Source organism: Aplidium turbinatum, chromosome 5 (assembly GCF_918807975.1).
Source record: "Aplidium turbinatum chromosome 5, kaAplTurb1.1, whole genome shotgun sequence".
Taxonomy (NCBI): domain Eukaryota; kingdom Metazoa; phylum Chordata; class Ascidiacea; order Aplousobranchia; family Polyclinidae; genus Aplidium; species Aplidium turbinatum.
Window position 1 is genome coordinate 5,912,428 of NC_137476.1, and position 72,089 is coordinate 5,984,516.

General features: G+C 36.1%; 3 protein-coding genes across 3 annotated transcripts; 2 read left to right on the plus strand and 1 right to left on the minus strand.

Moving 5' to 3' along the window:
• The first annotated feature begins 23,231 nt into the window (after nucleotides 1-23,231).
• On the plus strand, nucleotides 23,232-37,591 carry LOC145770875 (protein crumbs homolog 1-like). Its single transcript, XM_082582619.1, has 7 exons — nucleotides 23,232-23,466; nucleotides 28,215-28,331; nucleotides 29,655-29,780; nucleotides 30,743-30,933; nucleotides 35,270-35,510; nucleotides 35,907-36,023; nucleotides 37,458-37,591. The coding sequence occupies exons 1-7, from the start codon at nucleotides 23,232-23,234 to the stop codon at nucleotides 37,589-37,591; spliced, it is 1,161 nt and encodes a 386-aa protein (XP_082438745.1).
• Nucleotides 37,592-42,182: 4,591 nt separating this feature from the next.
• On the minus strand, nucleotides 42,183-43,617 carry LOC145771322 (uncharacterized). Its single transcript, XM_082583069.1, has 3 exons — nucleotides 43,152-43,617; nucleotides 42,501-42,663; nucleotides 42,183-42,340 (listed from the first exon to the last, which is right to left on the minus strand). The coding sequence occupies exons 1-3, from the start codon at nucleotides 43,287-43,289 to the stop codon at nucleotides 42,183-42,185; spliced, it is 459 nt and encodes a 152-aa protein (XP_082439195.1). The 5' UTR covers nucleotides 43,290-43,617.
• A 7,291-nt stretch (nucleotides 43,618-50,908) lies between these two features.
• LOC145770876 (uncharacterized) lies at nucleotides 50,909-51,760 on the plus strand. Its single transcript, XM_082582620.1, has 2 exons — nucleotides 50,909-51,255; nucleotides 51,577-51,760. The coding sequence occupies exons 1-2, from the start codon at nucleotides 50,909-50,911 to the stop codon at nucleotides 51,758-51,760; spliced, it is 531 nt and encodes a 176-aa protein (XP_082438746.1).
• The last annotated feature ends 20,329 nt before the right edge of the window (nucleotides 51,761-72,089 follow it).

Below are 72,089 nucleotides of genomic sequence, written 5' to 3' on the forward strand. Positions count from 1 at the left end.
TCTGTTCTTTGGCTTTTCTACAAAAGTTGTATAAGACTTCAGTGTGTCGGGAAACTCAACAGCATCGTAGTTGTTCATGTCGAGAGAGGAATCTATGCTGTTCACCAGTCTTTTCGATGTTATAATCCGTCGTGATGGCGCAAACTCCGGTTGAACATCGCCCATGGAAGGTAACTGGTCGTCAATCTCGATCGGAATCGCTGTTGCGGAAGTTGACGGAGAAGAATCCGCTTCTTCATCTGAATCGGAGTGCCATAAATCTTCCAAATTATCCGCCTGGCTTTCGTCGTCAGAATCCAGTAAAACATGTTGCAATATTTCTTCAGCACTGAATTCTTGCCTTGCCATGTTTTATTTAAAAGTGAAAAGGACGTAATTTTTTTAATAATGGCGTTGAAATGCTAAAGAAAATGTATAATGAAACAAATTGTTAGTCACATAGAAACTAGTTAGAAAAAAACTGTTACACAGAATTATAAAAGTCAAGAATAAAACAAAACTTTGCAATATAATAAATTGTCAGACCGTTGTCAAAAATTGTGAAGTGCACTCTACATATTTACTGATGATGGAACTATATGAATGTTATGGTTATCAATGGTGATTCAGATTAGTTTCTTGAGCAATGCTTCACGTTTATGATAAACTACACGTAGAAGGGAAATCCAACAGGCGTTTGCACAATTTCGTCGTTTAGCGACGTAGATTCGACGAAAGCGGCGTAATAATTAGCAGGACTACCTGGTATCAATATTGGCTGTTTCTGCAATGTTGCGTTATGACCATGAACGCCACGTGGCTTGAAAAACAACATTATAACGCTGAATGAAACCATGTGCATGAAACTGATAATCTATCTAATAAATTTATCTCTGATGTAAATACAACGATTGGGCAATGGTATGTCTCAACAAAATTACTAATTATCCCATCATTTTGACGGCTAGAATGCATTGTTGAACCTAAACCGAAAAATGCAGATGCGCTGTTCATCCATAATTTTCGATATTTGTTTATATGTTTAGTGAAAACAAGCTGTCATTCTTGTTATTATATTGAAAATGAAAAGAGCAGTTTGCAAAAACGTCTATGTTACCATGAATGCAGTTTCATCTATTTTGATTGTCCCTTGCTGTAGGCCTACTCAGGCAAGTTGTAATTATCACAATCTAACTTTTCCCAACTATGAGCACTATATCTCAATGCGCATTTGTGTAGGCTATTGTGTGAAAATTATGGTGTCCAAAAATCAAATATTATTTACAAATTAACTCGGTCTCTTAGAATATCCTCATATGTCACATCAACATATACTTTCCTGACTTACCAATAGGCTTAACTAAGATAATAAAGAAACATTCTACTAACGGACAGTTCAGTGATAAAAAAAAATCCAAAAATTTGATATTTCTTGCAAATGCAAACAATATAAGTTTTTCATAACAAGATGAAGTTCAATAGCATTACAAGAATTCCATCACCATAATTCAAAAAGAACCTTTCCATTACTTGGGTTGGCCCTTGCGATTACTCCGCATATGGGTTATGTTATGTACCACTATAGTTCACCGTACTGCCGATTGCCTAAAGCATGAAAAAAGTTGCATCTGTCTGCGGTTATAAGTTATATTTTTTTCTAAATTCAACTGAAACAGCTATTCGCATTACGAAACAGTTGGATAAGTGCCATAAATCAAACTATGGAATAAGTTTGTTTCCCTATAAAACCGCCTGCCTGCAAAATGATACCATGTTCATAAAAATTACTAGATGTACATAACGCAATATACTTTATGATATTACATTTTCTGATTATACATTTCCAGTCCTTGTCACAGACTGCATAATGCTTACTCATTCACTTTCAATGTACTTGAAAGTAGTTGTAAGATAAAACCTATATATCACACGTGCTATCAAGTAAAAGCGTTCTATTTTACATTGATTCGATAGGCTCAATATGAGATGGCTACTTCTAAACTACACTTATGAAGGCAGAGTCTGCAATTACTTGAATTTTTGCAGGTGTTACCTACAATAAATAATGCGATTAATCGAATATATCGAAGCCTCGAATATATTGATTCAACTAAGCCGCATCACGTATAAACGTGGTGGAACGATCGTCCTTTTCACAAAAGCGTGATGTTCTGGTTTATCTTACACAAATGAGAAGCGTATTGCATTTCAAATCTTTACATGTCGACTTGGAAATAAATGTTTACAAGTATATGTGAGAAGCTTTGGGAACATCGACGCCTTTTCTGCTTTTGATAGTGTGTCGATTAAAAGAAAAGATTTGAAACCAAAATCATAATATGTTACAGCGCAGCTTCTATAGTAGGTAAATTTCAAATTATTCAAAAATGCGTTGTGGCCCAAACAGAACAATCTAAAAACAGTCCACAACGTTGAATATGTCACGAGAAATGAGAGTGAAACAAAACAAGTCGATCACTTTCAATACTTATCTCACAGTTTACATCAAATCTACTCCAAATGACGCTGAGTCATTGCAATAACGTTGTAGCTTATGCTTTGTTGATTGAAAGGACATCATTGTCTGCAAAAAACAATTCTCGCTCTAGATGCATTGGCACCAAGTCTTATGTTTATTTTACGCAATTTCAACCGCAAGCGACGGTAACTCATCGTATCAAAGTTGAAGCTTTTCTTGTATCGACGTCGCTTATAAGCCTTGGTGAGAACAAAAGGTCCACGCATACTGCCAATTTCCTTCATGCTGTAAAGCAGTTAGGATTAACGAGACATGGGCCAAATTAATTATTTTTAATCAGCTGGTGAGAAAATTTTGAACAATAGAAGATGAAGTATTTCAGAGGATGTGCTGAGAAATGCCTTATATCTCTCAATTTATAACCTTTATTCGCTCAAAATTTCAGCTCAATAGAGGTGAATGAAAGTTAGGAAAAGACAAGAAATCTCGTAGTCGCAGCCTCAGTGGTTTTAGAGATACAACTGTTGATGCAAAAAAGTTGAATTGACAGCCCCCCCCCCCCAACCTTCAAAGAGTTAATGCGAGATTTCATTTTATTTAGTCCATGCAGCTACATGTTTTCGCCCTGACGTTTGTTTGCATGGTGCGTCATGCATAATCTCTGGTGTTTCGGTCATTTGTACTTGTACATCCTCATATACAGGACAAACATGTAGTCAAGGTGAGTTTTTCTTTTACTTTTCTCAAGTATATTGCTTCATTAATCATTTTAAAGCCAGAAGTTGATTCACAAGAAAATGTGCTTTTCAATTAAAACTTTGTACTTAATGTTTACCGTTATATTTTATCATAAGTTGAATTTGTTCAGTGATTATTCATTGATTGATTGATTATTGATTGGCGTTTATTTTGTTGCGTTTAGTATGAAATTTCAACGCAGCATTGGCAGAGTACTAAAGTGTGAATCAAATAATTTAATGTTGAATGTGCTGAATAGCTTTGAACGATCATTTTGTGTACAACATGCAATAAGTAGTCTACTTTATGAATAAATTCTTTGGTACGCCAACTTTGCTTTGCAAAACATTTCTTATTCTATTATCTACACTCTACAGCAGGGGTTCTTAACGGGGATAAATTTACTGAATCATAAATTAAAGCAAAGTTCATTTTTTTAGTTATTAAAATACTGGTAGTGTTGCCCTCGATTTTGATTCAAATTTATACTTAATGTAAGTTTTCGTCTTTTTCCTTTATCACCACGCAAATAGACCATCAGTTTCATTACAGCAGCGTATGTATGCTACATTTTTACTGTACACAACCTAATGAGGACTTCGACTACAAAGTGGATTGCAACTCTGCTAAGATTACAACTTCTTTTATTGCGCATTTCTGTGTATGGTTGACTGGATACGATGACATTACAAGGGGCCACCAAAACGGTGGGGGTAAATTTTATTTTTTTCATTCGGCAAGGGGTAAACGAAACTAAAAAGGCTAAGAACCCCTGCTCTACAGCCTACTGATGCTATTTTGTGACGACAATTCAAATGGAATTATTTTATTTTTCAGTAAAAAACTCATTTTATTTAATTTTCAAACTAATTTATAAAACGAAGTAATATAATAAATAAAATAAACAATGAAAATTATTGATACTACAAAAAGTGCTCAATGCCAAGCAAAAAGCAAAGCAGAGCGAATTAATTCAAAAATAGTCAAGAAAATGAAGTATCTTCTGACAGGTGTCAAAGAATAAGCTTATTCTATTTGAATAAGCTTAACTGAAGATGATCTAGCTTCTAGCTGATTGAAATCGATATTTAGCTATATATGATTGAACTGACTCGTGTGAGAATAAATTTCTTTGCAAATCAAAAATAGTTATTACTATCAAAACCCTTGACAGCCAGTTTAACCTAAAAGGAGGATCATCAGAAGGTCCTGAAAAACATGCAAAATCGGTAATAACTGAAAAGATATTAAACATTATAACCTTAATTTAATCTGCAAAAAAACATCAGAATTACATAGGGCTACCTCCATCCATTATCACAATAGCCTCAATTAAAACGTTTAAACCAAAAATCAAGCAGATTGATTCCAACACATGTGACGTCACAAAAGGAGCAAAATGCAATTAAATTGAGATAACCTGTAGTTACCTGTAGAAATAAAATAAAATTTAGTTTTAAATTTATTTTGTTTTGAAGTATTTGAGTTTCAATTTGTTCCGATGACGACATTTACCCATCAGTTCAGAACGTTTGTTAAGAAGGTGGTTACAATCGGCCTTTAGAATGGCTAGTTTTTCAACAAGACTGAGGCCACAATTATTGCCACCACTTCCACTGTAAGGCCGAGCACAGTTATGGATGAACCATGTTATTTTAGTTATTCATGTTATTTTAAATACATAGGTGTTGATCCTAAAATAACATGGTCTGGGGGGCCGCCCACAGAAATTTTTGGAAAATTACTTTGAATTTGGTGCATTCTGAGAGCATGTTCAACAAAAATTTGTGAATATTATATGTTATTCTCTAACCACAAATATTTAGTGAAATAACCCGAAACACGAATTTCAAAATAAACAGGCTAATGTTTGTTTAAACTCAAAAACTGAAACGGCACAGGTAAGAAAATTGCTGTCACTATTTCTGCACTAATAATTAGGCCAAAATTGCTTTTCATATTTCAACAATCAGCAAATGTTTGACCTAGGCCCAGAAACCTTTCCTAAATCAAATTGAAAACTTTCCGACCGTCTTCACTAACTTAGCTATAAATTCTCTTCTGGTGAGCCTAGAATGACCAGTGAAACATCAATGGCATCATAAAGTAATACTCTAGCGCCATGTGACAAATAAAAGTTCAAAAAAGCAACCGTAAAGCCATAAAGCCAACCATAAAGCCAGGTAAAGCCCCGGGCCCTGACCACCTTTGCCCGGACCTGATACTCAAAAAACTTCCTTTCCTGCTGTTTGGGCCACCTGAGAATTCCCAGAATCTGGAGAAGAGCCCTTGTGGTTGCAGTTCCTAAGCCGAATAAGCCCCCAGGGGACCCGAAGAGCTACCGTCCAATCTCACCGCTCTGCATCCCCTTCAATATCCTCGAGAGACTCATCTACGCCCGTGTCGAACCACTAATAGATCCGCAGCTTCCTCGTGAGCAAGCTGGTTTCCGACACGGACGATCAACTGTAGATCAGGTCACACTTATGACCCAAGACATTGAGGACAGCTTCTCGGCTAAGAAGAAGGCTGGCGCCGTGTTTGTTGATCTCACGGCTGCCTATGATACCGTATGGCATAGCGGCCTTACATGCAAGTTACTCCGTCTGCTCCCTGACAGACACATGGTCCATATGATGATGGAACTTGTGCAAAACCGCAGTTTTACCCTCACAACCGACTTAAAAACGGCGTCCCACAGGGCTCAGTTTTGACTCCTCTCCTGTTCAACATATACACCTACGACTTGCCCCCCACCATCTCCAGGAAATATGCCTACGCAGACGACCTGGCACTCCTGCACTCAGCAGGAAACTGGCAGTCAGTGGAGAGGAACCTCAGCCAAGACATGCAAACACTATCAGCATACCTCCAGAAATGGAAGCTATCTGTTCAGCAAGTCAAAGACAGTGTTGGCGGCCTTCCACCTTAACAATAGGGAGGCACAGCGTGAGATAAACATCAACATTGATAGAGAACGCCTCCCCTACTGTGCCGAACCTACATACCTCGGCATAACCCTGGACAGGTCACTCACGTACCGCAGGCACTTGAAGTCACTGTGCAAAAAACTATCTACACGCGTCGCACTTTTGAGGCGATTGGCGGGTTCAGGCTGAGGAACTGGTGCTAAAACTCTTCGTACAGCTACCCTAGCCCTTGTTCATTCCACCACTGAGTACTGCGCGCCGGTCTGGTGTCGTAGTTCTCACACCCACCAGATTGATACCGCCATCAACGACGCACTGCGTACTGTGACTGGATGCCTGCGTCCCACTCCAACGGACTGCCTACCCATCCTAGCAGGCATCCAACCCGCTGAGCTACGCCGTAAAGGAGCCACAATTTCTCTCGCTCGCCGCGCTTTGGACCCCGACCATCTCCTCCATGCAACATTCAAGAGACCACCACCTATAAAGCAGCGGCTGAAATCTTAAGAACGCAGAAGAACTTGGTTTAAGTGCGGCACACTGGACGAACCATATGTGGAACACGGAGTGGCAAAATCACACCTCCACGCTCCGTGACTTCATACCCGACGCCGATCCCCGTCCACCAGGGATGTCCCTCGCAAGGCTTGCGTGGGTCAGGCTTAACCGCCTGCGAATTGGCGTCTGTCGCTTTTGTTTGGACATGCACAAGTGGGGCCTGGCTCCTTCATCAGAATGCAAGTGTGGTGCCACTGAACAGACCGCAGACCATGTCATCCACCACTGCCTAACCCACTGGCCTCCACACGGTGCGCATAGTCTGAGGGTCGTGAACGACGAGACTGCTGAGTGGCTGAACATTTCCTGCCCTCCAATCTAGCCTGGAAAGATCGCTCATACGCCATCATCATCATCATTGTATTTTATTGACATACAAACATGATGCTTGTTACATCTATCCCTCTTACTTTTGTGAATTCTGTTGGTGGTTTTTAATTTTTTTTATTATTGTGCCAAAAATTATTAACTTTTGCTCATTTTTTTTTCAAATTAAGGACAAATTTATAGACATTGCGGTTCAATGGACTCCCGTAGTAAACGATACTATTTTTAGAGCATTTAGTGTTAGATTAAAACAGTGGGCAGTCACTACATAAAACCTGTCATAAATACACGAAAAGAGTGCATCAGGTCCGACTGGTAACGATATAAATAATTAATCTATTGACAAAAAAAAAATGTTTTGGTCACTTGGACCTTACCCTAATCTTAAAATTAAAACGATTTTTTCCAGTTTTTCGAATACTGCTTGATAAGCGTTGGACAATTTGTTCCAGAAAATGTAAAACTAAGATGCTGCTACAATAATTTGTTCTGGATATGCTTTTGCACTAAGTACACACTTTCTACATAGTCTACTGCAGTGGTTCTCAACCGGGTGTCTGCAGACCCCAAGGGGTTCTAGAAGCGATTTTAAGGGGTCCGTAAACGTTTTCGAGTTGGCAGCATGACTGATAAATTACAAAATTGAGGAATTATTTTGTTCTTTATTTGTTTATTACAGTAATTTTCCAACTGTACGTTGCAACTCACTTGTTTGTCTTTCGAAGTTTCAAAAAACATCGCAACGGTTTAGTTTCCTAACAAACAAAAAAATCAATTATATGAGTTAAATCTTTTAGTAAGGCGATAATGGCTATGCAACTATGTTTAGTTTTCACGTTTAGTTTCCTAACAAAACAAAAAAAATCAATTATGTGAGTTAAATCTTTTTGTAAGGCGATAATGGCTATGTAACTATGTTTAACTTATTTCTTTTAAGCCAGCAGATTGTTGATCAATAATCAATGCTTAACATAGAAATACAAACGTTAATCAGCAGTCTATTAGCACTCACAGTTTTGCCATGACTTTGATAATAATAAATTAATCTTGATTACAAATGAAAAAAGTGAGAAATTCTTTGTAACGGTGAAAAAATTATATTAATTTTTGATAAAAGTTATAGGAAAACAATAGTTTGCTGATTTTTTATCCCATGTGCCTGTCTTAAACATTTTATGCCTAGACTGAGTTTAGTGCAGGCCTTACTTATCCGAAAAATTAGTGTAATTGTTGGTTGGTTTTGAATCTTTATCCTCGGAGATTGGCAGAGTGAAGTTTTTCTGATTGTTGAAGTGTTGTTTGTTGGGGAATTATTCTATTCACTAGGTGCCGCTGAATATAGAGCGGTCCTGAAATGCGTTGCTCAAGCGCACACCCCGAGAGTCGAAATTGTGACGCGTGATCTTGAGCCAGGCGCATAAGCACTGAGCTAAAGGCGGCGGCAAATTGTGCCAAAATATAACTTATGACATAAATTGGCCAATGTCATCAGTCCTTACAGGAGCGTCGCAAGTTCAGCAAATTCTTCTACAGTATGTGCCGCTGTGAAATGTATGATACATTTCATTCTATTAAAAGACGCGATATTTCATAACCTAATTTTCTGATAAAAAATTTTACGAGTTCGGCTAAAGCAAAAAGATTGAGAACCACTGACTGGTCTACTGTATGAAAAAAAAAATGTAATTGAAGACTTGAAATGAGAAATGAAATCAATAATTGTTTATTTTTGTTGTAGATCTTTCATATTTTTACGTTTTTATACATTTTATACGTTTTTGCGTTAACATATCTGTTGTTTAAAAATTAAAAAAATGTCAGTAATGACATTGTGCAGTAAAATTAGAATTCAGTTTTGCAGTCTTCATGTTGCAATTTTTCAGAAAAGAAAACTGTTATAAACCATTTCATACATCAGTTATTTTCCTAATGCTTCACATATTATGAAATATAGAAGTAACCATCGGTCTAGTACAGGGGTCACCAAACTACGGCCCGCGGGCCAAAACCGGCCCGCGAACTGGTTTCATCCGGCCCGCCATGTGCTGCAGAAATAACAGCTGCACTACAACTGTTGAGGAAAAAGTTACCAAACTTTAAGGACTGACGTTGCTGTTCATCATTAGGCCACCACAATTGGGGACAGCCGAGACCAAATTTGGAAAGATGCAATGTTTTTTCAAGAGCACGATGCCCTGTAGTGTATCACAGCAGGGGATAAATTTTCCAGCAACTTTTCGATTTTCATCACAATTTTTCTATTCCACCGCTGACTTTGTTATTTATGAGCTCAATTCAAGTCAATGGAGATTCTAAATAGCTGTATATCTTTTCGAAATTTGCATCCGGCACGCAGCTGTTAATCTCGCAGCAATCCGGCCCTCAGAGAAAAAAGTTTGGTGATCCCTGGTCTAGTAGATTCTATATATTCTTTGCTTGGCCACTGTCAAGATAGAGTTTCCAAATACCTGTAACATTATGCTTTATATTACTTCAAAGTTATTCTGTTGATGTTGTTGTTTGTCACAGCTCATTTTATCTCAGACACGTAGACATGTTTTACAAAGATTGATAACGTAGTTTAGTGGCATATCCAACGTTAAACACTCAATTAAATGTTGTATAGTTCTACTTTTAAGATTATAGATTGCTTCCAGAAATCCTTGAAGGACTAAACAAATGGTTCAACACTTCCAGCACGTAAAAAAATAAAATTCTGAACAGCAAGCTATTTCGTCGACTTCAAAATAGACATAAGCTATTACTTGCAACAGCAATTTTATAATCGGCAATAACTTCCACTTTTACAACCTATTCAATGTCAGCTAGAATTCTATAATTGTCTTTGACACACTTTCATTACAACTTCTCAACTTTAATCATCTTAATATACAACTCCAATAATCATACTTAAATCACGCGGGTATTTATAACAGGTTTGCTTTGATCACAATCTTGCAAAAACTATGGTAATATTACATCACAAAAACTCGTTCTTTTGGTCATCAAATCAAAGACGTTTCCAGACTCGCTCGAATGCAAAATCTTCTAGAAGCAAATTTTGCAATAAAAGAATGCGTAATTAAAGGATATTTTAGTACAAAAACACCTCACAAGAATTACATAAATAATGCATAATTACATAAATGGTACACTACTGCAAGTAGTCTGACATTACCGTACCTATTGATTCTACCATTATTACATCACCAGTACCAAAACTACCGTACTAATCGAGTGCTACATTGCTGAAAAACAATTTCGATTGACAGATTAGTTGATTGAATTTGATTTCATATCACTTACAGCAACGTAAAGATTTGTTTAAATTTTTGTTTAAAACAAGTTACAGAACTCTTGTGATAACCAATATTGCAGCACATTGTATAAAGCTAATTTGAAATAATGAATCAACTCTGTTTGCATCACACAGTTCAGCAGCTTCTTATTGTAATAATGTTTATGTATTTGTTAAGAATGCTCTGCAGAGTGTAAGAATGGAGCAACCTGTAGTTGGGATAAGATTACAACTTGCCATTGCCCGAGACTGTATGCTGGTACAACATGTACAGAAGGTTGGTTGAGTTTCAAAATTGTAATTTCAATGAAATAGAATAAGTTAGCGCTTTTCATCATTCATACGAAGACATAATGGAATGCTTAAGGTTTAAAGTTTTTTTTTTTAATATTAATGCGATAAATTGAAAAATTACATACATCATTGCTTGATAATATTGCATTAAAAGTACAGTTAGCTGAATTGCTTAATAATAATAGGCTAAGGAACTTTTTGATTTTTTAAAAGTTTTGCATACAACTAATCTTCTAATGTCAACAAATATGCATGCAAACCATATGGGCGTATGTATGTTAATTTCAGTTTAATGTTTAAAAATTTGTAGCAGTAAACGAATTTCCCTGCCGAGTTTTCCTAAAGCAGAAATATCCAATATTGTTTCAACTGATATTGGTAGAATGCTTAAGAGGCATTATAATGGAACTGCATATTGCTTGGTTCTTTTATGGTGACTTCTAACAATCTCATTTCTAACTTGATTATCTCTCGGAGTTCATCATCACATGATTAAAATCTTTAATATGAGCCCCAATTTTTATTTGGAAATACCGGAATTTTTTAACGTAAAATCTGAGGAACGAAAAATTTAAGCAGTCACTTCTCTTGGACAGTTTTCGAAACCAGAAAACTCTACCAATATAACACTTTATAATTTAAATCTTTGTGAAACACGTTCCTCAACTGGTCATTCTTATTTACAGTATTTTGAATTCCTAACATTATAGAATACATATTTTAATCTTTCATTTTATTTGCAAGGGGAGGATGCAGATGTTGTATGTCATCATATTTGTAAACTTGGTTCAGAATGTCTTAAAACACAATTTTGCAACAGAATTTCGACAACCTGCTTCAGAAAACAGCACTTGTGCATATCTTTTTCGTCCTTCTGTTGATTCCGATTATAACAAAGCAAAGAAAGATTGCGAGGATCTTCATGCTAGTTTGGCAATGATAAGAAACTCAATCCAACAGCAAGATATTGCTGATTTATTGAATAGTTTAAACAAACCTGTGATGGTAAGTATACTCAGTTTGATTAGATAACTTTAAAACAAGCATGACAAGTACGTGATTACTTAGCAATTTGTGTATAAGACAAATGCTACGTGATGTTGGCGTATGCAGCTGATGCTATGATGTTGTTGCAATAAACTTGTATTTAGAGTTACGCATTTAGACGCATTCTTTTAGCAACGTTTTTATAATTTTGAGTAGATCTTCGATTAATTTGCTTGTGAAATTTGAAGATCCTGGTATAACATAGATCAAAAGACCAAACTACTTTTTTTTCCAAATAAAGTTGGTGTGCACCACAAAAGGACAGTGAGAAGCTTTTCCACACACACCAACCTAACCAGTTTGAGAATATTTATAACTGCTAATAAGCAACTGAATTGTCCAAGAAAAACGGTTCAAAAGCCAAACTGAGATATTTCATGCATTGCCATCTGCTAGAGGATTTTGCATTGCCATCTTCTTTGAGCTCACTGAACAGTGAACATGTATTGTTTATTTCAATATTTGTTTTTCTCCGGGTGAAAACTCGTTTATTTTGATTCCAATTCTCCATGTGTTGAGTTTCAAATTGGCAGGACAAACTTCGCGTCACTTCCTAATTCTTTTATTTTTCAATCAATTTAAATTTTTGATCAGTTGAGAGGTATGGCTGTTTTAAATTAATATATATAGCCTAATTATTACAATTTTTTTTTTTTTGGTGTAAAGCAATCATTTAATATATATTTCATGCAAAAGTCGAAGGTTGAATACAATATCAGTCGAATAATGTTCCTTGAAAAAATATTTGCCGAAATTAGTTATTCTATTTGTTAATGAGCAAGCTAGCAATTGCATGTTTAAGGTCATCTCGGACTGTCATTTTTTAAATGTTCATATTCAATGTCGTAATTAACAAGTTTTATTTCAAATAACCAATCGGTTAGTTTTTAAACGACCTGCAATTAGGATTAAGGTTGATAGAAAGAATGGATACAATCAGTGACACTTCTCACATGCAGGTTCGACCACTTTCCCTAAGTTATAGTGCTTTATGTATGTGACTAAAAACGTATTTGATGATTAAACAAATGTCTATAGGCTATGCTCTTCGTAAAAACACAAACATTTGTTATTTAAGCCGTTTCATGTTTTAATATTTTCTTCAGGAAATTTTGCTTCAGGGGTATTTTGGAACATGAAGATTTTAATTTTAACAAAATGTTTTGCAAACAATCAAAATTCCTCTAAATAATTGTACAAATACAATAAAAAATGATTCCAATGTTTTGGCCAAAAAAAATTTTTCTAAGTTTTGTTTGTGTATTAATTTTGGAGCTCAAAAGTTTGCTTATGATTTAAATGCGTCATTTATTAGTAAGTAAATTTTCTTTTTGTTTGAACCTTCTTTGCCACTCCAGAGTTCAAGGGGCTCTGCTTTTTAGCACCCTTGGGCAGTGGCGGGCCTTGGTCTAGATGTTTGAGCAGGTGTTGAGCAGCCACTGACAGAGACAGTGCGTGAAGGTGACTGTCTTTTCTCCCTCATTTAAAACGTTCTTTTGACAATACATTTAAAACAACGATTCCTATTAATAGTAAATAGCCTACTTAACCCTTGCGAGGTTGGGCTCCCTGGAGTCTTGCTCAGTTTTTTTTGGGGGGGGGCTGTCAATGCTTCTTATGCTTTAAGAGTGATATCTCTGTTATTTTTTAAGGTACGGTTTCAAACTTTGGGATTCACTTTGTAAAATTATTTACGCTAAGCATATCCAAAAATTAAACCTATGTGAATTTTACAACTGCTCATATACGTTGAAATGTTGAGGTGGCTTATGACTTTTGGATTATTTGCGATTAAAGCAATTGTAGCGTGAGTTTACACATTATTTTTTGGTAGAGTAATGAAGAACTATCATTGCGGCACGCGTAAAAAATGACCTATATGCATCCCTCTCCCCTACACAAGCAGCCTACCAACCAGGAAGAGGAACAATCGAGCAAATCTTAGCGCTGGAACAAATCATAGAAAAGTCTATTGAATTCAACAATCCCGTTCATATCACCTTCATTGACTTTAAAAAAGCGTTTGACAGTGTTAAATTACCCTACCTTTGGCAACGTCTGGATAAAACTTCCATCAACAAAAAATACATCAACCTCTTGAAAGCAACGTACGACGACTCTAAAGCACTAATCAAAACAGACATCGGAACAACCAGACGAATTGATATTATAAAAGGTGTTAAGCAAGGAGATGTCTTGTCTGCTATCCTGTTTTGCATCGTAGCGGCTGCAATAATCTCAGAAACAGAATATAAGTGTACAACTGGATTCACCATCGGCGGTCATGTAATATCCAACTTAAGCTACGCAGACGATATGGCCATTTTGAATAATTCTAAACTGAAAATGCAGGAATACCTAGATGCTCTGTCAAAAAATGCTGCTAAATTCGGCCTCTAAATAAATGTGTCCAAAACCAAATGTATGACAACCGACAAAACTAACAACACACTCAATCTCACTCTCTATGGAAAACAAATAGAACAAGTACCAGAATTCATATATCTTGGCCACCGACTATCCGCAACCAACGATGGAAAGACTGCAGTGCAACACCGAATTGGCTTAGGCTGGGCAGCATTTGAAAAGAACAAAAAGATTCTAACATCCAATAGACTCCCAATCAAACTGAAAGCAAAAATTTTCAACACCTACGTTTTACCAGTCGTGCTGTACGGTCTAGAATGCGTAAATTGGACATCATCAACGATGAAAAAACTCACTACCTTCCAAAACCACATCATGAGAAGCATGACCAACAAAAGGCTACTTGATCACACAAAAATAGAAGATCTTCTAACTATGACAAAACTAAATCCAATTGCAGCAATAATAAAATCAAAAGTTTTAAAACTGTTCGGCCACACTAAAAGATCACAATTCGGAATCAGCAAAATTTGCACAGAAGGCAAAGTAGAAGGAAAAAGAAAACTTGGCAGACAACCAAAACGATGGCAAGACAACATTCAATCATGGACCGGACTCCACTTGACGACACTGAGCGAGTTGGCTCAAAATCGCCACTCTTGGAAACAAATAAGCCATGTTGATGCGCAATCTGCCGCAGGCGGAGATAACGACTGATGAATGAAGAACATGCATTGCAATGTTGTGATTAAATTTTTTTTACATAATCTCAATTTGAATTTACATTTTTCATGCAAAATAATAACTTTTCCCACGCTCAAAATAAAGCTCGCTCCTTGACTAAAAGAACAATGCTTCATCAATTACATGCAGTAATGAGATTTCTGAACGCGTGTCACACCAATTTGGATTATCATCTTGTGACCTCGGTTTCAAGAACAGCAACTCCTACGCTTTATTAACAAATGTAGACCAGCTGAAGAAGCAGGGTGGCGTTTATCAAATACTATTATGTAATCCACGAAACGAATGGAAGATCATGCAACAGTACAATGCAATGTATTGTAGTTGCAACAGCGTCTCTCAATGTAAGTTCAATGTGAACTCGGCTACATACAAGGCTAGCACTAGGAGTAAGATTACCCGATAAAGTCGATGATGCTCTACGTCAGGGGTGACAAACCTTTTTGCGGTCGCGGGCCACTTTGTCAATCACACATGAGTTATCGGGCCACACAACTTTTTAATCGTAACTGTAACTTACTATGAAATCTTTTAGAAGCGACTCAAGATATTATTCATGAAAAGTAACAAAGGGCAGATGAAAGTAATAAAACCCACACAGTTCAAATTATCTTACGCAGAATCGAAACATACAACAGTAAAAAATAAAAACAAATCAACTCGAGCAAAAAGAATAAAGCAACAGTAGGCTACTTGCACTGATAATGAAGACAGTTGAATTTTCGAAGCGTTTGCTTTCATATGAGTATGATTTCTTCTTTTTTTCGGCTCTATCCTTTTTGCTGAAGTTGACTAATTGTTTCGACCATTATGCTCCGAAACAACAAATCAGTTAATGAAATTTCTTTTTCAAACAACAAACAAAAGCCCATGCGAATCATACAGCTGAAGCTATCTAATGCAGCATTGAAGCATAAAATATTAAAAAATAACATTGAAGCATTGAATTGTTTTGCTTAGTGGGATCTTTGGAAAGTATTTTGCTCGACTAAGCGTTCAATATTAGGTCGAACAGACGATGTGGCAACTCTCAACTGCATACTAAGATTTTCATCTGTCAGCATCGACCTGTAACGACTTTTTGTAAATTGCATTTTAGAAAAGAACTGTTCCCATAGGTAGGCTACGTGCTGCCGAAAACAGATGACCATTTGAGAGCGTGAGCTCTCAATTTTGGAAACTCTTCCTTTGATAAACAATGAACATACACGATAAAATTCAAGCAACGGCTTGTTCACATACATCGCTTTTAGCGTGTCATCACTCTGTAATTTTATGAGTTCAAGTTGGAGCTCATAGGGTGCAGAAGCAGGTGTAACATTGACGGGGATAGAAAAGACATCAAGCTCCAGTTCTTTGCTTTTGATATCCTGAAATCTTAGTGTTTAGGGCAAGAAAATAGCAAAGGAAAGGTGTACCAGTGAAGGCATACAACACCTTTGAGATGTCTTTTGTCTTTAATGCATGAGCGATTGTCAAATTGTTTTGCGGGCCGCACAAAATTCTTTGACGGGCCGCATGCGGCCCGCGAGCCGCAGGTTCGTCACCTCTGCTCTTCGTAAACAGAAGTCAGAAAGAAATTCAAAATAAAACAGTTACGGTTCATTAATTAACAAAACGTCACAACGCTTTTCATCAAAAGGAAAATCTGTAATGCCTCGGGTCATTTTCTTGTGGATTCAATAGACTCTCTAAGATTCATATGCCACACATTAAAATCCAAACAATATTTAGATTTATTCAAAGTAGTATTTATTATGCGTCAAATCATTGTTAACCTGGAAAAATACTTTACAATTAATTAGCTGCCTAATGGGCGTTTATGCGATAAAAATATCAGTTTGGCAGCAAAATATTGATAAGTATTTTGATTTGGTTGCAGCAATACCGGACTGCAGCAATTGGCACAAGGCTCTTGCAGCAATGTTTTTCAACTTGATTCAATGGTAAAGCAACCTGTGTTCTGTCAGGTTATGTACACACAAGTTCAGAAATATTTAAGAATATGCAATGAGGCACATTGAAATTACAAGTGGCTGCACATTTACAGTTCGACAATACGAGGAATTGAATACAACGCTAATCATTTCGACGTGGATTCAACATTGCAAGACGATGTAAACATGCGCGGGTTTGCAATTAGATTACTTCTCTTCTGTCCTTGTTTGTATAAAAGTCATAAAATCAGTCGTTGTATCCGTGCTAAAATTCAGCTATGCTCAATCCGCATTATATTGATATTTTCTAAATAGAAAATGGATTTGTAAATTATGAATACAATACTGTTTCAGCATATAAAAATGCTGAATTTTACATCGAGTATTACGATTAGTTTTATGACTCATTTTTTATACAAAAAAGGATAGATGATTTTGATAAGCAATCTAATTGCAAAACCGCGCATGTTTACAAGTATTCAACGTCTTGATATGTTGAATCAACGTAAAAATAGCTATCTGTCTAATGAAAGGAAAAAAGGAAAATCTTTCATTGAGCTCCGCGTTTTATTTAGGCTGTGGTTGAAGCCACAGTTTATAAAAACCGCAATCATTGAAATAGTTTATTCTGCGCAAAAGCAAGCTTGACATACTCGTATGGAATGTGTAGGGCATAAAGGCTTTTCACAGCACTGACATTGGCCACGGTTTTTTGGTAGTTTATTTTTCCTGGCTTTGGCACCTTCTCAATAAGCAAACGCAGTTGTTGTCCACCGTGTCGACTTCGCTTTGCACGTGAATGAACCAACCTATCCTTTGGTCGATGATATCGGTGTCACCCTTTGTGAAGTCGTAAAGCTTATACAAGCCTGGCTTCTTTTTGCCGTCATCCTTGGTAATCCCCAATAGAGGTTGCATGGTCGTCAACATCATCACATTCCGCATGCCAGAATTCTTCGTTTTTACTACATAAGAATGTAGGCTGAGATCAGCCTCACTCGTCTGCCAATACATTTCGTACGAAAATTTCTCCCTACCACTCACTTGCTTCACTTCCAGAGGTATTCTTCTACGTATAGCGTTGAGGGTTCCAGCTGACGTTATACCCCTGTCAAGCAATCACTGCGAGAGTGGTATTGAGGTGTAAAAGCGGTCATACAAAATATTCCGATCTTGAAGGTCACCGTGTTGTTCCAGGCTCATCACCATTCCTTTTACCAGTTCTTCTGTTTAACGAACGTAAAAATTAAATGGCTCTTCCTTCGGTTTACCTGAATAGACCGATGCCGCAAATGTGTATAGGAATTTGCTGGCGTTTACCGACTTGAACAAAAGGCCATATTTCGCAGGCTTGTTGGATTATATTGCTTGAAAGCAATTTGTGTCCTCATGGGGTATAGCGTTTTGTCCGACGACAAGTAGTCACCTGGAATGACATGTTTGCCGCAGTTTTCGTTAAACATTTCGAAAACTACTCGAAATGCGGCCAACCGGTCATTCTTCCAACGTTGCGGCCTAGTATTTTGGTCGTCAAACGAAATGTTCGAAAATAAAAATTTAAAGCGGTTCTTGCTCATTGTTGCACTAAACACGGGATGTCCTTGCAGTTGATTGAACAATACATCCGTGGAATGACCAGCCTGTCCTAAAAGACCCCGAAAATACCCCAATCCATCAAAGGCCAGCATCTCCTCGTTGTTGGTTGGGCCAAAATAGCAGTACCTGCTGTCATCTAAAATTCTTTCTGGCAATTAAGAAATGAGTGTGGCAATTTTTCTATTTGTTTCTTGAACCATAATGTTCACAATGTTTAAAGAAAAAAATAGTTCCCATGCTTGCCGAGGAGTCTTGGCTTCTTTGGCTTCTCCTCTAACTCGAATCGGGCCAGATATAATGTTAGCCCAGCCCCTTCTCCCATTATGCACCGGTCTCGCATTAGACCAAGTAATGCTGACGCCGCCCTCTTGTCTGTTCTTTGGCTTTTCTACAAAAGTTGTATAAGACTTCAGTGTGTCGGAAAACTCAGCATCATCGTATAGTTGTTCATGTCGAGAGAGGAATCTATGCTGTTCACCAGTCTTTTCGATGTTATAATCCGTCGTGATGGCGCAAACTCCGGTTGAACATCGCCCATGGAAGGTAACTGGTCGTCAATCTCGATCGGAATCGCTGTTGCGGAAGTTGACGGAGAAGTATCCGCTTCTTCATCTGAATCGGAGTGCCATAAATCCTCCAAATCATCCGCCTGGCTTTCTTTAAAAGTGAAAAGGACGTAAGTTTTTTAATAATGGCGTTGAAATACTAAAGAAAATGTATAATGAAACAAATTGTTAGTCACATAGAAACTAGTTAGAAAAAAACTGTTACACAGAATTATAAAAGTCAAGAATAAACCAAAACTTTGCAATATAATAAATTGTCAGACTGTTGTCAAAAATTGTGAAGTGCACTTTACATTATATATTTACTGATGATGAAACTATATGAATGTTATGGTTATCTATAGTGATTCAGATTAGCTTCTTGAGCAATGCTTCACGTTTATGATAAACTACACGTAGAAGGTAAATCCAACAGGCGTTTGCACACATTCGTCGTTTAGCGACGTAGATTCGACGAAAGTGTTGTAATAATTAGTAGGCCTACCTGGTATCAATATTGGCTGTTTCTGCAATGTTGCGTTATGACCATGAACGCCACGTGGCTTGAAAAACAACATTATAACGCTGAATGAAACCATGTGCATGAAACTGATAATCTATCTAATAAAATTATCTCGGATGTAAATTCAACGATTGGGCAATGGTATGTCTCAACAAAATTACCAAATATTCCATCATTTTGACGGCTAGAATGCATTGTTGAACCTAAACCGAAAAATATAGATGCGCTGTTCATCCATAATTTTTGATATTTGTTTATATGTTTAGTGAAAATAAGCTGTCATTCTTGTTATTATATTGAAAATGAAAAGAGCAGTTTGCGAAACGTCTATATTACCATGAATGCGGTTTCATCTATTTTGATTGTCCCTTGCAGTAGGCCTACTCAGGCAAGTTGTAATTATCACAATCTAACTTTTCCTAACTATGAGCACTATATCTCGATGCGCATTTGTGTATTGTGTGAAAATTATGGTGTCCAAAAATCAAATATTATTTACAAAATAACTCGGTCTCTTAGAATATCCTCATATGTCATATCAACATATACTTTCCTGACTTACCAATAGGCCTAACTAAGGTAATAAAGAAACATTCTACTAACGGACAGTTCAGTGATAAAAAAAAATCCAAAAGTTTGATATTTCTTGCAAATGCAAACAATATAAGTTTTTCATAACAAGATGAAGTTCAATAGCATTACAAGAATTCCATCACCATAACTCAAAAAGAACCTTTCCATTACTTGGGTTGGCCCTTGCGATTACTTCGCATATGGGTTATGTTATGTACCACTATAGTTCACCGTACTGCCGATTGCCTAAAGCATGAAAAATGTTGCATCTGTCTGCGGTTATAAGTTATGTTTTTTCTAAAGTCAACTAAAACAGCTATTCGCATTATGAAACAGTTGGATAAGTGCCATAAATCAAACTATAGAATAAGTTTGTTTCCCTATAAAAACGCCTGCCTGCAAAATGATACCATGTTCATAAAAATTACTAGATGTACATAACGCAATATACTTTATGATATTATATTTTCTGATTATACATTTCCAGTCCTTGTCACAGACTGCATAATGCTTACTCATTCACTTTCAATGTAATTGAAAGTAGTTGTTAGGTAAAACCTATATATCACACGCGCTATCAAGTAAAAGCGTTCTATTTTACATTGATTCGATTGGCTCAATATGAGATGGCTACTTCTAAACTACACTTATGAAGGCAGAGTCTGCAATTACTTGAATTTTTGCAGGTGTTACCTACAATAAATAATGCGATTAATCGAATACAATTCTCACACAACTCGTGAATATGTCTAGTCAATCAGCGCTTACATAATGCTGGATGATGCATTATTGTTTATTGAATAATTTAGTATATATGAGTAACTTCATCTGTTTGTTATTGTGAGACGAAACTAGAAAGAATGGAAATAGAAATGGATAAAATAAAGGTATTTTTATTCAATGTAAACGCGCTGCAGCGTGTCATTATCTAACTAAAATATCTCTCGCCGCTAGTTTATGTCGTTTCATCGTTTTCTGACGTCACGTCCATTCGACAATAAACGGTTTCTTTCATGCATTCTCAGTTCAGGTTGGCAGTTACCCGCCTTTCCGTCGATTCAACGTTGCAAGACGTCGCATAAGTTGATATCTTTAGTTTGGTAAACGGAGATAAGATTTTATTGTGACATTACTATGTAAACTTATATTTCACATGAGACAACTTGACAAGTAAATACACAAGTTCTATAATTTATGACGAGTTATAGCACATGGAAATGTTACGCTACAATTGCTTTGCGAGGTACTGCATTGCGGTTTATCAGTGACAGTGAACCTGGTACAAGAAGCCTCGAATATATTGATTCAACTAAGCCGCATCACGTATAAACGTGGTGGAACGATCGTCCTTTTCACAAAAGCGTGATGTTCTGGTTTATCCTACACAAATGAGAAGCGTATTGCATTTCAAATCTTTACATGTCGACTTGGAAATAAATGTTTACAAGTATATGTGAGAAGCTTTGGGAACATTGACGCCTTTTCTGCTTCTGATAGTGTGTCGGACAAAAGGAAACATTTGTAACCAAAATCATAATATGTTACAACGCAGCTTCTATAGTAGGTAAATTTCTATTTATTTAAAAAAGCGTTGTGGCCCAAACAAAACAATCTAAAAACAGTCCACAACGTTAAATATGTCACGAGAAATGAGAGTGAAACAAAACAAGTCGATCACTTTCAATACTTATCTCACAGTTTACATCAAATCTATTCCAAATGACGCTGAGTCATTGCAATAACGTTGTAGCCTATGCTTTGTTGATTGAAAGGACAACATTGTCTGCGAAAAACAATTCTCGCTCTAGATGCATTGGCACCAAGTCTTATGTTTAATTTTACGCAATTTCAACCGCAAGCGACGGTAACTCATCGTATCATAGTTGAAGCTTTTCTTGTATCGACGTCGCTTATAAGCCTTGGTGAGAACAAAAGGTCCACGCATACTGCCAATTTCCTTCATGCTGTGAAGCAGTTAGGATTAACGAGACATGGGCCAAATTAATTATTTTTATCCAGCTGGTGGGAAAATTTTGAACAATAGAAGATGTAATATTTCAGAGGATGTGCTGAGAAATGCCTTATATCTCTCAATTTATAACCTTTATTCGCTCAAAATTTCAGCTCAATAGAGGTGAATGAAAGTTAGGAAAAGTCAAGAAATTTCGTAGTCGCAGCCTCAGTTGTTTTAGAGATACAACTGTTAATGCAAAAAAGTTGAATTGACAGCCCACCCCCAACCTTCAAAGAGTTAAGAAAAGGCATGTTTTTTAAAAGTTTACTAAAACGTGTTGCATCAATGTGCAGCTACTTTTTAGCTAGCCTGGTAACCAAACAAATTAGAGTAGTCATTAACAGCGAAAATGTGGCAAAGACGTCATTAGGAAGAAATATATGCTGTAACATATATCGGTTAGTCTTGTTGCGTAAAATTATGAGTTTCTAACTTTGGCAAATATATCTCGTATTTCTACATCGCAGTATCTTTCACCAAAAAAAACAAACAAAAAAGTAGCATATGAATTGACATAGCTCATCTACTAACTGTAATAAAGTTAGGCAAGTATGATTGAGTCTAGCTTAACTTAGCATGTAACAAATGTTTGTGAAAGTTACGATTGTTCTTGACCGTTCGTGAAAATCCACTAAAAGAAGAAGATTTTTGAAAAATGATGACGAACAAAAGTCTTCATACGAACACAAGTATCTTTGTACAAACAAAACAATTTTCATTGGAGCAAAACAAAATATTCGTATGAAAAAAAATATCTTCCTACGAATATGCGTAAGTTGTAATACTGGTAAAGAAGACCATAGTATATACCAAATTGCCGAATCACAATATTCGTGTTCGTACAAACAAAGCACTGTGTATGTGACTGAGCAGAAGGCATTGTGAGCAGTTCAATTTTAACAGTACACTTCCGACAAAACTTGACTTCTTTAACTCATTTGCTGAAACTTTGGCAACAAATCCGAGTCTTATATTTGATGTCATATTGTCTATACCCGTATATTTGATATATTGGTCAGACTTTATTTGTGGATACTAAAGCGTACCCACTAAACTAAAGCAATTAATTCACTCATTACCAATAGATAAGCTAAACTCTTCTGTGTATGCTACTTAAATCGTGGCTATAGGCTGAAGATTCATTGAGATTATCCTGGCATTTTTCAATGTACCCAGTGCATACTGGTCCCTTGTTAGCAGTTGCAATTTTACGCTTTACTCAATATTTGAAAATAGAGATTTTGCGAAATGAACTAATAGGTGTCGTGTGTAGGGTAATTCAATGAGACTTGGTGCTGAACGGTATGCTGATGGCAATTGGATGTGGTTGGACAAAACCACATTACCAACTACAAACGTTGATGGTTATCCACTATGGAAGTCAGGTTCTCCTACAAACATAGTTAGTGATATAAACTTAGTTCTCATGCCACCATCTTCCAACAATGTGAGCGATGATTTACGCTTGACAAATGTTCAACCTTCTGAAACGACTGGATATATCTGTGAAAAGTTAGGTAAGGTTAATGTTGAATAGTTATAGTAAGAGATTGTAAGTGCTTTCTGCTAAATGATTTAATGTAGCCTACCAGCTCTTATATGTCAAATAAAAGTAGCAAAGGCAAGTTAACTATAAATAGGGTTTAACCCTATCATAATACGAGCTGTTTTTGTACGCGGAAAGCACGTCACGGGTTATCTTAGCCCCGTGCTAATTAAACGCTAATAATGGGAGCTGTGAAAATCACAGAGCCAAAATATTTTACAAGAATGATAGCCATGTGTATGTGTATTGTGGGTAGATAAATTAAATTTTTACCCAACAAATATATTGAAATAAAGTGTTTGAGGAAAAGACGTCAGAAAGTCGGTTTTTATTCTACTTTCCCAAAAATAGCTTCAAAATTAAAATTTTTGAATGATAACATAAAGAAATGCTTAACCCTTTGCTTTTCAACCTTTTTTGCAATTTATCTGCTCAAAGGGGGGCCGTTTTTGGATCAAATTCAATCAGCTGTTTGGTTTTATCCGCTGGTGCTATTTCAACAGAAGTTGCACTGGCGTAAAATAAAATCATTTGTCTATAAGTTTGAAAAGTCATTATTCTAAAATTTTATATGTTAAACTTAATATTTCAATTTTTGCAAAGGTACCCAAAAACAACAATTTTGATTTATCCTGCCACTATTTAATTACCGTGCTAACCCCATTTCATGCAAAGTTCTGAATAACAAAGAGCTCGATCAACTGCACGAAGTGTGTGTGCGGTGTTCCGAATCATTGCATTGATAAAGATTTACGACTTGCGAGCAAATCTTATTGTAGGCTACTCATTGATTCTAATATAGTTACAATCAGAGTAATATGGTTACACGAATTTAAAAAAAGACAAAACTGCGTTTGTTGTTTTAAATTTTTTTCCTAAACTTATGCTTTCCGAAACTCATGGCTAGCTTCTAGTTTTATGGAACCAAACTTCTCATAAGTAACACCTTAGCCTGTTTGAATAGCTGTTTACATCTTCATTTGTGTAGTTTAGGTCTACAATTGAGTTTGTAATATAAATATTTTTTAGTAGAGAGAAGACAATTAAACAATTTGTTGAAATTATCTGAAATTTCTAAGTTCAAATTAAGTGCTTTTGAAATTGTGGATTTGTGTCAAGTCGCATCACAAATATCATGCAACCTACATCATAAATCATTTCGCTTACGGGTGATTACAAACATGACTCAAAAATTACACACACAAAAAATATAGCATTTACATCAACAAAGCTAAGTTCGAAGCTCACTTTTTATTGAAGATTGTGTCAATCAATTTGAAAATACATTTTTAGTTCGTCAGCGTCGAAACAATGCAACAGCGAATTGAGGAACATGCGTAAACAAAGGAAATATGAAATAACCCACAGTCAGCAAATCATAAATTTAACATAAAATTAACGTTTACAACTGTTGAATCAATGTAAATAGACTGGATTGCTGACTGGGTTCTTATTGTTTGAAGCCCAAAAAATACGCGTAAAGGCGACAACATCAGCAAGGCAGCAATTATGTTTCTGGCCAAAACAAAATTAATTTTAGAATTCAAAGATAAAAATGATTATAACGAAGCTTCAAAGTTTGTCCTAAAAAATATGCAGAGATACAATAAAGAGTAAGTAAAAAAAAATAATGATGAATTATTTTACAAAACCCTGGTTTCCAAGCACTTCACAAAAAATTGCTAGGGAAAATTTACTATTAGACGTAAAACGTTTGTAAAAGAAAATTGTCATTTTACATATTAATAATGTTTATTGCGCTGTTATCGAATTATAAACTGCCTGTATTGTCTACCTTTACGGTTGCCGGCCAGCTTAGAGCAGCATGCAAACTACGCGTTTATGGTATTTGCATCGTGTTATGTTTCTCGAAAATTTCCCACAAGGTCTTTATTTTTATCGTGACATTTTTGTGCGTTTTCTCTCCTAAACTTGAAGTCATTGTGCAGCATAATCTACATTGGTTTTTAGACTCAGTCTTCATTGAAAATTTTTGTGTGGTGCATCATTTCAAGTAGTGTCTTCCCCTAAACAGTTACACAAACCGCCCAGAACCAGGTTGATTATGTATCTTATCGAGAGCCCGTTATTGTATGTGTGGAATTATTAGATGCCTGACTAAATTCATGCCAAAGTCGAGCAAATTCTGCTTTCGGGATCCTTGCCGTTATTTACGGTATTTTTTGTTGATAAGTTTAGGCAGCATTTTTCCAAGATAAATGAAGACATCGGTATTGTTCGTCATTTAGATTTAGGTTTCTCAGCATTGTTTATTCATTCTTTGATCCACTAGTTTGTCCTACTTTTGGTATAATCTGATCGTTTATAAATGGCGGGTCTTCACAATAGCCGGCATATTATACATTGGCGCAACGTATTCAGATGTTGAATCAATGATCAAAAAAGCTGATTTGTTGTTTGTCTTATGTGACGCCTAGCGTTATGCCTCGTCTACATTGGCATTAGCATCTTTATTTTGGGCTCTTTGGAACAACACACAGTGCACTGTCAAAAACAAAAATGCAGGACATAACAACAAGAAGGCGACTTAAAGCAGGGAAGGGACATGTAGCCATCGAGTTAGCTGCTACGTGTAAATGGAGCCTATCTTATAATTTTGAGTGTATCTCACAATTACTGTTTGCAAAAACGCTATTTTTCCGGCTTCTCCCAAAAGCATTTGCAGTAATGCATTTCCTCAATTGCAAGTTTTGTCAATGAGAGCATTTCCATAGAACGTTTATTTCAAAACCAGGTTTTTCGTGTCTTTACCCAAGAGAAGATTTCTTATTGTAACGTTTTTTATTCGTCAATAAATATTATCTGCTTGAAACAACTGTTTTGAATAGTTTGTGGCCTACATAGCCTACTATTTTGATCGTGGATTGCTATTCTTCTTTGTAGAGCTGATAACGCAAAAAACATTTGATATTATTGTTTCTAATTAACAGCTTTGTCGTCACTGGCTTTTCTTTTGTAGCATAAGAAATAACGCGCTTTGTATTATTGAGGTCAAACCAAACAAAGGAAAACAAGAGGATATTTCTCTCTGCTCGCGCATATCGATGCACGAAGCAATTATGAGCTTATGGCTTGTTATCGCAATGTAATCCATTTCACGCTTTGCTGGAAGTTAGCTAAAAATAGCAAAAATTCATCAAAATCTTGAATTTACAAGAAAACTACACAACTTTTAGCATCAAAATTAATATCATCCGATCCGCCATCAGATCCGTTTTGATATCACATTGGCATTTTTTCTTTTCACTCTCTTTTTCATCTATTGTTTTTGATAATGTTTTGTGGTAACTTTTATAAAATCTTTTTCAGGTTTGACTATTTAATCTTAAAAAACTTTCTCACAATCGTGTTATGTCGATTCCACACTTTTTAAAAGCAATTGACATATTTTTTATATATATGTTTTTGGAGTAAGCATAAGACATAAAAATATGTTTAACCTGTTAAGTGCGTATAACGACAATTGTCGTCCGAGACAGTCGCTCTTGCTGTGCGTAAGACGACAATTGTCGTTTTCGTGATCGCAGCTATTCATGGTACTTTTAATTTCGCTTTCCTTTATTTGCTTTGTCTGGAAGGCGCAATTATGACGTGTGAAGAAACATAGATGCATTGTTCAAACTACAATAACGATTGCAGCCTGACAGAAATCATTAATCCCTAATTCACTCTATTACAATATTAGGTGCTTCTGCACTCACCTACAATATAACCACAACTGCAAAAATAAAAAGATTTCATCCTAATTGTTTTTTATTCTGAAATAGCTTCCTTTCGATGTATAAAATTCGAATCACATCATGCGCGTTCAGTCAGTGTGAAGTCATTTTGATGTAATGTTGCAAGCAGTTTCAGAAATATTTTGTTGTGTTTGAAAACATATTTTGTAACATATACTCAAAAAAACAATAGGGTTTTGTGTTGCTGCTAATGTTAGAACTAGCGTCAGAAAATGATACAGTTTGAATATTTCCAAACTAAACTTAGGTGTACTTTGTTTAGTGTCCTATAAATGCTTAGAAATTATTCTGTTCTGTGAACTGATTTATTTTTTCTTCATAATAAACAACTAGTTGAATAATTTCACAATGGTGAAAGGTATAATCACTTGAGAGTGATTATACCGATTACACCAGAAAACAATAGTCCAGCGGGAGACTTTTACGCAATAGTCGAGGAAAAAGTAAAGCAATAGAAACAAAAAGGAAATTGAACAAAAGCGTATTGTTTTACGTCATGGGGGTTTCCCAATATCCTAGCAAGCAATTATGCGACGAAAAATACTGCAAGTGATCAAATTAAATACGCACAGTAAGGAGAGTTTCGAAAATTTAATTACGCACTTAACGGGTTAAATAAAGTAGAACACGCTTTCAGTTGGGTCTACTAAATGTTGTTTTTTCAGTGCTAAAAAATTACATTTCTTGTAACAGATTAGAAAATTTTGCTAATTTTCCTGGAGATTTTGATGTTTATTTATGCTAGTGATGCTTTTGCGGTTATTGGAAACAAACTTAAGGATTCTTATATTGCACTTGTTAGTGAACATAGAAACACTCATCTTTCTCAAATTTTGACAAGGTTTCTTTTCTTGCACAAGACAATTGATCTACCTTCATGTTTAATAATTGCAGTGAGGCTTGTGAGACTGGGCTACTTGACATCCTATATGTGCATAACTTTCTTTTTACTTTCTAGTATCTGGTAACCCGTGTGATAGCAATCCATGTATCAACGGAGGGATCTGCTCGAATGTTGGATGTTCGTATATTTGTCGATGCATGAATCAATGGAGTGGAAGAAATTGCGAAACCTGTAAGTGGTGCTAAAAATAGTTGTGGCAATGTACTATACAAAAAGATTGTTGATTATTCACGTCTTCTACAGTTGTTTATGTGCAAATTTATTATTTTTAAGTACGTATCAAGTATATATTATTAAACTAATTTATACAAGTTATTTGATTTTCCATCAAACATCTAAAATCTTTAAATAAGAAACAGCCGTGTTAATGGAAAGGATTAAACCGACGTCTTGATTTCAGTATCTAGGTCAAGTCTGGTTAGAGCTTAGTGGTAGACAAATTTAAAGTACCATGTAGTTGGCAGTCGCTCAGTTGTGATCTTAAGTGGTTCTTGTTATTCATAACCGAGAGAAGGTCCGCTCACACAAATATGTTGTCGAACAAGCTCAACGTTTTCTTTGAAAATGTTCGCATTTCTGGAAATTTGGTTTTATCCAGCTGCTTGTAAAAAGGCACGAGGGAAATATATTGCTTTCAGCTTCGGCGTCGCAGTGAAGCTCAATTACTTGAATGTGAGCTGCTGGAGTCTCATATTAGTCCACTTCAATTGCGGCAAAATCCCAAATTCGGTCGTTGAATTTCGTTGCAAGAAAATGAATGATAATGCTCAACTGTGTCATGGTGTCATTATATTGTATTCTTCAGGGCAGGGGTTGAATTCGCCAATTATTTTGCAGCAATGCTTGTAAATCTTCTGCTGAGCCTTTCGCTTGGATGTCAGAGAAGGATATTTTTATTAATTTGAAAAAAATGCAAGTTGGATTGGTATGATTTCTAGGCCAACCATGACACATTGTGCAAAAATGTATAATGTATCGCTGGCCAGGCTTGGACACCACTGTCTTAAAGACATTACACTAATTAATCAGTAGCCACTGCATTCAGCTTTTTTATAACTGAGATAAAACTGCTTTGGGGCAAAGGCCTGTGACCTTAATGCTTGTAAAACTTTGTTAGACATTGTTTTATCTGTCGAGCCAAATCATTTTTTTTTTAGTTTATTATTCTCCAACATCGTTCTAACAATTATAAAAAATAATGGTGACTACACTAGCATTATAGGGATACAAAGAACGTATTAGGAAACTAATCATTGTTTCTACTTGTGGTTCCTTCGTAAATGTCTTATTGATGTTGATTTGTTTAGTTGACATTAATTCATTGCAATTTGTAATGGAACAAAATATCCGTTTATAGTCTTCGAATAACTAAACGTTAACTTCGAATAAATATCTTTAAATGTTATTATTATTTTACAACATGTTCCATGTTTTGTCATTATTGTTATCATCGTAAAGAAATAAAGAAATTATAATAATATTTTTGTACTTTAGGTCCTGTATTTCCTTGCTTTTCAAACCCATGCAAAAATGGAGGAACTTGTAGTCCAGCCGATCAATGCAAAGATGAATTCACTTGCAAATGCATATCATTCTTTGGTGGATCTACTTGTGACGAAAGTAAGCATGTGCTTGCTGTAGGCCACTAGTTGTATACTAGTTTCGAATTACATTTGCTTCAACTTTGAAAAACTATTTCGACGTATCTATGCAACACTTTAAAATGATGACAGACCAAATTTTCTTTTGATAATAGGCACAGAACGTATTAGCAAATACTACGAGTTCATAGATTTGAGAATGCATATAAAAATGAAGAAATAGACCTATTGCCAAACTGCAACCAGTCAGAAGAGTTTTTGAAACTTCGGTTGCGGTTGAATGATGGTAGAAAAGCAATTTTTGTGCTTTAGTAGACGATATCTGTTTTGGCAGTAGGCCTACCGTACGTACCCTCAAAACCAGGCAAATGCGGTACCAAATTTGAACAATATGTGAATCCACCACATTTTATGCCTAAAAAATACATGTATAGCTTACTTAGAAAGGAATGATAACGCGGCAATCAAAGTGCAAGGAGTTGTTCTCGCAAGATGTAAAAGAATCAAAACTTTTAGACGAAATGTGATTGATGTCTGTGCCGTAAATGGCTATGTTGTTGAAATTTTAACATTAGTATTAACGTCTAATGTTAAAAATGTGAGACGATCCCTAAAACTCAAACTTTCCTGAACTTTGATCTTTACTCTGGGTTGAATAAACCAGGAACAATCTAAATGCAATTATAGTGTAGTTCCGAATTTACTTTACTGACATGTATCAAAATATATTTAAATAGATTTTCTCTTTTTGCCGAATATCTCTGTCCAAATTGTGTTCCAAAAAATTGTTATGTCGTTGTTTGGCAAAATAACGTCGCAGAAAGATATGATGCCACTGTAGCGTATATAATTGTTATAATAAAATTTATGATAGCCAATTCGTTCATATAACATCATGAAAATTCTTATTATCAATTCTGTTGTTTTTAAATAATTTAATTGAAGCGCCGTCTTCATTTTCTCTCTTGCTTTTTCTCTTAGGCAAATTTCTTCAAACAATGCCATCAGAAAGTTCTTGTGTATATCACATACGTTCTAGCAGGATCTCAAACTTATATCACCATATCGCTACATCGAGATGTGAAGGAATCCATTCATCTCTGGCTTTGATCAAAAGCCCTAATCAACAAGAAAAAATAACTAAACTATTACGAAGCGTTTACTCATACGATGTAAGTTAATTGATGTTGCAATTGCATTTAAATTATTTATTCATTATTTTTCAATCATTCAAGGGAAAAGGGGATACCAGAAGTTACAATGCGTATAGGGGAGTAAAATTGTTAGATCATGGAATGAAAATTGTAGAACAATATCTGATGGACCGTGCTTTGTTGGAGATAGTGTAAGACAGAGTTCCGAAAAGAATGATAGAATAGGCAATGAGAAAAAGATGGATTACGGAGGTGATATAAGGGCGTTGCTGTTGCTGTATGAAGGAGTCAGAACAAAAGTAAAAGTTGGTTCAAGTCAGTACCCAGATGAATTTTTTGTGAAGGTCGTAGCACATGATGGGGCCGATGAGCAACATTTTGTATGCCAATGACCTGGTCTTGATAAGTGATAGTATGGAGGGACTAGAAAAATGGAAGAAAGCATTTGAGACAAAAGGTATGAAAGTAAATTAAAAAAAAACAAAAACGAAAGTGATGGTGAGCAGAAGCTATAGTTGTGCAGAGCAAAGTCGATCCATGCGCAATATTTAGAACTAGAGTGATGAGAAATTCGATACAATGCAAAGTGTGTAGTAAGAGAGTACATGCAAGATGTGTCGATACGAGGTGAGCTACAGCAAGAATAAAAATTGTTCTATTTGTGGGAAATGTGATAAAGGAAAAGATTGTTATAGGGAAAAACATTTTTCTTCAAAACGAATGGGAATGTCTATCGGAGTTGTGTATGACCAGCAATATTGTACTGCAGCGAAAGATTGATGGAGAGAGTGAACTGACTTTCCAAAAAGAACGGAAAGGGCAATGGTGAAAGCAATGTGTGGTGTAAAAACCAGAAGGGAGAAAAGTACTGAACAACTGATGGATATGCTTGAGATGAGAGAGACTATTGAACAACTTGACAAGACAAACGGAGTAAGATAGTATGAACATGTACTAAAGAAGGAGGAAGGATGTTTTCTTCGAAAGGCATTGACTTTGAAGGTAAATGGGAAGAAGCAACGGGACGTCCAAAAAGAAAATGAAAGGAACAGGTCAAGAATGAAGCAGAAAAAGTCGGACTGAAGGAAGACAATGAGATGGACAGAAAGAGATGGATAGAAGTAAGGACAATTGATGCAAGGAAAGAATCGGCCACCCCCACTACTGGAAATAAAACCGAAATAGGAACATGATGATGATAAGGCTTATGGAATGGCTGTTGACATAAAAACATAAGAAGACTTTTTTACTGAATATAGGCTCCAGCTATAGGCTACATTTCCTTTTTGGTTCGTCTTTCTGGTTGAGTAAATGCTTTGCTTCATTTTCCAAGTAGAAGGTGTTCATTTGACTCACAGCAACAAAGCACATACAAGGGTTGGATGCTTGTAGCAAACAAAGTGTCGTAATTTTTTGTTAAAATCAGAAAAAAGGATAATCTTAAATGACAATAATAAAGATTAACTGTTCAAAATCAATTGCCAATTCAATAGAAAATCTTTAATAACAGTTGTTTATGATTAGTAAACCTTTACTGCTTCTTTACACTTGTTAGTGATTCTTGGTCTAGGCGTTGTAATTCTGTTGTAATTCTTGTTCAATTTAAAACAGTTTGTTAAAACCTTTTTGAAGATTGGTGTCCAACGTTTATTTCGTAAACAGTTGTTCGTAAAACAATTGTTCGTAAACAATTGTTCGTAAAATTAGTTTTTCGTAACACAATTTTTCGTAAAGCATTTCTTCGTGCATGCAATTGACCATAATACTAATTGTTTGTAAAACAGTTACAATTCTTTACGAACAATTAATTTGGGTATGCTAGAGATGTGCTAGATGTGACGTGCTGTAGACGAGCAGACAGAGTGTAGAGTAGAGTAGGGTGGAGTGAAAATAACTTTTTCGCGAAATTCAAAAACATAGCCCCCTAAAAAGTTGCTTTTCTTCATGAAAAACACATTTGTGAAAAATAAAAAATAAAAAAAAATAATGTCTTGATGAAGCTCGATCCACAAATCAAAGATGGCCGCCAACGTTGCTTGAAAATACAGTAAATTCACCATAATTTTGCCAATACTTGCCCAATTTTCATCATATTTCAACAAGCTTTCCTCGTTCATGTCATAAAACACTAAAAATACATATGATGACAGCGTGAGCAAATTATGACGTCACCAAATCCAATATGGCCACTAAATTCAGTTTTTCACATTTCCTATCCATGTTACACAGTTCTTTTTCGATTTGCTCCAGCGTTTGACAGTTATATGGTTATGCTGTCTTTTGTCGTGGGTACGATTTTTCCTCTTGATAATAGTTAATACAGATGGAAGCTTTATTTAGTATATTATTCATCTAGAAGTTAAAAATACCTTCAATAATTGCAACAGAGTAGTACCGTATAGGACGTTTAGCCGTTAAGCCCGTAGAATTAACGTTTCCAGTTCACGCCACGTGGAGGCAGTCCTACATGTGAACCTTTTAGGAGACAAACCGGGGATGAAATACATTTGTCGCCCAAGGACATTCTGAGAAGTCCAAGGGATATGAATTTCACTCCAGAATGACCTGTTCAATGTAACCTTCACTGAAATTCCAAACTTTGAAATCAGCTTTGCTGTCAAACTTTGGAATTTTGCGCCTGCTCTCTAATCGGGCCCTGATGAAGCTATCTATGTTATTTTCTCCACAAACGGAGCCTGAAGCCTCGGTCACAAGCTTAACATGGCGTTCCACAGCCTAGTTATGACAGGGGAAATTTTCAACTGTGAGAGGACTCATCGTGAATGGATTTGTTTTGATCATATTAATCAAATCTTCATTGCTAAGGTTCTTGGTGTTGGGAGGTTTAGTGATATCTTCGGTCTGCCAGTCAATTATTTCTACATAATTCCTAGCGTGAAGGTTCAAGGTTGGCACTCTAAAAACTTGCACTGTAGGCTACTGCTGCTCTTGCGTTCTCTGGACTTCAGTATTCACCTGAGAGCCAGTTCTCTGATACTGATGTTGTCGTCTACCAACATTGCCAGCAGAACGTTTTCAGGGTGCGCAAAACAAGGCATTTCTCTGGATAGCATTCATAACAACTTCCTTAAGCTCATCCTCAAGATATCTGGCTTTGTCTACCATGTTGTAGACATGTTTTGCTCCATCTGTACACAAAGATGGCTTTTTAATTGAGAACCACAATAGTGCATACACATTCAAAATAAAGGTGACAACAGTCTTCAATTTTATGGACGGTGCTTCTGTTGAAATATACGGTGCCCGGTCGTTTGGTCGACAGACATTTGGTCGACAGGACGTTAGATCGACAGAACGATTCATTTTAGGGTGAGGGTTAGTTAACTAACCTTAACCCTAACCTAACCCTAAAATGAATCGTTTTGTCGACCTAACGTTCTGTCGACCAAATGTCTGTCGACCAAATGTCCTGTCGACCAAATGTCTTGTCGACCAAATGTCTGTCGACCAAACGTCCTGTTGACCAAATGTCTGTCGACCAAATGACTGTCGACCAAATGTCTGTCGACCAAACGACCGGACAGTTATCAAATTTCCTAAAACTAACTTTTAGGAATCAGGGGCCTCAAAATACTTTAAAATGACTCTCACCTTTATTTGTGCCAAAATTTTTTTGTTGGCATAGGTTATAATTAGGCTAAAAGCGAATAGCAGAAATTGTTATATTGCAAAATGTGTAGTAGCTTACATGACTTTAAAAGGGCACCATTGCCCCCTGTCCCTCCATGATGCCCCCCTGCCCCCCGCTTTCGGCGCCTCTGAGTAACAACTGAAAAATTATTCACAAAAAATTGACCTATCACCTGTTTACGAACAATTCACTATACGAACAATTGATGTATACGAAGAAATGATTTACGAAGAATTGTTTTACGAAGAATTAATTTTTTGAACAACTATTCACGAACAATTGTTTTACGAACAACTGTTTACGAACAATTCACCTATGACCTAAAAGATTAAACGAGTATCCGAAAACTATTCTATAATGTTATTTTTCAGACAGTCACTTTATTTGGCCCAGATCTGGTATAGGTCTGGTCAGATGTAGACCGCATCAGGTAAGCATCTGGATCAGATAAAGTGTCTGTCTGGGTTCTTTTGTATAACGGTACGATTAATGCCGTCTAGTTGCAGGGATTTGTTGCCGGACGCTTCAAACTGGTAGTTCCATTAAACAAGTTTTGACTAGGTAGTTTGGCTGACTTTGTTCGGTGGTGAACATTAATGTGGACCTTTACCGTTAAAACAAAATATGAAACAATCTCGATAGAAGAATAAACTTTTCTTTTGTTGGGCGTCTTCATGTTTATGTTGTGTGCATACATTTTAGTCCAACTATTTCATTGGAGGATCACGTTCCCAAGAAACTACTGCAGAAAGCAGAGACTGGCTGTGGTTGGACAACACAACAATTCCTATTACTTCTTCTGATGGATACCCACCATGGGAGGCAAAACAACCTAATGACAACCAAAACGACATGTACATTCGTTTTAGGGTAACAAGCAAAAACTCACTTTGGTATTCAGTTCTGACAACAGCAAAAGCAGGGTTAATTTGCGAAAAATTCGGTAAGTAGATAACACGCTGTATTTTATTATTACTACTCTTGCTTGATACAACGTACGTAGTCCCAATATCAAGCAAACTGGTCAAAATATCAATAAAATATACTTGAAACGTCAATGATATTTTATGCTGGTTTTTGCAAAATCCAGCGTATAGGTCTATAGGCTATTTACTTTTTATAATTGTTGGCAATTTGATTGTTAGGTAATATTAACACAATATGTTATTGTTTTACTTTGTATACATCCGTTCAAATCATAATGTACCATGCACAGCCTAGGCCAGTTGATAAGTTAAACAAAAAATTCAAGTTTACAAATCAGTGTTAAGGAAATTACTTCTTGCTGCAAAAATGTGCTGTTGGTTCAGTTTATTAAACCTTGATCAATATTTCAAAGCTGAAGGAAAACCGTGTGATGATTCACTTTGTGTTAATGGAGCAGCTTGCATTGATGTTGGATGTTCTTATACTTGTCAATGTACTGAAAGATTCAAAGGACAATATTGTCAAGAATGTAAGATGGTTGGGGTTTTTAGCATTTATAAAAAGAAATGTGACTTTACTTTGAAACGAAACTACTTTTCATTTATTCGCAGAGTTCAAAGTATTATCAAATGTTTCAAGCCGAAGGTTTAATTACAAACACAATGAGCCATCATAGGTACCACGTATATCTAGAATAATGTGATACGCGTCAACTTAACCTTATCTAAATACGAGCTGTTTTCGTACGCGGAAAGCATGTCACGGGATATTTTGACACTGTGCTAATTAATCGCTAATAACGGGAACTATGAAAATCACAGAGCCAAAATACTTTACAAGATAATAGCCATGTGTATTGTGCGTATAGAAATTAAATTTTTACCCAACAAATTTATTGAAATAAATTGTTTGAGATGAAAAAAAAACATCAGAAAGTTGGTTTTTGTTTTAATTTCCTGAAAATAGCTTCAAAATTGAAATTATTGAATTATAACATAAAGTAATGCTAAACTAAACAAAATATTACTTTTTCTCATAAATATAAGCCATTTTTTGGCTTATTCACATTTCAAAGTAATCGCACTAACATTTATATTGCACTAACATTAACATATATATAAATTATATTGCAAGAAAATGTCTAGCCACTTGAGACGAAATGGTCAGCACATTGTGAAGGGCAGGAAGGTAGAAAAGTTACCAATTTAGGTTTATAAAATTCGCAAAGAATAAAAACTAAAAGTCAAGAAATTTCACATTTTAGCATACTACCTTCTATGAAATATTTTACTACTACACTGGGGCGTCCTCATAAAGCCATCTGTTGCTACAGATAGGGTTAAAAGTAGGGACTTATTAAGTAATGCTATTGATACTAATACTAAAAAAATGAATTAAACACAAAATAGATACTCATGCTAACACAAAGTCTACAGTATAAAACCAAACCATTTTACCGTAACAGTTTAAAAAATACTTTCGTCTAAACGCTTTCTTACGTGCAGTCAATTTATTTCTATTTTGTTAATTTAGACTGAGGCTATGCTTTTTCTCTCATATACAAAGTAAGCTCTTGCGCATTAATAAAAAGTTGTTTTAAATACAACTAGCCTATTCGATCCTTGTCAACGAAACTGCATTTCCATGACTTGGATTTATCTAAAACAGTATACTTTCTGTTGTGTATGACTCTAACTATTGAGGCGATTGAAACGACAATAGGCTACTGAATTACATGTGCTAGTTGTTGTGATTTTTTTAACAGTGTTGATTTTTTCTTTCATTAATTTATTTTTGGATTCAAATCACAAGTGCTTTAAGTTAGAGAAAGGAACGACTTTTAACGACTTTCAACAAAAAACAATGAACTTAACCAAACACACGTTAGTTTTGTAAGAATTTAAAGGTCACTTTGAACTTATTAGTAATTAAAATTATAAGTCTTCTAAATCTTATTTTCCAGGTGTTGCACAGCCATGTTTGGCAGATCCTTGTCAAAATGGTGGAGATTGTCGGCCTTTGAATGATTGTGTAGATGACTACACATGCACCTGTCCGAATAATTACACTGGCAAAGATTGTAAAATATGTAAGTGATTAAACCAATGCAAAAAAATAAACCAAGCAAACTGCGTCTCGGAGGCCGCAAGCTGCTCGCCGACATCTTTCTTGTGGCTCTTCCAGCTGAATGAGTACTGTTAAGAAAGTGTCCTAATCTCATAACTCAAGAGTTTATATCAGACACAGCTCAAAAACAAAGCCAAGGTTTTATAGAGACGATGGTCAAAAACATTCTGTCATTTTCTTAGTGTCATTATGAGAACAAATTAATGTTCTCCTGTGAAGGATCCAGGTCAGACCAAATTGAAAGAATACAAAATTAAAGTGCAAAGATTGCAATAGCAAAATCTATGCTTTGATATCCTTGTAAATTCATTCAATATTAATGTCGTCAGTTCTATGGCTGTCCAGTTTGCCAACTGTTTGTTACGAGCACGTGTGCTTTAGAAATGGAACCGAATGAAATGCAAGGAGACATGGCTCTAAAAAATTTTAGTTAATGCCACACTTTGAGTTTGGAAGAAAATCATCAGGGAGTTGAAGACATTTCTGTACAGTATTTAGCAGGATATATTGTTGTGAGTCTTTATTTTCTGAAATAAAGTTTGTAAAATCATGATATCTTGCAATTCCAACAAATGAATATTTCGAAGAATTAATTCGTACCACTTTAAAACACATATAGTCCTAACTTTCAGAGATTGGCAAATCAGACAAAAAGCTAGTAGGCTATTGTGTTTGTTGTTATTTCACATAACGCTTGCATTGTTTACATATTTTAATGACGCTACACATTTTGGGGCTTGCTAGTGGTTGTAATTTTTGGCAAGTGATTCTTCCTTTCACAAGTTTGCCCACCCCTGGATTAAATTAATAAACGACGCTGATCTGCTTGAAACTACTTTTTATTTTGATACCAAGGTTTTCTAATTTTTGTAGGTGCGTTTCTTTCAAATACCTGATCTGCTTTTACGTGCCACAACATATCAGATGAAAAAGTCTGTACAGTAGTAATAATAATAATAATAACAACATTTATATAGCGCCACATCCACAGTCAAACTATGCTCCTGGGCGCTGTACATGACAATGGTGATAATTAATACGGTAATTTCAGTCATAATGTTCATTGAAGTAGAACGTTCTCAAGCGAGTTTTGAATTCATTTAAATTTTCTGCTTCTTTCACACAAATAGGCAAACAGTTCCAGCAACTGGCAGCAACAACTGGGAAGGTACGATTTCCATATTGTGTCTTATATGAAGGGTTGCACAAGAGCAATTGATGTTGAGAACGCAAAGTTCTGGCAGGTTTATAATGAACAAGCAAAGTGTCCAGATAGTTTGGAGCAAAACCATGGAAAACTTTATAAATTAATAGACATATTTTGAAGCGAATACGATACAATACTGGAAGCCAATGCAGGGATTTTAGTATAGGAGTGATATGCTCACGTTGACGTGTTAAAGTAATTAGCCGAGCAGCAGCATTCTGAACTCTTTGAAGACGCAAAATAGTACAATGTGGAATGTTATTTAACAATGAATTTGAATAATCAAGCCTGGACGTCACAAGTGCATGAGTTAAAGTTTTACAAGCATCAACATTAATAAACTGTCTGATGGAACCAATATTTCTAAGATGAAAACAGCAAGATTTGACAGTGGAACTGACAAAGTTTTCTAAACACAAATGTTGATTTAATGTTATACCAAGCAATTTAATTGAGTTAGAAGAAGAAAGATTGATATTACTCAGGGTAAGGGTCATGTTATTAAACTTTGAAATACACCGTTTCGGAGAAAATACAATAAACTCACATTTTTCTTGATTCAGTTTCAACATATTATAAGACATCCAATTTGAGATATCAACCATACATTTTTGGAATTTTGACTTAATACAACACAATGAATCTTCATCAGTAACACGCAAATACAATTGTATATCATCAGCATATGAGTGGTATGAAAGCCCATGTCGCTTTATGATGTCAAACAGAGGTTTGATGTAGAGGCAAAACAGGACAGGGCCGAGAACAGAACCCTGAGCAACTCCAGAAGAAAGGAATGTTGCAGAAGACATTGAGTTTTCAATTGCTACAGATTGAGTTCGATCATAAAGATAGGAAGAGAACCACTCAAGTGCCATTCCTGTAATGCCAAAATCTGATTTGAGACGATTTAGAAGAATTTTGTGATCAATGGTATCAAAAGCAGCTGAAAGATCAAGAGAAAGTAGAACAACGCTGTGATTACAGTCAAGTACGGTAGCAATATCATTATGGATTTTTAGTAAAGCTGTTTCTGTGGAGTGATGTTGACGATAAACAGATTGATTGATATCAAATAAATTTTGCACGTTTAAGAAATCATTTAACTGTCTGCCAACTACTTTTTCCAATATTTTTGACACAAAAGATAGATTGGACACATGGCGATAGTTCTTGAACTCTTCTTTGTCTAGACTAGGCTTTTTTAAGTGTGGACGAACAATGGCATGTTTAAGTTTTGGGGGAACAAGACCACTTGTCAAGGATTTGTTTACGATGGAGGTCAGAAAAGACAGAAAAGATGATGAATGCTTTTTGAGGAGCCATGAGGGTACTGGATCTAGTTCACAAGATGCAGATGATAATGCAGTTAAAATGTTAAGAATTTCAGTCTTGTCTGTTTCAAGAAAACTAGAAAATGAAAAATCAATGTGAATATGGTTACAAGGATCTGCTGACTGAGTTCCTCCAGTTATATGGTGAAGACATGGAAGAGTATTCCTAATTAAACTAATTTTGTTTGAAAAGTATTGGTTAAATGATTCAGCAATTTCTTGAGCAGACTTTCCAGTTAGATGAACACTTCTGTTATCTTTGCCCATCAATGTTTTAGAAAATTTGAAGAATTGTTTTGGAGTTTTGCTTTCACTGATTTGCTGAAGATAGTAATTTTTCTTGGCCTTAAGTACTAACATGTTCACATATTTGCATTGTTTTTTGTAAATATCTCGATGAATAGATTGATTGATTGATTGAATTTTTATCCTCGGACTGGGAAAGCTTCTTGCAGAGCTTAATCCTGGCAGTTTCGCATACTTGTAGAGGCTTTGAATCACTGACGCAGGCCCGGTCACCGAGATTGACAGAGTGAAGTTTCCGATTGTTGAAGTCTTGTTGCTGGGAACTATTCCATCCATTAGATGCCGCTGAATGGAGAGCAGTCCTTAACGTGCGTTGCTCAAGCGCACACCCCGAGAGTCGAACCAGCGCCGCTTGATCTTGAAGCTTCTTCGTTCCAGAAGTGACGCGCTAACCAATTGAGCTATCGGGGCGGCTTTTTCTCCATTTGTGTTCAAGCTTTTTTCGAATTTGTTTTTCTTTCTTGAGTTCCATAGTAAACCAGAGGGAATTTGTTCTGAGTGTGAGCAATTGGGAGCAGATGGGAGCATGATCATTAGAAATAGATTTAAGAGTTGAATTATACAATTTTACAAGTTCTTCACAAGAACAGTTCAATTTTAAAGATTGAAAAGCAAGACAGACATCAGAAGCAAAATCTTTATCAATAATGTTCTTCCATTTGCGAAATTTTACTTCCTTCTTGGGACGAGGTGGTTTGTATAGATTTGTTTTTAATATTAATGCAAAATGGTTAGAAGAGACAATACCCTGAACATTGGTCAGACATGGATCAATGACTACTGGTTTATCAACAACAATGTTTGTATGACATCGCACTAACATGAAGTCTAGTGTGTGACCTTTTGCATGAGTTGGATCATTGATCAATTGTTTCAAACCAAATGTAGATGAAATATTGTTAAATTGCACAACATCCACTGAACCAATATTATCAAGATGCAAATTTATATCTCCAGTAACAATAATTTCATTATTACATAAAGACAATTGTTCCAAATAGTTAAACCACTCATTAAAAAATATGCTTGTTTTAAATCCATTCTTTATGGAGGGAGGAGGTCGATAAATTACACAAATTAATACTGGAATATTACCATGCTTTGAAATACATTCCATATGTTCAAACTGAGAAAACTGATGGCTAGCAAAAATTTTACTCTTGTCAAGTTTGGCAGAGACATTGTATAAGAAACCTACCCCCATAAACATTGGCTCGTGAAAAACACGAGAAAGATACGTGTTTTTTTACCCCAGTTTCTCGTGTAAAACCCGTGATGTGCACCCGTGTATTACACGGGTGTTTGCACAAACGCAACCCGTGTTTTTCACGACTTCTAAACCCGTGTTTTACACGGCATCTAACCCGTGTTTTACACGACTTCTAAACCCGTGTTTTACACGACTTCTAACCCGTGTTTTACACGACTTCTAAACCCGTGTTTTACACGGCATCTAACCCGTGTTTTACACGACTTCTAAACCCGTGTTTTACGCGGCATCTAACCCGTGTTTTACACGACTTCTAAACCCGTGTTTTACACGGGTGTTTGCACAAACGCAACCCGTGTTTTTACACGACTTCTAACCCGTGTTTTACACGACTTCTAAACCCGTGTTTTACACATCAAACCCGTGTTTAATATGGCAATTTATTTGGTACCAAAATCACACATGCCAAAAAACACAGATATAACTGAAAACAGTACAGCTGTTTCACACATCATCAGTTGGGCGAACCGTGCTGGATGAAGATGTCCTTGCAACTGACTGTCTTCTTATTCTCTTTTCAGCTGATTTGAGGAATTCTTGCACAACAGCTTTAACATCGCCCATGGTTGTGTCTTTTGTGTAACTGTATGTTCGAACTGATGCTGTAAGCAAAAAAGAGTTAGTGCTTAGTCACAAAAGCAATAGGCTAGCAATAGATATACAGAATTCTTCACGGATCAAATACAGTATATTAAAAATAGATTGCAACATACGTTCATTCAGCAGGGTATACGTGCAAAATCTAAAGTTTAGGCTACGTACCATAAATTACAAAAATAAATTTGCAATCTTTAATTGGGCGCTTGGAACCGCGTTGACCCATCCAATTAAACTTCGTCATAAGCTTATCCGTAAATACTCCAGAAAGAAGTTGCTTTACGCTCTTTTTGTAGTCCGTCGAAAAATACCGACTCAAATAAGAAATCTGCAAAACAACATTTATCATATAAAATTTAGACTTCACGGTTATATTCCATAGAATAAAAGTAGAGCGCACTCATACTGCAAGCTGTTAAATTTCATTGTTAACAGTCAGGGCCGTGGAGTCAGAGCCGTAACAATGTTTATTGTTTAGCCAAAGGAGTCGGAGTTTTAAAAATTGCACTGACTCCGACCCCTATATAAAATTGAGGAATGCTCTACATTGCGAGGAATTTTAAAATTATCCATTGTCAGAGTGTCAAAAACTTTGGGAAATGTATAATTTGTTGTTTTGCTGCAAATCAATGAATCGTTGTTTTGCTGCAGTCAATGCTGGTTGAAAGTTTCAAGAAATTTGCAGCAGTGCGACATTGCAAAACTGTTTTAAAGAGGGTGAAAATAACCAGTATTTCTTGTATGTCTATTCTATGAGGAGAGTCGGAGTTGTGATACCGATTCCACAGCCATGTTAACAGTAAAAAAAAAAATTACCAGTTTATTTTGAACAGTGCTGTTTCCCAGGTTGTGTTCAAGCTGATCAAAATCCTCCAGGCTGTTGATGGGAAAAGATGGAATGTCCGAAGGGGGTTCCTCTATTTGTTGAGCTGGGGCGCTTCTTTCGTTTGTCATTATTATATCCAATTATTCGTTGACAGAATTAAAATTCCCATAATTTCCAGTTGAGCAATTCGAATTCGTCGAACTGTGTGAAAAATAAATAGTTGCTTTAACATGATTTGGTGTTAGCAAAGGTGCTTTGCTTTGACAATACAAAAAGAATAGCTCCCAGGCTAGGGCAGTTGTGATTTAAGCAGCTGCCAAACAAGAAAAGCGAGTGGTAAATAATACTGCCAATTAAGAACAATGCTCTTGTAGGGGCGCTCACGTGAGAGACTCAACAGATCTTCCAAAATTCGAGAAACTGAATTTTCAAAATGCGCTGCTTGTGAGTAAAGATGGGAGTTACGAAGGATAAAAAAGAGAGTAAACATAAATAAACGAAGTGAAGAATTATAGCTAAAACTATATCATCACACCGATGCAGCTGAGCAATTGTTGAGCGAAGTTAATTGAACAAGTTTCAAGATTTTAATTTAACCAGTGATGTACGCGCATACAAAAAATATTGACGCCGTCAGCGCAAACGCAAACGTTCGAAAAACTATACGCCGCATGCGTCAACGTAACTTGTAAAAAAAGTTGGCGGCGTCAGCGTTAGCGCATACACTAGCGCAAACTCATTTTGTTTGCTAGGTGCCAAACATTCACACGGTATAAACCACTCGAAACAAACAAGTTTTATTTTGAATTTCCACGAAGAAACACAAGCATCTGAAAGTGTTCATCTGACATTTTGCTGCGTTTTGGTTTGAATATGTCTTTGCCCATTGAAAACATTCTTTCCACCGCAGCACTGGAAGGTATTGGCGTGTTGTAGCGAAAAAAAGTATTTTGGAAATCTTTCCTTGGAAAAGCGCCCACGGTTAATGGTCCTTTGTGTGGCCTTTCTTCCAAGTACGCTTTTACAACCTCGTCTATGCTGTCTTCGCCAGTGTCCTCATAAAGAGCATGGAGTAGCCCACGGGGTTCGTTGTCGCTGGCTTCCTTCGTCTGGTTGCAGTGGCTCTCAGCCTCAGAGTTTTTTAACAACTTTGATATGTGGCGAGTGGCCATTTTTCGAATTTCCACTGGATTGACATCAGGCAACCAGTCGAGCCACCGAGAAAGCCTGTAATTCGGATGTGTGGCGCTGGCGAGTATGAAATCCGCATCAGTAAACAACAGTCCAAACCTGTAAAGTCAATGGTAACTTTTTCACAAACGAAACTTGCTTACATTAATTTTACAGTACAGTGTAATTCTGTTTATGCAATTTAATTGTGGATTAAAACTATTGCTCAGTACTCACCTGTTTTTTATACCCTGCACAAGGCTTTTATGAAGCGGAGAACAGTGTTCGAGGCCACTTATTCCAGCAAACGCATTTAGCAGACTTGCTATTGTGGGCAGAAGAAGACCCATATATGCTCTTACTACGCTACATAGCCTACAACAAGAATAACCGGCAAAGGCAAAGTAATGTACTACATATAACATAGGCTACAGAGTACAACATCATGCAAGCAATCACGGTCGGAGAGCAAATATTTGAGTTTGTTTCGATACATAGGCTGCACTGCTCATTGCCTGAGAAGTTTCTGATTTGCCCCAAAATACAAGACTTAACTAATATAAATTAAAGTGCTCACAATTGCTTACAAACGCCTTCAACACTGCTTGACTAAAAATACTTCACACTACGAAGCCAAGTCATTGTTTACATTTTACATGGGTGACATTACCAACCTACGGTACCTACTTGCTTGCTTAGATTACATTCCTGTTCTAACCCGTAATTTACTAATTTCTCAGTAGGCTTAAGTTGTTTTAACTAATTCTTTCTTTTTTTCTGCAAGACTTCAGTCTCCACGTGGGACTCTAGCGTCAAAGGCAGTAGTGCGATATACAAATAAACTCCAGCTGACTGAACAATTGATGACACTGTGACACAACACTAGAACAATGGGCAATTGCAAGACGTCAACATTTCGCAGTTTGACAAAAAAAATTGCAAACAACAACTAAGACATTAAAAAGTATGCGTTGACGCTATGCGCTAAAAAACCGCGAAAACTATACGAGGCAGGCTCAAGCGCAAACTATTCAAAAAAATGTGGCCGCAAGCGTTAGCGCAAACAAAAAGTCTACGCCGCAAATATGCGGCGTAGAATTTGCGGCGCATACGTACATCTCTGAATTTAACCAGGTGCAAACCTTCACTTTGCAGCGCAACAAATTCGTCACAAGATATGTTCTTGGTTACTTCAGGCGTAGTGTCGATTGCAACATTCAACTGATTGTCATCCAAGTGAAAATCAAGGACTGATTGTTCACGCTCTGGACTTGATTGCTGTGGTGCCCTCACAGAGGAAGACCGCTTTCTTCTTTTCGATTTAGGTTGTCTACTATCATTTACTTCTTCTTCACTAGCTGCTGTTGAAGCCAAATCAGAAGTATTTTCAGCATGTTGTAACTTTATCAGTGCTTTGGCCAAATCATCTGTTGCAAAATATTAACAGGTCATCTTCCGATAACAATGATCAAGATTAGGAAAAACAATACACTGGAGAATAAGATCTCATGCATATTGCATATGGAATAATAACAATCTGCTAAAGCGGTTAAATGGAAATTACACACCTTTTTACAGTAATATTCATACCCAAATTTTTGTTGAACATGCTCAAAGAATGCCCCAAATTCAACGTAATTTTTCAAAGTTTTTTGGGGGAGGACTCCCAGATCCCACGCCGCTGGGTGTCGCCTTCGGCAATTACGCTGCCAGGCTTCGCCCTCCGACCGTCAAACCACCCCTCTTCCCCTTTCAAAATACCTAGCTACGCTACTGAATTGGATCATTGTCATTGGGGCCCGCAAAGCATATTTTGCACAGGGCCCGAAATACCCTAAGGCTGGCACTGTACTGGGGCGTTTCTTTCGTTTGTCATCATTACTGCATAAGCGTAGCCAGGGGGGCAAAAGGGGCCATGTCCCCCCAAATTTTCAAAGTTTGGATTCCGAAGTTGAACCCTTTGTTGAAAATATAATATAATTTGTATTAATTTAAATCATTTTCCAAGACATCTGGCTATTAACACCCCCAGGATTTGTTTTAGACACACAGAAAGACACCAATAAATTTTGAAAATCGTAAATCGCGCAAAGTTGATGCGATTTACGCTTCTTTAAACTAATCTGTGGAAGCAATTTCAGAATCGCTTACTCTGTTGGGTTTTTGTGTAGCTGAGTTTTTTGTGTTCTCTAATTTTAGCCGCAGTTTTTGCCCATTCGTGTGTAACAGCTACCTTTACTAAGTTAATAGCTGTTTATCTGCCTACAAATTTCATACAATTATTACCCTGAAAGTGTTTCCAGAAAGCGCTATAATGCATAATTTGAGTGTAATTTTGCAAATTTTTTACGGGGGAGCATGCCCCCGGACTCCCCTAAAATATGCGTGCTTTTGGCACGCTCTAACCCCCCGCCAGCCTTATTGCTTCCCTTGCTTAAACAAAATATATTTAGTGATATGCTTGGCTCACTCTACACCTACAAGTGTCGCACACAAAAACAAACTGACGACTATGTTATTCTGGACTGTCCAATGTATCGCGCTCCAACTGGGGCACATGCTGGTCTCGAAGTATTTTCAGCATGTTGTAAATTTATCAGTGCTTTAGCCAAATTATGTGTTGCAAAATGTTAACATGTCATCTTCCCATAACAGTGATCAAGCTTAGTAAAAACGATACACTGAAGAATAAGATCTCATGCATATTGCATATATAGAATAATACCTAACAACCTGCTAAAGCGGTTAAATGGAAATTACATATCAAAAAATTGACAGCTAATTAAGACAAGCAGCTGTGATGCAACAGAAACAACAGAGCAAACATAAATTTTGTTGCACAAAACTCCATATATTGGAAAACATATTATATACATATAGGTACATGTTGATTGTTGAATGAAACAACCTTGACACTTGGCAATGTAAATTAGTAAGAGAGAATCATAAGGCCAGTGAATTCCAACTCTTAACTCTTAAGTCACCATAATTATATATATGTATAATATAGCCGGCCATTGGGTACTCTACTGGCAAAACCCTACCTCTGATTGTTTCCAACTTTTATTTAGGTGCCGTATGTATTATAACTTAATGGGTAGTATAAATTAATATTAATGTTTACCTGTTTTGTACACAATTCGTACATGATACTTTTTCCAATTTGGATTGACATCTGAATTTTGTAGGCATAACTGGCGAACCTTGTAACCGGAAGCTCAGGCCAATAACATTCCAAAACATCATTATCATGAAATATCCATTTCTCTAGGACAAGATCAACTTCACCTCTTGATATAAAGTCTACGACTGAAAATGCTCTCAGTCATAGTCTTCATATATTTAATCTACAGAAGCACAAAATAGACTGGACTTACTTAACACAGACAGTAAAGCATTTTCAATCAGTGTTGTTTCTCAAGACTGCACATTAAATGATAGGCCAATCGAGTAAAACTATTCATACAACAGAAATAAATGCACTGTCTACACTCTACAGCAAGCCCTGTAGCCTGTAGGTAGGTACCATACTTCGATAGATGACAAAAAACAGGCACAGCTTTTCGCTACCTTTTTGAACAGCACTGCACCATTTCGGTATGTTCATCGCGATTCGTGCACAATCTTTTGGTAAAAAGAAAGATTGAACCTTTTATCTTCAGGCGCTTTTCGGTAGATTTAAATCAGTTAATGATTTCTAAATATAAATGGAAGATTAATTAACACAAACCTTGTAGCCTACTTAACAGTCACTCTAAAAAGTCCTCTCCTAAGCTGATAAGCAAATACTTAGTGAAATTCTTTGCCATTTTTTTATGTCACAGACTCACAGGGATATTTAATCAGGTGACCGCTGGTAACCGCGATATAAGGTTTACGAAAAATAAAGGGGAGAAATTCGGTTTTAATGCAAATTACATAATACTGTATTCCTGAGTTGCACAATTCCTATTGTAAAGATATTAATATAAAACACAACAAATAGCCTACTAGAGTTGAAAATTTATTTTAAACGAGAGAAACAAGGTGAAACAAACTTGCTACTAGCGTGAAAAAAACACGTGTATAACACGTTAAAAACACGTGAGTATACAAAAGAAGTGAATATGCAACTGCCGAATTTTTTTAAAGATATTAACATAAAACACATCAAATAGCCTACTAGAGTTGAAATATTACTTTAAACGAGAAAAACAAGATAAAAAAACCTTGGTATTGGCGTGTAAAAACACGTGTATAACACGTTAAAAACACGTGAGTATACAAAAAAAAGTGAATATGCAACTGCAGAGATTTTTTAAAGATATTAACATAAAACGCATCAAATACCCTACTAGAGTTGAAAAATTACTTTAAACAAGAAAAACAACATGAAACAAACCTGCTTCTGGCGTGTAAAAAACACGTGTATAACACGATAAAAACACATGAGTATACAAAAAAAGTGAATATGCAACTACCAAATTTTTTTAAAGATATTAACATAAAACACATCAAATAGCCTACTAGAGTTGAAATATTACTTTAAACGAGAAAAACAAGATAAAACAAACTTGGTACTGGCGTGTAAAAACACGTGTATAACACGTTAAAAACACGTGAGTATACAAAAAAAGTGAATATGCAACTGCAGAGATTTTTTAAAGATATTAACATAAAACGCATCAAATAGGAAATAGCCTACTAGAGTTTAAAAATTACTTTAAACGAGAAAAACAAGATGAAACGAACTTGCTACTGGCGTGTAAAAAACACGTGTATAACACGTTAAAAACACGTGAGTATGCAGAAAAAAATGAATACGCAATTGGAGAATTTTTTTAAACATATTAACATAAAACGTATCAAAAAGCCTACTAGAGTTGAAAAATTATTTTAAACGAGAGAAACAAGATGAAACAAACTTGGTACTGGCGTGTAAAAAACACGTGTATAACACGTTAAAAACACGTGAGTATGCAGAAAAAAATGGATACGCAATTGGAGAAATTTTTTAAAAGTATTAACATAAAACGTATCAAATAGCTTACTAGAGTAGAAAAATTATTTTAAACGAGAAAAACAAGATGAAACAAACTTGGTACTGGCGTGTAAAAAACACGTGTATAACACGTTAAAAACACGTGAGTATGCAGAAAAAAATGAGTATGCAATTGGAGAAATTTTTTAAAGATATTAACATAAAACGTATTAAATAGCCTACTAGAGTTGAAAAATTATTTTAAACGAGAAAAACAAGATGAAACAAACTTGGTACTGGCGTGTAAAAAACACGTGTATAACACGTTAAAAACACGTGAGTATGCAGAAACAAGTGAATATGCAACTGCAGAAATTTTTCAAAGATATTAACATAAAACGTATCAATTGATATTCTAGAGTTGAAAAACTTACTTCAAATATGATATAAAGCATTATTGCAATTGATGACATGTGTAAAAAATCTCGTGTTAATCACGTGTTAAAGAGGTGTAAAAAAAACGTACCCCAGTATTACACGAGTTCCCCCAGAATTTCACGTGTTTTTCACGAGCCAATGTTTATGGGGACACCACCACCACGCTTTCCTTGAGATCTGGGAACATGCAAAATGTCATAACCTTTAACAGTGATGTTACTTAACACATGACCATCAATTGAACTTCCTAACCAAGTTTCAGTCAGGGCACACACATCAATTTTGGAGTCAAAAATAAAGTCAGTTAAGGAAAGTGATTTATTATTGATTGATCTTATATTTAAACATCCAATAATTAAGGGGGAGTGAAATTTACTAAAAGTGGGAAAACGTTGGACTGGAATTAGATTAGTTAAGTTCAAGTTACTTTGTTTTCGATGAAAAGTTATAGGCCTACCGGATGACTTTGTACATACAACTGAAATTGGTCTTCTGAAACACTTTCCTGCTTTCTTTCCTCTCCTGGTTGGCTTAATCCTGTTGATTTTCAATTTTAATAACTCATTCCAAGCTCTTTTCTCTAAACTGTACTTTCCACTTGACAGATTTTTTACTTGTAACAAACTGCATCCTGAATAAGTGTACTGCTGCCATCTTGATTTTAATTTTCCAAGCTCAAGGTCTGCTGCAGCCATAAGATAGCGCAAAAACAGAAACTAAAAGTTAAGTCCAAGAAATCCATAGGATTTTTCAGAGCAGCTTCATAAACTTTAAAATTTTAAACCACACTACATTATACTATTTAATTCCTTAATTCTTTATTCAAATAGAATCCTTATTAAAGTAGTAGTCCATCCTTATTAAACCCACACATGGCTACCTAAAGATACGGCCTGATTTGTCACATTTTGCAGAAATTTCCAGATGTTGCCAACTTTGGGCGACTGTTTAAAGGGGACCTGAAATGAAAAATAAAAATTTTTTTGGTGATTCTCTGGTGTTTAAGCATTATCTTTTTCGAAAAATTTTTTTGATATACTTTTTTGTTTGGCAAATATAACGAAAAGAAAATCAGCCACTGGATGGCGCTATGTGCCTTATGACGTATTTGGTTGTGCACTCAGTTGGCAGCTTCATATATTAACACTGGAAGCGTTGCACAAGTCGTAATTTTTAAAGATGTCTGAAATCAGAAAAGGATTTTTGTTTGAACCAAAAAGACAGCGCCTTGACAGAGATGACTGTGATTCGGATTCGAGCTCCGACAGTGCCAGCTCCGACTGCAGTCGGATGGAGAATTTGAAATGGTGTAGGTGTGGAAATTGTGCCATCATGCCAACAATGATGGAAAATAAATGTTGCCAGGAGATTGACGCCGTGGTTGCCAAAACAGACATAGCCCGCCAATGCATAAACCAGGTCGACAGCTTTGAAAAGATGTGTCTGGATACAGAAGTGTTAGAAGCAATTATGGCTGCACTAAAGGATGTGGTCGGCGAAGATCTCCGAGATCCAATCTCAAACAGGTCAGTTTAGATAGTTGTAAAATATTATCCAAACTTTGCAGTATCAGAACCTACATGGTGAACTTTGTTCTTATATAATGTGTGTTACACATAGCCTATGGTAGTGTAAAAAATCCGGAGACCAGAGTTAGCTTACCGGTACCATTGTACATGCACCCTTGCCTGGGTCACAAATCCCAAGGTTTCCAACTTTCCATTCTTAGGTACTCTATGTTGTAAAGTTCTAGCCTAGGGCTTTTCTACATTGTGATTTACTGATAATGTTGCAATGAAAAAAATGATGATTTTACACTTCTCGGTCAATCACATTTTCTTTTACAGGTCGTACAGATATGTTGCTTATCGCAGCTTCACCTTCTGGATATATGGAAAATTGGGTCGAAAGAGGCGTAAAGTAATTCCTGCCTGTGCAGTCCTTGCAATCCGCAACAGATTTCCTGAAGAAGATGGCCAGTACGAAGGATACAAAGAAGCCATTGATGACCACTTGCCTGATGATTTTTAATTAAAATTATCTTGCTGTTTTATTAATAAAATTATCTTGCAAGTATTATTAATAAAAATTATTTTGTAAATACAGTTTTCACCTCTCTAGAGTTTTGCTTGGGACAGTATTTATATTCAAACTGTCAGTCAAATAAATGCCTGTCATCTCTCCAAAAAAATGTCAATAGAGAAATAGCAAAAACTGATGTGTGGATGAAATCCAATAAACTTTCATTAAATTATATTAAAACTACTTACCGGTATATGATCCTATGCAACAAAAAGAATGCAGTAGAAAATTTTAGTCTGTCCATCAGTGGCTGATCCATCAAAAGGAAGAAAAGTATAAACTATCTAGGTGTAACTTTGGATGAGCGATTAACATGGGATAGTCATATTATTAATCTTAGAAAGCAGCTTGCAAAGGTCTGCGGCATAGCATTTAAGCTGAGATACATTGCCCCTTTAACAATATTACAAACTTTATAATATATTATGCTTTGTTTCAATCCAAGATCCAATACTCGATTATAAATTGGGGAAGAGCAAACTCTACATTGCTTGCTCTACTACAAGTGTTACAAAACAAGTTCATCCGATCCTGCTTATTTTTGCCGAGGTCCACAAATACAACTGTTCTTTATCACCAATTTAATGTGCTCAGAATTAACGATATTATTAAATTAGAGACTGCAAAATTTATGTACAAATATGTGCACAAAATGCTGCCCCGGGCCTTTGCTGGCTGCTTTATTTTTGTAAACAAAATTCACCATCATAAAACCCGTCAGAACCAAAGGATTGATTTATATTTGCCTTTTGCAACGTCAAACTCTGGTAAGAAGATGCTATGTTTTAATGGAGTGAAACTATGGAATCAAATACCATAAGAAATATAAGAAAAGTCTTATAATGTTTTTAAATTTAAATATAAAAGTTTATGAAAAAATTTGTACAATGATCACTCCTAAAACATATCATCTGTTTATTTCTCGGCACAATTTTTATTTTTGTTGCCCTGTGTTATTCCGCTGTTAATGTATTATGTAAAGTGCTGGTATTGTAGCCTATATGTGTTAATGTTCTTAATTTTGGGTCTATTGTTTAAATGTTTGGGTGGCAGCTGACTTTGGTGACCTTTTGGTCTTTCGCTGCCATCCTTGTTTTGCGAATTATTTGTGTTTTTGTATATGTTTGTTTGTTTTTTTTCTTTCTTCTTCTCCAACAAAATAAAAATAAACTGAACTGTTGAAAGAAATTTACACCAGTCTTGTTTGACAAGGAAATAATAGTTGAAAGATTGAAATGTCCTTCCATTCGTGATGAATTCACTATGAAACATTACGATACATGGTTAACAAACTTTTTTTAGTCCTGGGCAAAGATCAAAACGCTAATCTTATTCCTAACTCTAACCCTTATCTTTACCCTTCCTAACTTTAATCCCAACTCTGGTAATGCCTGATTGTAACCATGGCATTAAGCGTGGAAAAATAGCCACTTCCAATTGAGTATATGGTGAGGAAAATAGTGCAAACACTGATAAAATGTAACTTTAGTATAAACATTTCACTTATAACATTTAAAATCATAAGGCTACGGTACATGGAATCGCCAATATTATAAGACCGTCATCATTTTTTTGGAAAATTAAACAAAGATAATGAATACTGCTGCAACGCCGACATTGTTAGGCCTATGTGTTTCCGGTGGCTCCAGGTCCCCTGCTGCCATGGGCAAGCATATTAACCCTTGAAAGGGGGGTGTCGCGACTGCCACGTCGCTCATTGTTGCCTGGTTTCGGAGGATGTTTGAAGTTCCTTGATTGGGGTAGGATCTCTACACAAACATATAGAAAATAATGTAGTGCAGTCGAGCATCTGTAGGAGCAGACAAACCTCCACGAACAGCTGAATGAAACAACTGGGCATATTCCTCTGGTGCACAGCCTTGGATTTTATTCTTTGCAAGCAGAGCACTTTCTTATTACACTATAGTGTAAACATAGCCATAGCCTAATTATAAAGTGTAAAGACAGCATAACCCATTTAACCCACTTGTGTAAAATTCCTGTATCCAGTCTGTTAATAGGAACGAGACAAACAACATCCTTATACCTGCCATGTGCAGACTGGACTATGAATGCTAAGACTGTCTTTGCAGGTATGCCATCTTCAGTAAGGCCAATAAATAAACCATTTGAATACTCTATTTTTTGTGCAGTATACACTTCATCGATCATTAGAGTTACTACACGTTATTACCTCAGTCTTTAGCATTGTGAAAGTCCTATGTTGCATCCGATGAACATGTATCCACCCTACTACTTTTAACGCATGACATATGTCGTTGGATATGTTGCATCTGATGAAGATATATCCACCCTACTATTCCTAAAGTGTGATATGTGTTGTAGATATCAATTGTAGATCCACTGCCTGATGAAGCTGCAAAAAAAATAATTGGCTTGAACTAAATGATTTATATGAAACAAAACTATGGTATGTGTTTATAGTTACGGTACCTACCCTTCCAATGTTTTACTGACCTGTTTTAAAGCTTTGTTCATTTCCCTCTTTGTTATTCGATCCGAACGCCCACTCTTACTCAGAGATTTGAACCCAGGTCGATCAAGTTTTGTGGGCACTGCAGTAACAGTGGCTTTCAGATACCTCGAAAAATCAAAGACAGAGGGGACAGCTTCAGGGATGAGCAAATGTTTAGGTGTGGTGCCCTGTAGCTCTGCCCGTATGTCACGCTGGTAATCGCTGGCCAGAAAATGGTCGCTGCACACACGGCAGTGCTTGTTGACTGGTGGGTTTTTGAGTTTCATCGCAGAGATCCATTTCTTAAGCTGGTCTTGATTATTCAGAGGTAAACGATGAAAGTGTACCCCTTTCACGTTTCTTCCGTTACTACAACCGGGAGCCATACAAAAAAACATCTCAACGCGTAAAACTCAAGTATAAAATTGTTCTCTGTATAATATGTAGCCCAATTGTTTATACCTTGACCATAGATATCTTACTTCTATGGTTTAACCTAGTGGTTCTGAATTGTTTTGCACAACCAAATACGTCATCAAAAATTTTGACCAATCAGATGCCTTTAAATCAATATCCCTTTTATTAGATTTTTGAGCTAATGACAAACTTAAAAAAAAATTTATTGTTACAAATCGCTTTTTCTCATAAAGATCTATGAATACAAAAGCTATATATTTTCGTTGCAGTGCACCTTTAAATGAATTTTTTTTTAATTATATTTTTTCCCCTTCTTTTCTGTTTTCCCCAAATGAAACGATAGGTTTTAAGATCATCAGATTTTGAAAAACAAAGAGATTTGATTTCGAAAATTTTAGTCAGACTGTTAATTTTTCAATAACAGTCTGATTGAGCGTTTCTAAACTTATTTTTTTCTCATTTGCTACTGCCACCTCAAGCCAACAAAAAGCTTTGATATCATTAAGAGAAAACAAAAGGTGAAAACATCTCAAAAGATGTCTGTCAAACACAAGCAGTAGCGGTAATCAAAATCTGCAAAATGTGACAAATCAGGCCTCATCTACAAGTGGCCCTGGTCCACATCAGGACGATTTTGGGCTTTGTAAGCGGACGGGCTTATTAAGAAATGGACAAATTTCTGACAATTCTTTACGCATAATTGACTATTGCCGACTGTATTATTTAACAACTGTAAACAACGATCGGTTCATTCCTGTTATACATAATACTTTCTACTGCGCAATGAAAATTGTGTTTGTTGCAAGTTATGTCCGTAACGAGCCGTGTTTTCTACAACCCAACGATCACAGATCATTCAGAACTGACTTAGAGAGGTAATAAAGTGTAATATTATTGAAGGCAAGACAGAAAATATCAAATTATGATGCCTTTTTAGACAATTTGAAGCAAATGTAATCGAAATTTGGGCTTTTGTGCGGATTTTTTATTACAGGAATGAATAGGAGTGATTCAGATCGGACAAAATAAGGCTTAAGATGCCGGTGGGCTTATTATTCGTAAGCTTAATTAGCGAGAAGTACCTTATTTGTGATCTGGTGTAAGTCCCCAAATTTTTTTTTTAACTTTATAATGTAAATTATTTCCAGGTGATGTACAACCGTGTTCATCTGATCCATGTCAGTATGGTGGAACTTGTAGGGCATTGGAAGATTGTGTCGATGACTACACATGCAAATGTCCGGATGGTTACAGTGGCAAAGATTGTGAAACATGTAAGTGATATTCATCAATATTGTTTTCAGTGAGAACTTGTTGAACCTTAAAGATGTATTGACAGCCGAAGAAAGTTTTTGGGCTATCAGACACTTCTTTACGGTATTTTTCAAACTTAGTTTCATGTATTTGAAGATGTACTAAAGTACATGTACTATTGAAAGCGTTTAAACTAAAACGAACTATTTCGATTGATTGTTACATAAGTTTGTGTAGTTGTGAAAACTTCAGACGGGCAAAGCTTATTTAGCATTTAAGTGACAATTAAAAGCAATCTTTGTAAGCGAAGGAGTGTTATATGATATTCAGAAATCATTGTCGTATGGGCAATGTAACTTTTATGACCTTTCTTATTGTAACCAACCGAAGCATTTACTATTGAAAATCAAATGTAAAAAATGAACATCTCAAGTTAACTACAGTTTTGTTGTTTTCAGAAAATATACAAATCAAATTAAAAATATGCGAGATCTGTGACTAATTTTCAAATTTGATCAATGTAGAAATGGTAGTTTTTAGCCCAAAAAATATGATTTATTTGCCTAAAAAGGAATGATGAACTCTTGTTTATGATAAAGCAAACCTGAAATATTTGCATCTGTATTGGAAAATTCAATCCTATTATATCTAATTCTAATTTGTTAACCCAAAAAATGTTAATTGTGACAGTAAGTTTGATAACTAAACCATCAATACTCATGGATGATAAAAAAAAATAGTTTGCAGCTGAGCACACGTTCTATATATTTTGCAATATGTGATATGCTTTATAAATGGAACACTGATAACATAGTTGCTTCTAAGAACTGTATCATTTTTTAAACCATTTACATATTCGTTTTAGGTACCAGGCAACCGTGCCATTCATCAATCTGTCAAAACGGAGGGACATGCAATCCTGCTAGTGACTGCTCCAATAACTACATTTGCACTTGTTTCAACTTTTTTGAAGGACAGAATTGCGAAAAATGTAAATGGTTAAAAATAGTTGTGTTTTTTTATGTAAATTCAAATATGATCGTGATCTTCCTTTTTAACTATTGGAAAACTTGAGGATAGTTATTTATGCTGAAAAAACAAGAAAGATAAAACGTTATTCAAAAGACATATTTTTCTTCAGCCGTTTTTCTTCGTTCACCAACAAAACATATTTCTTGTACGTATCACATTCGCAATCAACCCATTTGGAAAAGAAATATCAATCAATCCCGCACGCTTTGTCAATCACTGAACTCGGATTTGGCAAATGTAAAGAATTTAACACAGCAGAATGATATAAGCTATTTATCACTAGAAGCTTATGAAAACGAGATGTCGGTAAGTTGACAGCACAAACATGTCAAGCTTTTGTGACTGAAATTTACTTTTATTTTATGTTTATTCAACCAAAAGTGCTTGTTTCTTTTTACACGATGAATTAATTATCTTCCTGATTGTTCCACCGGGTGTTAGATATTCCATATCTTTCTTTAAAGTTAACATTAAGACATACATTGCCTGCTGGATTTCAGTTTATAAATCAGTTGTTAGCAGATTATTGTGTACGGTTGGGAACTGTTGACTTTGGCCAGTTCCTAGATATATCCTATTGTTATGAAGCCTAATTTTTGAAAAGTGAGGCGACTTTTTGACAAATTAACGTCTTGCCAAGACAGTTACTCCATCTGGTCCAGATCTTTATCGCAAACCATGTTTAGCAAAAAAATAAAACAGGAGAGCCCCATAATAAGTCTTATTTTTGATCATTTAAAAAAATAAATGCAAAAAGAGACAAACCAACGCACCATGCGGATGTTTGAGAAAACCTCAATTATAGCTTACTGCACCGGTTGTGATTAACACTAGGGTGGCTCGTTTTTGAACTTTTTTTTTTAATTCTCTCTGGGTAGTGGGGAAATGGTGCCAATGAGTGAGAAAACGCTCATGACAAAATTTGAGATTTGTAAAAAATTGTCTTCAGCCTCCTCATGGGGCCCAAAAATCGAAAAATGGGGTCAAAAACGCAATTTTTTTTTTAAATATATTTATTTTGGGTAGATACAATATTGTTTAGGTATATCTAATTAACCTAAGAAAAATAATTGGCATCATTTGAATTATTCCTTCAGCTTCCTCACAGCTTTTGAAAATTTTCATTTTGCTGAAAATTTCGCATTTTTGTTTGTGGTTACATAACTACAAACTTCGTCAGTGACGTAAATTCAAGTAAAATACGTCACTTTTTCCTACCAAATTAACCCAATTTCATTAAAAAATGACGCAACAGCTCAGGGCACGTCTATAAAGAGAAATACAATGACGTTTTATAGCTGGCAAAATGTCTAACGCAATTATGTATCATGTAACCACCCACAAAAATGCGAAATTTTCAGCAAAATGAAAATTTTCAGAAGCTGTGAGGAAGCTGAAGGAATAGTTTAAATGACTCCAATTTTTTTCTTAGGTTAATTAGATAGCCATCCTTCTAGCGACATAGGCTCCTTTCAGGAAAGCTTTATTAATTTGATTAAATCATTCAAACCTAAACAGAAGTATCTGATCCTAGGTGATTTCAACATCGACTTTGGAAAGTATAAAGAAAACAATAAATTAAAATTTTACTTTGATGAAGTTACCGCTGCGGGTGCGTTACAACTAATAAACATACCAACTAGAATAACTACAACTACTAGCACAATTATTGATCACATTTACACCAACTGTTTACACGCCCATAAAATGAAACCCTTTGTAATTTCAAGTGACGTATCGGATCACTTGCCCATTATGGTCAAAACAAACTTTACGGCATCACATAAAGAGCAGTCGAGGCCATTGATTAGAAAAATCACCGCACAAAGGCTTGAAAAATATCTAGTTGATCTTGACTCTAACCTTCAAACTTCAACCGCAATAAGCAGTAATAGTATTGAATGGCTTATTGCTAAAATGATCTTCTTAACAAACCTACATTTTCCTAAAGTTAAACAAACACGTAAACAACATTCCTCATCAGGTAAACCTTGGATTTCTAATCGTATCTTGAAGCTTATCAAAAAACAAAATAAACTTTTTCGAAAATTTCTCAAAAATAAGGATCCCACAATACACAATGAATATAAGCAATTTCGTAACAAACTAACTCGCATAAAAACCAAAGCGAAAAATGCTTATTACAAAGAAATATTCAAATTAGGTAGAAGTTCCTCAGATACTTGGAAGACTATCAACAAGATAATACGTAAACAAAACAAAACTAATGAATTACCATCCAAAATCTCGCTTAACAATCACACAACTACAGAAAAACCAGAAGAAATCTGCGAGGAAATGAATAACTATTTTGTGAATATTGGTCATAAACTAGCCAAAGGTAAACAAATAAGCACAAATTACAGAAATACTTTAAAAAATGGACGGTCTAGCCCTGTTACTTCCGTCAGCCTGCAACCAACAGATAATAACGAAGTAATAAATATAATTGATGACCTCAAGCATAACAAGTCCCCAGGATACGACGACATTCCCTTGACTATTATAAAGAGCTCCAAGTTCTTAATAGCTCCTTATCTTACCCGAGTCTTTAATAACTGTATGATTAGTGGACACTATCCTGAAGCTTTGAAAATAGCCAAAGTCATACCTATCTATAAATCAGGCTCCAAGCAGGAACCTCAGAATTATAGACCGATATCGATTTTATCGCCTTTCAACAAAATATTTGAGACAATCATTCACAAACGCTTGGCTAATTTCTGGGACAAATATAAACTCTTCTCCCCTTTGCAATTTGGATTTCGCAAAAACTACTCAACCAATTTAGCAATTACTCACTTCCATGAAGATATCATAAATGAACTAAACAACAATCACATTGTGTGCTCAGTATTTATAGATCTCAAAAAAGCATTTGATACAGTTAATCACGAAATCTTAATCGACAAGTTGAATCATTATGGCGTAAGGGGAAACGTTAAAAACCTTATTCATTCCTATCTAACCAATAGGCAGCAATATGTAGCCTACATGGCGGGGAAATCAACTCTTCTCGCTCAAATATTACTATTGGAGTTCCTCAGGGCAGTGTACTTGGCCCCTTTTTGTTTTCAGTTTACATAAACGATCTTCCCGATGCAACTAGTTTGAAAACTCTACTCTATGCTGATGACACAGTTCTCTATTTGGCTCAAAAAACTACCAGCAACCTCCAGCCGATAATGAATAAAGAATTATGTAAACTCTACACTTGGCTTGATAATAATCAGTTGACACTCAACTTGAGTAAAACTAACTACATACTCTTTAACAATAAAAAGACTACACTCTCCGATATGCAAATAAAATTAAATGATACAATAATTAAAGAAGTTGACCACACGCGCTACTTAGGAATCACAATAGATAACAAACTCAACTGGAATAAACACATTGATAACCTGTCGAAAAAACTATCCTCTTCTTCAGGCGTACTCAGCAAACTTAGAAAATTCACTACTAGAAAAGTTCTAATCAATATTTATTATAGCATTGTACACTCGCACCTACAATATGGAATTATCAACTGGGGATGCGCACCCACAAAATACTTGAATAGAATTCAGGTTAGACAAAATAAGATAATTAAAATCGTTACAGGAGCATTTGAAATGAAAACTAAATTACTGCCACTCTATCAAGAAAATAAAATACTAACTGTTAATTCTACTTATAAACTAGAAATAAGCAAATTTATGTACAAATTTTATAATAATAAACTACCGGAAAACTTCAAAACTTTCTTTACACATGTATCATCTATTCATTCGTATAACACCCGACGTTCAAGTTCCAATTCACTTTATACTAAACTGGCAAATACCCAATTATTTCAAAAAAGTTTAAAATGCATGGGAATCAAGGTATGGGACAGTTTACCTCAAAATATGAAAAAAAACATGAACAAAGGCTTCAAATATTTCAGTAAAATGTGCAAAATACACTTCTTCAATAATCAAGAGCTATAAAAACGACATCCACTACCTGACTATGTTCATTGTTATTATTGTTTGTAGTATCTGTATTTGTTTTGTTTTTTCTGTTCTTCCTTCCTTCTTCTTTTTTGTGTCAATTTGCAACAATATTAACAACGCAATACTTTCATTTGTGTAACTATTTGAATGAGAGAGTGCAGACTCGACGACCTCCTACGCCTTCAGGGCTACGGTCTTTCGCACTCTCTCATTGGATGCACACTGTCAGTTTTTGTTTTATGTGTGTTTCGGCGTTTCGCATCCAAACAAAAATAAAATGACCATCCATCCATCCAGCCTATATCTAAACAATATTGTATCTACCCAAACTAAAAATATTTTAAAAAAATCGCGCTTTTGACCCCATTTTTCGATTTTTGAGCCCCATGAGGAGGCTGAAGACAATTTGTTACGAATCTCAAATTTTGTCATGAGTTTTTTCTCACTCATTAGCACCATTTCCCCACTACTCCGAGGGAATTAAAAAAAAAGTTCAAAAACGAGCCACCCTAATGCGAAAGGGCATCAGCTTGACATCGATCTAGAGTGCACGGCTGTGTTTCGGCAATACAAAACAATGAAAGCAGCTGAGCAGATGACTACTTGTCCCTTCGCTACTTTTTGCTGTCTGTTGTGTTGCATCTGTAATGGTATTGTTTGCTACTGAATGCTATCGCAATATAAAGAAAAATGACTATAAAATAAAATGAGATTTATTGAAATATGTCAGCTATATGATCATTGGACTGGTGCAGATGGGTTTGTAATTAGAGAATTTAAAAAAAAAGTTCAAAAACGAGCCACCCTAATGAACACATACATTTTTTTGATTTATTTGGCTTAAAAGTAGGTATAACCTAAACGACAAGGGAACGATAAAAACTTTGGAATAAACTGTTAAATTGGTCCCACGAAGTCAATCATTGAAAAAAGTAGATATCAGCTTGTGCATCCTCAGCTTGGATAAGCTAAACCTATATCTACCTTTAAATTTAATACTTTTGCTTGTCAATGCACCACAAGTTATGTGTATTGGTTTAATCGTACCAAAAAAAAACAAAAAAAACAATTACATCCAGGGAGCCAAAAATTGTTTTTACGTACGTATGAAATTACCCAAATGCTTTTCACTGCCAAAAAACGAAGTCTCCCCTGTCTTGGTATTGATTTGAAATAGTCATAGAACTGGCGTTTTCCAATAGAAAAAAAAATCTTTACATTTTACAGGGGACCAAATCATTCGATGTTCCATAGGTCTAACATGTTTCCTGCGGTGTGTGCGTAAAATACTTTTAGATCAACAAACATTTTGTTTTAGAATTATAAATATGTGCTCCAATTAGAGTTGTAAATGCAAAAAAAACGAACCTTTTTTTTTTTAAAAAAAACGTGTTTTTTTTAAAAAAAAAAATTGAGCCAAAAAAACACGCGTTTTTGTTTTTTTTTGTTTTTTTTCATATTTTTCTGAAAAATTTGCAAATTTTTTACAATTTGCAGGTTAGTTTCATTATAGTGCTCTTGAAAAACACTAGTAAAATTGCTTTTATTGGTGTGCTGAAATTCCTAAGTGTGTGTGCTTGGCAGCAGCATATGTTTTTGCATAGCCCTATAGCCTACGTTGTTTCACTTTCTTTTTCATTCTCAGGCATGTTTGTGGCAGTAGACCTGACAAACATTGAATTAATGCAATTTGATACATGACATAATGTAGAAGAGTTAATTTCTTTTTCCTTTTATGGAAGTGCCCTTTATGGAAGGTAGCCTACGATGTTAGTATACCGGTAGGCCTACTGGTTATTCTTGTACATACTCAATGGGTTGACAAAATTTTGGCAAAAACAAGATGGCAGTATTCAGAACACACATTACCTTGTTTGTGGTAATTTACTAATGCAAGCTATTGCCAATAGTTTGTTTAAACATGTTTTTTAACTGATAGCAACCCTTTAATGCCCGGACTACTTTCTACAAACGAAAAAATTTTTTTTTTTGTTTTTTAGTGACATTTGTGGCCCAATGAATCCATTTTTATCAAAATTTTTATTTTTTGTGTTTTAAATAAAAAATTAAAAAATGTTGCCAAATGGCTACATTGGGCATACAGAATGCACAAATACGAAAATTATTAGATACAAGTTGTCTTGTAAATTCGATTTCTGAAGGTCAAAAACCGAAGAAGAAATGTTGTATTCATTTTACAAAGGGTAACCAGAAAAATAAAGTGACTAAGACTTTTTGGCAGGCTATTTGTTTATTGACTATGACGTTTTTGGTTACAGACCGGATTTGTACCGGATTACAAAAAATAATAGTTCACAAATTTAAAAGATGCTATTGTTGCAGCAATAAGTGGTGTTGATACTCAAATAACATTATTGTTCAAGATTTCACATGATAACTGAAAAAGCAATTGTTGTTTTTGTTCAAGCAAAGTCTTATTTTGCACTTTGAACACTCATATCGGCTGAAACCTGTTGTGCAATACCGACAACGTTGTCGAACGTCGCAACGCATAGGCCAGTGGTAGTAACCATCATATCGGACATCATCAACTGGCACAGGAACAACACAGGCTCGCTTATAAGGAACAGGCAAGTTTTCGATTGATTCAAGCGAACGGCGACCTCTCTTGTGTTCTTTGTTTAGCAACGCCTCCGCGATGTCAAGCTTGAAATCTTTCAAAGGGAGGAATTTTGACAAACCTTTTATCTTGCATTGTCGTCTATACAACAGCCAGCTGTTAGTGACGGCCAAGTCAATACAATAAAAAACAATACGAAAGTACCATCTCTTCATTGGCATGTTGATTCTGTAGAGTTCCAATAGCATGTCACAGAGATCAACACCGCCCATAAATTTATTGTACTCTTGTACAATTGCTGGCCGTTAGACTTCAATGGTAGATTTTGATGCAGCATCGTAACGGTGGACCATGTCGAACGGTTCTGTTGAAGCATAGGAAGAGAGTAGAGTAACCTCTCGGTTATCCAGCCATCGTACAGCACAAATGCCTCTCTGTGTTTCAACAGCGGAGTCAGTAACACCTCTTCCACCACACTTTTTCAGGTCTTTTTCATTTTTCAGTGGGCAAGTGTTGATGCGGTTGCTTCTCACTGTACCAACAGCATACAAATTCATCTGTTTCAGGGCAACTATTACATCAATGCTGGTAAACCAATTGTCAAAAAATATCTTCGCCCCGGTGCCAGCCAGAGACCTCGAAAGATGTGTGACAACGCTACCGCTTATGGTGAGACCTTCAGGGTTATCTCCAACATTGGTATCTTTTCCGCGATAAATTTCGAATGAATACACGATACCAGATACTCCTGCCCTAGTGAATACTTTATAACCCCATTTGTGTGGTTTGTTGCGTAGGTACTGCTTTAGTGAACTCCGTCCCTTGAAAGGAATGATTTGCTCATCGATGGCATTATATTCCTCCGCAGGAATGTGCTGAAATTTCGATTGCAGATGCTTTATCAAGGGATTTACTTTGAATAGTTTGTCATAGCCTTCCTCGTCTCTTTTCTTCATGTTTGTGTTATCATTGAAGTGCATGTAACGCAACAGCGTTTCAAATCTGTTGCGTGGCATGCAGTCAGCTATTGGAGAGTATCTCGTTCGTCTTTCCCAGTACATCCTTCTTGAAGGCATCTTTACAATGCTGATGTGTAGGAGCACTCCTAAAAGTTTTTTCATTTCAGCAATAGATGTAATCAAGATATGTCCGTCTTTTTGATGAGCGTAGAGTTTTGATTCACGGACAATATTTCCAAACAGCTCGTCATCAAAAAACTCTAAAAAATACTTCAAAGGGGTTTCATGTTCAGATAGAGTATACCCTTGATCCTCCCACTGAACATCCAAACTGGGTTTAAATACCTCCTTCTTCCACGTACACTGGCGTTTTGTGGTTTTACTGGTTGAGAGTTTTGTCGGCTGAACCTCTTTCACACTTTCCTCAACTACTTCAACGTGTGGCTGTCTTGTAGTGGAAGGCGCAGAAGATAACCTTGATGAAGAAGTTGGCATTTCTGCAACCTCATCGGATTCATCCTCATACTCTGAAATATCACCAGCGGGCACAACTATCCCATCCAGTACCAAATCTACATTATTTTCATCAATTGTAAATAATTCAGGCGGCGTTACAGAAAAAGAACTCATCTGCATAAAAAAGTAAAAAATTCAGAAATTTATTCTATTCCATGGAATTTGGAGTCTCTCTATGCCCAATGTAGCCATTTGGCTACATCAAAATTTCGGGTAACATAACTAAGATTAAAAACATTAACTTCAAAATTAAAGTATTTAGGCAAGTTATTTGTTCATAAGACATAGTGAAAACACACAAAACTGCAATCATTTCTTCAAATAAACAAATCTGCAGTGCTCTGAAGCTGCTTCATTTTCTGACAATTTCAGCTTTTCAATGATCACCTCATCACGATGCTTTCTTCGGAAGGGAGTTGTGGGTAATTAGTGTTTCCAATAAATTTCTTTGCTTTTATTGTCTTCACAAAAGGTAAATTGGTGGATTAAACCATGATATGGAAACATATTTGTTTTTAAAAAAGTAACAGGGGCCCCTCAATTAAGGTGTGCCAATTGGCTACACTGGGCATTAAAGGGTTAACAACGATGTAGCCTATATGCTTTATAAATGTTGAAACAGAAGTATTCTTTCCGTGTGTTGTAAAAGGTCTTAGACACTTTGTCATTGATGCTTCCTGCAGATCATTTGTGACATAATGCAAGAGATCTTATCACTGATATTTTTAGCTGTCAAAAGTAAGTGCATTTGTCAGAAAAGGTTTAGGTTAATGTTCCTTTCAAATGCCCACCACCCATGTTACCTATTGCTAATAACTACCAACCCTGAATGAAAAAAAATTCCCTTTAAAGTGGAGTTTTTCAGCACTGTTCAGTGTTCACATAGTGAATAAATGCTTCATAATACTTTTCCTGACAAGTATAAAGTTTTACCCATATTAGGCTACCGCAATGCAGGATAAAGATACAAAACAAACTTCAAAGATGAAAACTTATTTTATTTGGGAACTACGCTGGAGTAAAAAGGAGTGAGAATTGACCTCTTGTCGTTACACACCAATAAAACCATGATGCGTAACTTCAATTTTTTTTTTTTTATTGGGTAGAGGAAAGATTGATGAAAAGTTTGGCAAAAACAGAAAAGTGCTAAAGTCTCAAAGTCCTGAAAACTACAGTAGTTCAACTTGGATGGATAAGTGCAATCATACTTCTTTTAAAAATGTCTATGACAGCACAAATGGTGTGATTAAGGGAAAACAAACATGACTATGACATCACAAAGGATTATTTATTGAACTCTTCAGGGAAAATATAAAACAACAAAATGTTTCTATCTTTCACTTCATTTAAATGTGATTTGGGCTAAAAGTTGGGGCTTTAGCACTACACTGCTTTTGCCAAACTTTTCATCAATCTTTCCTCTACCCGATTAAAAAAAAAATTTTTTAAAGTTACGCATCATGGTTTTATTGGTGCGTAACGACAAGAGGTTAATTTCTTTTTATCTCAAAAAGTAGTCGCCAAAACTTGTTTTAATGTTCATAAACAGATAGCCCACCCCAGAAAACATGGGGTAGAGCTAAAAATTATCCAAATATGTTGAGCGGTTCTTGAGATATTGCCATTTTCTATTGCTCCTTATCTATGAAGCCACCTAGTGGCTAAGGTTACTTCACTTATAACTCGAGAACCGCTGGTGTGATTTTCATCAAGTTTGCACCAAATGCTCATCAACTGGAACAACCTCTTGACGTTGTACAGGAAAAGGTGTGGAGTGCTGCTCAAAAGTGCCTTTGTTAAGTAGAAAAACAGGACACTGACCAGTGACCACCTGGTCCTAACATGCCCATTAACCAAAATCCCAGGTGGCTTCGAAACTGTACACGAGTGTGATACTGCATTTAACAACTGGCTCGACCAAAGTAGCCTACAGACAATACTTGAAATATGCCAACCATAGGACACTGTTACTACTATTTGAGACAGTGAGAAATCTTTATGGGTCGTGTGTTGAGACTTGGAACCTACAAAATTGCAATGAAAAACTAGGCCTATACCAGACATATAGTCTGATTTAAAGTAAGTTCTACGAGTTATGAGACTGTTTCTTTGTTGAAAGAGACGCTATAACAATGAGTTTACCCTAATTGCTGCATATTGTGACATTTAATGTCAAAATAGGTAAAAAAACAAAAAAAACGAATAAAAAACAAAAAAACGATAAAAAACAAAAAAAACGAGCTCGTTTTTTTTAAAAACAAAAAAAACGTTTTTTTACATCTCTAGCTGCAATGTCTGGCACTGTGCTACAGTATTTAGTAGCTTTTTATATTATTATACATACAAAACAAATAAAACTGCTTTGCAATAATTATCCTACGTCTTTTGAATCTGATTCAGAGCGGTAATACCATATCGAAAGATAAACAATATGATAGCCTAAAAAAGTTAAAATCAAGCAATTTGTAAGCTTCATCTTTTTGCCAATTGGCAACAGTTCAAGCAACACTCTTGAACAGTTGCGACTTGTGCATTGTTTTAGTGATAGGATTTGAACGGTTTGCATGCTCTGTATGTTAAAAAAATACAAAATAATGGGTTATAGGTGAATTGTTCGTAAACATTTGTTCGTAAAGCAATTGTTCGTAAACAATTGTAACTGTTTTTTTTTTTAAGCTGTAGCCTAACTTTTATGAACATTTGTTTACGAACAATTAGTATTACGGTCAATTGCATGCCCGAAGAATTGCTTTACGAAGAATTGCTTTGCGAAGAATTGGTTTTACGAACAATTGCTTACGAACAATTGTTTTACAAAAAACTGCTTACGAAAAAAACGTCGGACATCAAAATAATGTATGATGTGCTGGGCTGTTTGAGGTTCACCACAGATGCAGAAATTCCTGTGAAGCATGTTGTGCTTGAATCGACCAGCACCAGTACGGATGTTTTATTGGCATGTTTGAGGCAGGAGGCACTTTACAATATGAAGTAACTTCAAGCTGATCGGGTCGTAAAGTGTCATCCCACCAGCATTTCCATAATCGCATAAGATCAAAGTGATTTTGATGAAGCGCGACAAAAAGCGTTTCTAAAAAGGCATCTTGAAGGCAAGCGTTGATGTTGTGCGTTAAAGAATACTGTACAAGAAAGCAACCATTGTCTTTTGACGGAGTTTTTTCTGAGTAGCTTTAGTAGAGCAATGCCGGTACCTACTTGAAAGCACTGTGTGCGGTCGGGCGATCCCCGATCCGGTCGGCGCAGATATTCAGTGATTATAGGCATGTTGTCAGCACATGTCTCCATTTCTTGCGTGTGTGCTTCAGCACCAGACTGAAGAAGCATATTCGGCAGCATTGTACACAAGAACAAGGGAACTGATGAGCAGTGTTGGTGCGGTGAATCCTCAATTCCACCAAGCTAGGCATTTAAAAAACTTGTTTTTTGTCATGATTTGACATGAACTGATTCAGTGTATTTTGCATCTAAATTGCCGATCGAGGTTCACTTCCAGATATGTTTGGCAGGGATTGTGTCGGATAACAAATCTTTCCAAAGTGACTTGTAGCTGAGGACTAGCAACCTTGTTGTTGCGTTGGACAGACGTGATGGCGGTTTTAGGCTTTCTGAGCGTTAGTTTCTTGCTGCTTAGATGTTGTGAAATTAACTTTAAACTCTTGGTGAGAATCTCCTTTACCATAACCAAGTTTTTGTTTGTATTCAGAAGAACTCAATCTTCTCCTTCACTGTGAAATTTTCTGGGAAATATCGCCAATATTAACGTTGAATAACAGAGGTGCTTAGCAACATTCTTGTGTAACACTCATGCATAGAAAAAGGGAGCGGCTAGATTTCTGTCTCTGGCTTTCAGCAAAAATGTGCTGCTCACTATAGAGTCAGTCTAGTAGAGTCATTTTCAGAGGATCCGTGACCGTGGTGAGGATACCAAAGTTTCTCAGTGGATTTAACAAGGGCAACTGATACTAAAAAAAATAAGCTCCCATATACCTCGCGAAAATGGCGGGAAAGTTGTTATTTTAGACGTTTTTCAAAATGGCCGCCGCCGCCATCTTGGATTTCAGAGGATCCGTGACCGTGGTGAGGATACCAAAGTTTCTCAGTGGATTTAACAAGGGCAACTGATACTAAAAAAAATAAGCTCCCATATACCTCGCGAAAATGGCGGGAAAGTTGTTATTTTAGACGTTTTTCAAAATGGCCGCCGCCACCATCTTGGAAAACTGATACGGTTCTATTTCTTGACGTGGATGGCCAAAAATGACAATTTAGATGTCAATTCCCACTAATTTTGGTGTCAGAAACACAATGAGATGGCATAATTCATGATTCAGAGTCCCCTTGACCTCAAAATCCAAGATGACAGACGTATGCGGTCCCCTACTGTATTAAGATTCACTATCACTGCAGGACAAATACGATGCACAGCTGTCAGAATCACTTCCGCTATCATCATTGTTGTCAGAATCACTTCCGCTATCATCATCTATATATAGATGACTTGGAGTTGTCGGACGTTCCAGGGATGGTGGAAGTGCAGGTTGGGTATAGCGTACTGGGAGGCATATGCCATTTACAAGGCACCACCCATGGCCAATTGGTGATGGATGATTCTGAAGCTGGAAGTTCTTCTGCAGATATGTGAGGTAATTGGTGCGCTCCAAGTGTGGTCGTAGACTGTCAGAGTCAGATACCAGTCTGATGATCGTCTTTTTCTTGAGTACTGACCACTTTGCTGCTCTCACCTCTCCCAGTGTCTGGTGTTTGGCGTCACGATAGATGTACCGGATAACAAATTTCTGTAAGTCATTGATGATTTCTTGTGTGACCGGGAGGATTGTGCCACAACTCTTAAGGAGGTTATGGGCTTCTGATGATTGTTGTACACTGTGAACAATAGTTTTCTTGCCTATTCCATAAAAGCCGGAGTTATGATCGCATCCGGTAAGAACATGAAGTGGGATCAAAGACTCAGCCATTATATCATCACACAAACACCGAGCACTTATCAGCTGAGATTTGCGTTTCAAGCACAAGGGTCCTGATATTTGCCGAGCCACATAGGCTGCCTGAACATAGTTATCGGTATCCTCAGTGTCTATGACAACCGCCTCTGAATACCCCTCGGATCGCAGTTTACCATAGAGTGTGAACAGAGCTGTGTCGGCTTCTGCATGGGCGCATGTGAGATTCTGCAATACTTCATCTGTGGTGAGATTCCTTGCTGGTTTGCCAACAACACAATATATGAGCTGAGTAGTGATTGTAAATGCCCTTCTTTTAAAGGCAGCCTCGAGGAATGCTTGAAGGCGAACTTTATTCTCTGGCTTACTAAGAAGACCATGAAAGTCTCTACTAGAAGGAAATTTGTCCTCTGACTTCATAAACACATTGCGAATGGACTGAATTTTTTGACGGTGTTGTCGTTCACTATCTTTGATGGAGAAGTCTTGCTCGTACGAGTCATTCACCAAGATAATATGTTCTGCATTCGTATGTCGGTTCAGTACAAAGTTCACAAGTTTCTCACCATACTCTCCCCACGTTAACTTGGTTCCATCTGCTTTTTCTCTGTCTTCAGTAGTAGGGGTTCAGCCCTCGAAATTAGCTTCCATCTACGACAGCAAAAACATTGCCGTCGCCAAATCAGCAAACCTTGGATTGCGGCGGCAATTGCCGTATGCTTTAAAGTTTAAACAAACGAAATTGTATGCGCTTATTCTTCGTGTTTCATACGGCGGTAGCGGAGAGCATCACACAAGCTATTTTATGCGCTGACAATGCTCTTGTGAACTGTAAAAAGTTTGCAACCTTGTAAATACTGGCTTAATTGTTACGAAAAAGTTATTCTTTCATCGAATGCTTATTGTTTACCGGTGTCGTTGCGATTATAAATCATCGTCAAAGAAGATACAGTTAAAAAGTGGAATTTACCGGCTATAGGTTATTAAACAGAGGGAACAGAAGGAAAAGTTAGTGTGGTATTTTGCAAAATTTATAAACAATTTTATGACGGAAACAAATCGGAATTAGAAAAGCTACGGGGTCAAGTTAAAAAAGTAGAACAAAATTGGATAAATGGTTCTTCGGCAGTAAAATAATGCTTCCGATTATATGGCATCGCGCGTTCACGAACGGGCAGTTTTGCGTCTTCAAGTATTCCAGTGACGACGCGACAACCTCATCCTCCGATATAGCATCTGATGATTCCGATTCTAACTAGTTCTTTATCCAACAGACTTTGTGTTGCTCGCACGCAGTATCCCAATCGTGCCAAAATTATGTGAGTGTATACGTAAATCGAGCCAATCTTCTCGCAGGGAGCTAATAATTTGTTACCGGTACCTGTTTGAGCAATTAACGTTATTTTATGATGGTTCAACGTCGCTAGATGTCGATAAACAAACGTAAATTTCTTCTTGGGCATTGTTGTTACCCAGGTAGCAAAATTCGTTATTTTTGCATTGATTTTGCGTCTGTAGACGTTGAATCGATGTAGAAATGATGGTTTTGCTGTCTGGGTGCGCAATATAACCAGCCTGGAAAATTATATCGATTTGTGCTGACTCGAACGTTGAATCAACCCAAAATTAACTTACTTTCCCCCTGAGTTATTTGACGTGAATTAACGCAACAGCGTGCGTATTGCGTTGCTCGCTGTATCGCTACTTTTAGTATTATTACATCACAACAAATCAAACGATGCGGTCGTGATCGACTACTCTAGTATATTTTTCCTTTCTCGTTTTACATGTTTTGGTACAGTTTTGTCGTAATAAACGTTCACAGCAATTGCCGACGCAATTTCAACTTTTGCCGTTTGGCCTTATATATGCTATAAAATATAATATTTTTGAAGACTGCGTGAGTGTTCACAGCAAGTAAAGTGGTCCGAGGTGAGGTCTTGGTACGATGTTTCTGCTGATTAAACTCCCGCTGCGAGTAAATAACACAGAAAGAAATTTTGAACAATTTTTGTCCTAATTAAGTGCTCGTTTTGCGGCGGCATTTTTATTGCCGTAGCAGAATGGCCATTATGACGTTTACG

Coding starts and splice junctions, on each gene's coding strand:
- LOC145770875 (XM_082582619.1), top strand. CDS start 23,232: ATGAGACTTGGTGCTGAACGGTATGCTGATGGCAATTGGATGTGGTTG. Junction 35,511..35,906: donor GTTAATTTGCGAAAAATTCG/GTAAGTAGATAA, acceptor AATATTTCAAAG/CTGAAGGAAAACCGTGTGAT. Junction 36,024..37,457: donor AGGACAATATTGTCAAGAAT/GTAAGATGGTTG, acceptor CTTATTTTCCAG/GTGTTGCACAGCCATGTTTG.
- LOC145771322 (XM_082583069.1), bottom strand. CDS start 43,289: ATGACAAACGAAAGAAGCGCCCCAGCTCAACAAATAGAGGAACCCCCT. Junction 42,664..43,151: donor GCACTGTTCAAAATAAACTG/GTAATTTTTTTT, acceptor GTTGTTTTGCAG/ATTTCTTATTTGAGTCGGTA. Junction 42,341..42,500: donor ATTTATTTTTGTAATTTATG/GTACGTAGCCTA, acceptor TTTTGCTTACAG/CATCAGTTCGAACATACAGT.
- LOC145770876 (XM_082582620.1), top strand. CDS start 50,909: ATGTCTGAAATCAGAAAAGGATTTTTGTTTGAACCAAAAAGACAGCGC. Junction 51,256..51,576: donor CGAGATCCAATCTCAAACAG/GTCAGTTTAGAT, acceptor TTTCTTTTACAG/GTCGTACAGATATGTTGCTT.